Source organism: Molothrus aeneus, chromosome 14 (assembly GCF_037042795.1).
Source record: "Molothrus aeneus isolate 106 chromosome 14, BPBGC_Maene_1.0, whole genome shotgun sequence".
NCBI lineage: Eukaryota > Metazoa > Chordata > Aves > Passeriformes > Icteridae > Molothrus > Molothrus aeneus.
The window spans coordinates 14,231,677-14,300,871 of record NC_089659.1 but is presented as its reverse complement, the minus strand read 5'-3'; the positions used below and the strand labels follow the sequence as shown (position 1 = coordinate 14,300,871).

Sequence of the window (69,195 nt, the reverse complement as noted above, 5' to 3'; positions counted from 1 at the left end):
CAGGGATGGAGACTCCACCCCTATGGCAGGGCTGGACAACCCTTTCCATGAGGAATTTTCCATGATAGCCAAGCAAACCTCCCCTGGCAGGACTTGAGGCTCCCTTATTCCCTGGGAGCAGAGCCTGACCCCTCTGACTGCCCCTTCCTGTTGTGCAGAGCCCCCTGAGCCTCCTTTTCTGAAAACTGAGCCCCCCCCAGCTCTTTCAGCCACTTCTGGTGCTCCAGCCCCTTCCCCAGCTCCATTCCCTATCCTGGACTTCCTCCAGCCCCTCCATGCAGCAGCACAAGAGCAGCAGAAGGTGGGGAGGGATTTGGGAAAAGCTCTTTGGACTTGACAAAAGCTCTCGAGGTGCTGCTGATGGTCCTGGCTCCTTTGGCCAACACCTGCCAAGGTCGGACAACTGGAAGGAAGGGGGCGGCCAAAGGGCCTCTTTTGATCCAGATTTTGCCCTTTCCTGAGTGAGGAGTTTGATGGGAATTGGTTTAAAGTAAGCAGAGGAGTCCTTGCAGGGCTGGCAGGATCCGCTGGGGTTGGCGCTGCCCCGGACAGGGAGGATGAGGCGTGGGATAATTCCCAGCATCCATAGGATGTTAGTGTTCAGACTTCATCAATAAGACTCTTCTCCTGCGGCTCCCCAAAATGTTTATGGAAGAGATACAGGAAGGGAGGAAGATCAAACCTGCTCTGGCGAGGCCTTGCTGGCTTTATCTGTGGTTTATGAGGTGACCAGACCTTGGCGGCTCTGTTTTAACTTGTTTTGATCTGGCCGTGCTTTATGACGATTATTCTGAAATGTTTTGACAGGCCTCACCCGTCTGGGCCACTCTGCTGGGAGTCTTGGGGCAGTGCTCCCACAGCTTTTCCATAAAAACCCAAAAATTCACAGGGGAAGATGATGCCCGTCCCGAGGATGTGGCACTCGTGTCCACCTGGGAAGACTTGACTCACTCATGGCCCTTCCCCCTGCTTGGGGTTTGTTGGTAGTGCCTTTCTGAACTTTGGGAATGGTTTTCCAACAGATGTTTGGGCTCTCATATTGCATTTTTGGTTTTTCCCCCAAAAGTCTCTCTCGTTTGCACACATTTAGTACTTTTAGTTAAAGAATTCCCAGCTGCAAACCACATTTCTTGGAGGATCATTCCTTTGTGTTTCCAGTGAAAATGGGAACATTTCAATAAATCATTCATGGGTTCTTTTTAAGTTTTTTTTATGGCCAATACTTGGAGCTGCTGGCTGGATTTGAGGACAAGTCAGATGTGCCCGTCTGGAGGGTGGTGGGGTGAGCTGAGCTGGGCTCCCAAGGCCAGGGGAGATGTGGGAAGATGCCGGCGGTTCCCAGGGATCGGCAGGATTACATCAGAGGCAGCATCTTCCACACCTCCTGTTTACTGTCCTTCCAGCCAGGTCTCCATCTCGGAGTCCTCAGGAGCTGGAGCCTGGAAATAATCATGGAATCACAGGAAATAATCATGGAATCTCAGCATGGTCTGGCTTGGAAGTCACCTTAAATTCCATTGTGTCCCACCCCCTGCCATGGGCAGGGACACCTTCCACTGTCCCAGGCTGCTCCAAGCCCTGTCCAACCTGGCCTTGGACACTTCCAGGGATCCAGGGGCAGCCACAGCTTCTCTGGGCAACCTCCAGGCACTGCAAGGGGCTCTGAGCTCTCCCTGGAGCCTTCTCCTCTCCAGGTGAGCACCCCCAGCTCTCCCAGCCTGGCTCCAGAGGGGCTCCAGCCCTCGGAGCAGCTCCGTGGGCTCCTCTGGACTCTCTGCAGCAGCTCCAGGTCCTTTTTGTTTTGGGAGGCAGCTCTGCAGGTGGGGTCTCACCTGATCAGGGCAGAATTCCCCCCTCCCTACTTCCCAGCCAGGATCAGCCCAGGCCTTGGGGGGTTCTGGGGTCCCTGGGGGCTGAGCAGGCTCCAGCCTGGTCCTGCTGGGTGTGCCCAGCCCTGCTGTGGAAGCTTGGCATTGGCTTATCCCTATCCAGGATCCTGATTCCTACTGGGAATTAGGGATGTGCTGCCCTCAGCGTGGTCTCTCCTCTGTTCTCACCTCTGATGGACTAAACCTGCCCCTCTTTGCCCTTTGCCTCTTGGGGCAGCTCAGAGAGATTAGAAGATGAGGGTAAAATTGCCTCCTGCTAATTCATGCAGGATAGGCCCAGGTGGAAGGAGGATGGGCCCAGGTGGAAGGAGGATGGGCAGGCAGCGAGCTGAGGCCGTGTTTGCATCTCTGTGGGTGTTTTCTTCATTAAAATGCTGTGGGAAGAGGTTGTCTCGCCTGCCTCCGTGTTTGCTGCTCCTGAGCTGGAAGCAAGAGCCCTTTGTCAGGGAAGGAGTTTTGGCAGGAAGGGCTTTCCGTGGGCTGCCAATGGTGTGTGGGCACTGGCCGTGGCTGTGGCTGCTGCCCATGGGTACCAGGGCTGTGGCAGGGGACTTTTGGACAGTGTGGGTTTGATTTGGGCCACCCTGATGGCAAATCTTGGTGTCCCTTTTAATGGCCAAAGCCCTCTCTGTGCCTGTCACCTGCATTTCTGAGCCCATCTCTCTGAGGAGCCCTCCATCCCCCTTATCTGCTGTGGGTGGTTACTGCCAGGAATTATCATCTGCCTCAGAATTGCTTTGATCTGTTGCTCCCGGAACAGGAAAACACACGTTTTCTCTCTTTATTTTATTTTAAGCATCGTTTATCAGCATAGCAACACCTTTAGGTGAAGGGGCGTGTGGGCAGGGCCCCCAAACCTCTGAGGAAAAGGCTTGGGAGCCCCTGGAAGGATGGGATGGCTTGGGATGGGGGTGGAAGGGACCCCCTGTGCCCCCCAGAGCGGGAGGTTTCACAGAGCCGGGCATCCATCGGGCTCCTGATGCTCTCCTGATGCTCTCCCGATGCTCTCTGTGCCTCCAGGCAGGGTTTGCCAGCCCTGGAAGTGCCTTGGAGGCAGCGCTGAGATGGATGCTGCTCACTGAGCTCCTTAATTGCTTTTAGTTGTAGACTTATTAAAGAACAAGATTTAAATAACGTCAGGGGGAGGAAGGAAAAAAACACCTCAATAAAAACAAGCTGAAGGAGAGAGAGGAGAAGCTTCCCGTGGTGCCGAGCGGGAGCTACCCGGGAGGAGTCATCAGCAAAGGCTTCCAGGTTTCCTATTTTTCCTCCAAATCTGCTTTGAGTTTAGGCAAATCCCCGAAGATTGCCCATGAATAGTCATGCGGGAGCTGCCCTTGCCTGTGCTCCAGCCGCTATCCCAAAAAACCCCAGATTCCTGGCAAAAAGGAGATGAGAAAAAGCACCAGCTTTTCCTTGAATATTCCTCATTATTCGGGCAAGGCTTGCAGACACTTGTGCTGAGATCTGATAGGAAAAGATTTGCCCAATTATGGAATGGAAACGGTCCCGGGGGTCGCAGCCAAGGGGGAGGGAGCGGCTGCCGAGGCTCAGCCCGGGCACGACGCCCCTGCCAGGCAGGGAGAGCTGCCCCTGCCCCTCCTGGCACAGCCCCGCGCGTGTGGGCGTCAAACTGAGAGAGGAAAAAAATCATCGTGAGCACCTGGGGGAAATCCAGCAGCGAAAAGGAGCCAAAACACAGCGGGAAAGCTTCCCTTGATCACCCCTTGGTGTGCTCAGGGGTCGGGGAATGGGAGATGAGTCCCAGGTTTGCCCTGAGTGATGGAGGCAGATCAGAGGATTCATCCCAAGAAAACACCCAAGGAAGGGCGTTAGGAGAGGGACTCGTTGTGTCTCCTTGGGATGCTGGGATCATGGCAGGAGGTGGGATGAGGGTGCTCAGGGATCCAGCATGAACTGGTGGCCCTTGGCTTGTCCTGGGTCTCTCAGTGGGATGAAGGATTCACTCAGGGCTTGGAATTCACCCCAGATTGCCTCATCGTTGCTTGGTAGGAAAGACCTCTCCCCCAAGGAATTTTCCAGAAGTTACTCTGGATGTGGATGTTGGGATTTCAAATATCAAAGGAACAAAGAGCCCTGGGTCATGCGTTTCTTTCCACTGCATCCGGTAATTCCACCAGCTGTCCCCTTTCCCTGGAATTCATCTTTTTCAGGAGGAAAATGGCTCAAAGAGGAGGAAAATGGCAAAAACAAGGGGGAGAAGAACGAGATAGTGAATGAGAAGGAAATGGGAGAATGGGATGCTGGCAGGGCAGAAGCTCCTGCACCTCTGGAACCAAATGCTCCGGGTTTGGGGTCTCATTCCTCTGTGCTGAACCCAAAACTGCCTGGTCTGATCCCAGAAATTCTTTTACCCCCTGAAGTGGGGGGAAAAAAGGAGAGGAGGGATGTCCCTTGGCTCTCAGAGATGTCCCTTGGCTCACAAAAGGGGTCCCTTGGATGGCCAGGGTGTCCCTGCGGAGCCGGGAACGGCAGCGGGAGCCGGGAATGGCGGCGGGAGCAGGCGGGGAAGGGGCTCGGCCGCACGGGGCCGGTCCCTGCCGTAGCTGCAGCTCGTTAAAGTCTGGCTGGAGGCGAGAGAGATCCCTCGATAAAGATGTGAAGCGAAATCGAGGGTAAGTAAAGTAATCTCCCAACTTCCCACCGGGGTGTGAGCGCCCAGGTTGTAAATAGGCTGGAATCAAAGACTCATAAACCATGCAAATTGCTCCGCGTGTGTTTGTCTGTCTCCTTCCCATGTCTTTGCCCCTCACCTCCTTCCTCTGAGTCTCTATCTCTCTATCTCTCCTCTTTCCATGAGCTCTGCTCTGCTCCCGACGAGCCTGTTCGGACGAGGGAGGGACGCTTTAAAAGGCATTTTTGTGGTTCTGGGCAGTAAGTCAAAAAAAATCTGCTTTTTTCCCCCCGTGCCACCCTTCCCCCCCCCCTCCCCATTCCAGACTCAGGGACACGTCACCCCAAACCTCCACAGCCATCAAAATAAACATTAATTAAGATATTTCCAGTGATCTTCACTGTCACAAATTACCAGCCCCACAAAAGTAGCGCTGCAACTGCTCAGGATGTTCAGTTTATCCCTTTTTGTGATTGCTGAGACATAAAAGTGAATTTTTCCACTTTCCTCTTCTGCCTTTCAGCCCAGGGAGCCTTCAGCCCTGCTCAGGGAGCCTTCAGCGGCACCACGGGGCTGAAAACATCCCCAAAACCTGCATGGAGTCCGGGTGGGAATCACAGAGCCATGATCCACCTAAAGGGGAGGATTACAGAGCCTTGTGCTGTGTGGGAAGCTGGGATCCTCTCCTGGGTGCTGGGGGGTCGGGATGAGGTGTGGGAATGTGAGGGTGCAGGGATGTGGTGGTGTTGGGATGCTGGGATTAGGGGAGAAGGATGGCAGGGAATGCTGGAGGGCAGGGTGAGGGGATGCAGGGGATTACAGGATCCAGGGATGCAGGGGCACAGGGATGCAGGGGATTACAGGATGCAGGGGCACAGGGATGCAGGGGATTACAGGATGCAGGGGCACAGGGATGCAGGGGATTACAGGATCCAGGGATGCAGGGGCACAGGGATGCAGGGGATTACAGGATCCAGGGATGCAGGGGCACAGGGATGATGGGAAGCACAAGTGCAGGGGTGCAGATGTGCAGGTGTGGGGATGCAGGGGATTAGAGAGGAGACAAGATGCAAGGATGCAGGGGCACAAAAAGGGATTTAGGGGCACATGGATTTGGGATGCAGGGGCACAGGGACACAGGATTGCAGGGGCTACAAGAGTAGGGGTGTGTGGGTGCAGAACTGAGGATGCAGGGATGCAGAAATGCAGGGATGCAGAGTGGATTCAGGGCACGGGGATACAGGAGTGCAGGGCTGTAGGACTGCAGGAGTGCAGGGCACAGGGGTGCAGCAGTGAGGGGTCCAGGGGGGCTGGATCTCCCTGTCCCGGCTCCTGCAGCCGCCGGGGAAGCAGCGTGGGCCGCCCGGAGCCGGGGCTGGCAGGGCAGGGTGGGGAAGCAGGAAAGGGAGCCCCGCTCCTCCTCCCCTCGGGGAGAGCTGTGGCTCTCGGCGGGAGGCTTGCGAGTACACACAGACTCTCTGGAGCCTCCCATGTAAATCCTGGCAGGACGCAGCCAGCTCTGAGCTCATTCACGTGAGATCACCGGCTGGTTCGGGGCACGGGGTGGGGACGAGCCGGGAGCTCTCGGGACCCTGCCCCGGGGGCTGCTCGCCGCTTGGGAGCTGCAAGAAGAGCTCAGCACATCCAATTCCTCTCCCTACAGGTCCCTCTTACAGCAGCACCGTGCCCGTGTGGCCACAGACAGCATCCCCCAACCTCTGCAGACAGCTGGCAGGAACCGGCTGTCACACCCGGGTGCTGGCTCTGATCCTGGGCATGGCTCGTGGGACACTGGGGGTGGCAGGTGTGACACTGGGGATGGAAGGTCTGACACTGGGTATCAGGTGTGACCCTTGGGGTGGGAGATGGGACACTGGAGGAGGCAGGTGTGACACTGGGAATGGCAGGTCTGACCCTAAGGATGGCAGGGTTTGCACTGGGAATGGAAACTTTGGCACTGGGGAACAGGTCTGACATTTGGGATGGGAGTTGTGACCCTGGGAATGGCAGGTCTGACCCTGAAGATGGTGTGTTTGACCCTGGGGATGGAAGTTGTGACGCTGAGGATGGAAATTGCGACACTGGAAGTGGATAGTCTCATCACAGGGATGGCAGGTGTGGCCCTGGGGATGGCAGGTGTGGCATTGGGAATGGAAGATCCGGCCTTGGGAATAGCGGGTCTGGCGCTGGGGACAGCAGATCTGATCCTGGGGACAGCAGATCTGATCCTGGGGACAGCAGCACTTGGATTTTGCACCCCGGCCGAGGAGCAGAGGCCATGGCAGGTGATGGAGCAGCCCCGGGAGCGGCGATGCCTCGGGCACATCCCTCGGCAGCCGCGTGTCCCGGCACAGCCCCGGGCTCCCGGCACTCCCCCTGGGGCAGGACACAGCCCCGGGTCACCTCCTGCTCCTCTGCCACCTCCACCGCTTTTCCTTTGGTGCTCGAACCCTGCGGGAGCTTTGTCTGCCGCTGCGACTTCCCCCGGCCGCTGCCGCTCCAAAGAAAACAGATCCGTGTGTTTGAAAATCTCAGCTTACACAGCATTCTTCCAGCTTCTGCTCCTTTTTGGGGCTTCTCCTTCTTTCCCTGACTCGCTGACCTGAAAATGCACTTTGTGCTTTCCCTGGGAGAGGGGGATGAGGAGAGCTCCGGCATAGCTGCATATTAAACCCCTCGGATTTTCCCGAGGTGCCGCCGCCGCTCTCCCGCTCCAACAACTTTTTAATCACTCGCCCCAGATAGACCCGATTACATTTATTTTTTTTCCCCCCTCGAACAAAACCATGGCGTTTCCTGTGCTCCTTTCTGGCTATTTAGGCCCCTTTCATGTCTCCCTGCCTGTGGAAGGACGGCCGGCCCCGCACACCGGGATAGCGGCGGGAATTGCAGCGGGAATTCCAGCGACAAGCTGCTTATCTTCGCTGCCAGGTCATTAACGAGCTGTGGTGCCTTTTGCAGGTCATTAAGAGGGATGTTAAGGAATGACCTCGGCAGTGTCCCCTTGGATATTTGGATATTCCCGCCTCCTCCAGCAAGCTCTGCATGAATGGATATATTGCTACCTCATATATATATATATATATATATATATATATATATATATAAACATGTATAAATATACATAAATAGTCTATTAAAATGCAAAAATTCCTTTATCATACATGAATACACAAAACATATATATACACACATATAAATATATACTATATATATATACATACACATATATAATACATATATACCCACATATCTATCTACAAAATTGCATCCATATATCTATCTATCTATCTACATATATAAATATATATATATAGACCCATTAATATATATCTATAGATGTTTCTTTTCCCACCATATTCCTCCTGTAATCTGTAATGTGCCGTTCAGGGCTGCTCCTTCTCCAGCCAATTTGAGGCATTTTCCTGATATTTTACAATAATGGTCAAACAGCTAAAGGCAGCTCCCTGGCATGGCTCGCCCCTCACCTTTGCTCTTACAAGAGTGAACTGATTCCCTTCTGGTGGGGTTTTTGGGATGCATTGCTTGATTTTCTGGGAATATCAGTATGCTCAGGACCTCTCTGTGCCCTCTCTCCAAGTTTAGGGTGGCACCAGCTGCCTGCCAGGGATTTTTCTTGTGGTTTTTGTTGTTCTTTCCCTCTCCCTTTGTCTTTCCCGGGGCACAGCCCAAGCCATGGGTTTTCTGGAGATGGGGAATGATGTGTCCTGTCCCAGAGAGCAGCAGGAGTTCAGAGTCAGGAGAGAATTCAGCCTCTCTCACCCATTTCTGTGGCCTCATTCATTGAAGCCAATATTCCTTCCTTCCCAGAGGTCCAGAGGAAAGGGAGCTGCTCCAGTGAGGATGTTTAGGATTAAAACTCTACTCCAGTTCCATTAAAGCTCATGATTAAAGTGCTGGACTCCAGACAATGCTTCCCTGACTTCCCAGCTGCTCCCCCAGCTCCCACTTTCCATCTCCAGCCCAGCCCCTTTTCAGCCACCTTTGAATTTTCCCCTTTCTCGCAGGGTTTTATTCTTTCTCTTTATTTTTTTTAAACCCCAAATCCATGAGTGGCCACTTCTGCAAGTGATAAAAATCTTATTCCCTGCCTTTGGATTTTTTTTTCCGGGCAATTGTAGCTTGCAACACCTTAATTATCGCGGCTCTGAAAACCGGTTAAAGATTTTAATACTTCCTTCCCCAGCCTATTATGCAGCGACTTCTCAGCCCCATAAAATGTTCCTCTGGAGCCCCATGGCCTCGTGCTGCTGCATTTCCCTGCTCTATCCTTTCCCCATGGATTAAACACTCCCAGCTCCCCCTCTCCCTCTCCCCTTGGGGCAGGTGGGAAGCGCCCGGATTTCCAGGTGGAAAATGGGGCTTTTTGTAATTGAAATCCTATGACACAGCCAGCAAAAATGTTGCATCATTTTTAATCAGGCAGCACATCTGCAGAAGGTGCAAGATTCCCGGAGCCTGAGCGCGGGAATGATGGGATAAATCACGGCAAAGGCAAATCCTTGACATCACCTTCATTGCTGGTTTTGATGCTCTGATTTCTGGGCTTCCCTGGCACCCATCCTGCCTGGCTGGCTGGTATTCCATGGGTGCAAGGCTCTTTGGATGTCTCCATGCATCCCAGAAAAAAAAAAAAAAAAGTTTTTTCTTTTTTTTGGTTTGGTTTGGTTTTTGTGGTGTTTTTTGGTGGTTTGTTTTTTGTTAGGTTTTTGTCATTTGTTTTGTTTTTTGTTGTGGTTTTGTTGTTGTTGTTGTCTCTTTTTTTTGTTCTGTTTTTGCTTTTTGTTTTATAGAAATTTGGGTTAATCACGAATTTTGGTGCCATCTCTGCAGGGCTCCTTGGAAAAGCACTTTCCAGGGAGAGGGGCTGTGCCTCTGCCGGGCTGTTGGGGATCCACGTGCCAGCCCGGTGGGATCTCATCCCTTTCATCCTAAAAAACACTTAGGGGGAATATCTCCCTGGTCCCACGGTGCCTGTGGGATGAGAGAAGTTTATTCCCCACCGATGTTTTATTTAGGTGAGTTTTAAATAACTCCAGCGCTTTCCTGGGGGAACCATCCCCTGGATTTCTGCACTAAGCACTTTTTCCTGGTGTTCAGCCGAATCTTTTTCTTTCTTTCTTTTTTTTTTTTTTTTTTTTCTTTCCCTCTGTTTTATCCCATTTCTCTCTTTTTTTTTTTTTCAGCTCAGAAATTTCTCAGGTAATTTAAATGTGAAGTGGCTGTGGAATACATTGGGCTGCAGCTCATCACTTGATGAGGGGCTGATTGGGCTTGGAGAGACTCTGCCAGCAGGGAGGGAGGTGGGAGAGCCGGGAATTTTGGGAATGATGCCGGGTGTCACCCATCCAGTCCTTCTAGAATGGAGCAGGTAGGGGAAAAATGGCCCAGATGATACCCAAAATGTTTTAATGAGGTTTCAAGGTGAAGAGAGAGGAGAGGGAAGCCAAGAGTCCAGAATCCATAGGATGTGGGAAGGGCACAGCAGGAATTGTGGGAAGGGGGCATGAATTGGGGACGAGGCAGCTCCTGGGCCCCCAAAAAGGTGAAGACTTTGGGAATTGAACAATGTCCTTTCTTGTCCCTCACCATTTGCAGGTGAGGACTCTGGGGGAGCACCAGGTCTGTGGGTGGCTCTTGGATCCCTCATGGAATGGGAGCCTGGAGCAGCACCCCAGGATGGAGCTGTGGGGGAGCTGAGTCCCCCAAAACTCGTGACATCCACATGGGAATGTCCATGGCAGCCCCAGGAAAAGGGAAGGGAGGTGGAAATCCCGGTAACTCCTTATGGAAGCACAAGGATCATCCACCGTGCCTGGGATTTTGGGCATGGATGGGGTTTGTGGTGCCCTGGAACTGCTCAGAGCCCCCCAGGATACTGGATCCCTTCCTTCTCCCACCTGGAGCCCAGATCCCGGTGTCATGGGTGCACCTGAGGCAGGGAACCATTTCCCATTTAATTTATTGGGTTTTTTTATCCCTGACCCATCCAAGGAATCGCCCTGGTTGTTTGCCACTGATTCCTTCCCGTGGCTGGGTGGGAAAATCGGGTGCTCTGCTTCCCTGGGCAGGTGTTTCCTGCTGGGACAGCACCAGGAGGGCTGGGAAGGAGTTTTCCCACTCTCCCACCCCTCCAAGGTGTCCCACTGCCCGGGGTGAGCCCTGCTCCAGTTCCATGGGGCCTCTCCCACCTTGAAGTGTTTGCTTTGGTGTCCCTGGCACATTCCAGGAAGGGCAGAGGCCGCAATCCCGTATTTTCCTGGTGTGCCAGGTGTGGCTGTGCCAGGTGTGGAACTCTCCATGGAGAGGTGACCTTTGGAAGCTCCTGCCTGGCTCAGCTGTGCCTGCCTCACCTGCTCCTTCCCCCATCCCAAGGATCCACATCCCCCACTGGGGTGAGCCCACGGGGTCTGATCCCAAAGTGTTCCCAAAGGGATCCTGGAGGGATCCTGTGCCCTCCTGGCCGGGGTGGGGTTGGGGATCGTCCTCCTCCTCCTTTCTAAAGGATTCCCGGGCTCCCGAGCCCCACCTGAGCCGGAGCCGGGAGAGCGGCATCGCCATGGCAACGGGGGCTGCTGTCAGCGCGGGGATGGAGCGGCAGGAGAGCGGGAACGGGCGGGGAACGGGCAGGGAATGGGGCAGGGAACCGGGAACGAGCAGGGAACGGGGAACGAGCAGGGAACGGGCAGGGAACGGGCAGGGAACGGGCAGGGAATGGGGCAGGGAACCGGGAACGAGCAGGGAACGGGGCAGGGAACGGGCAGGGAGAGCGGGAATGGGCAGGGAACCGGGAACGGGCAGGGAACGGGCAGGGAACGGGCAGGGAGAGCGGGAATGGGCAGGGAGAGAAGGAATGGGCAAGGAATGGGCAGGAGGAGAAGGAATGGGCAGGAGGAGAAGGAATGGGCAGGGAGAGAGGGAATGGGCAGGGAATGGGCACGAAACTGGCACGGAACGGACAGGGAATGGGCAGGGAGAGAAGGAAATGGGCAGGAAATGGGCAGGGAGAGCCAGAAATGGGCAGGGAAGAAAGGAATGGGCAAGGAAAGGGCAGGGAATGGGCAGGGAAAGAAGGAATGGGCAGGGAACAGGTAGGGAGAGGGCAGGGAGCAAGCAGGGATCCAAGGCCCCTCTCCCAGGACATAACCAGGTGCTCAAAAATATTAAAAAAATCACATTTTTGGATGTTTTTCTCATTCCTCAGGTGTTTCCCTCTCCTTTGGATCGGGATGGCTCCAAGAGCCCAAATCCCTCTGCTCCCTGTGCCCAGGGAGCCCCACACCCCATGTGCCACCCCTAGCTTGGGGTTTTCACAGAAAAGATGGAAAAATCACACTTAAACCCTCCAATTTTCATAAATTTTGGTAATATGGAGCCAATTTGACCCCGATTGTATAATTTTTTAAATTATTTTCTCAATAGAAATAGAACTGACTCTGCCATTTTTTTTTTAATTTTTGAGCTTTAATTTGAATTATTTTAATGAAAACCGAAGGGACTCGGGGGGGTCTTGGTTTATTTTTGTACTCTAGAGTGACTTTTTTGTTTGTTTTTCAATTTTCTCAACACAAATGAAAGTGATGCCAAAATTTGTTGGTTTATTTTTGTTACAGAAAGGAACTGACTTGAGGGTTTTTTAAAAATTTCCTTAATAAAAAGTGAACAGACTCAGGAAGGGGTTTTATTTTATTTTGTTTTTATTTTATTAATAGAAATTAAACCAACTCCAAAGGGGTTTATTATTGCTCTTGTAATAGAAAGTGAAATGACTCCAAAGATTTTCTTAACAGGAAGCAAATTAATTCTGGATTTTGGTTCCTCCCTCCTCATGGCCCAAATAAAAAACCATCAAAAATTACAAAAACTCCAAAAATTCCAGAATGCATTAAAAAATTGCCACAGAAATAAAACCCCAATTTTAAATAAAATTTTAAAAGAACCTCAAAATCCTCAAAAATAGAAGAAATTTTTAATAGGTTGAAAAAAGAAATTAAGGAAGAAAAGCTCCAAACAATTCTGGAAATGAAAAAAAAAATGAAAAAGTTGAAAAAAAGTTCAGAAGACTTAAAAAATCAAGAAAATTTGGAAAAACATTTAAAATCTAAAAAACCTCCTGAAAACCATCCCAAATCTCCCAAACCTACCCCCCCCCCAAAAAAATAACCTAAAAACACCAAAGAAAAAAAATTTAAATCAAGAAGATTTAAGAGACTTAAAAAAATGTAAAAACCTTGAAAGAAAAATCTTCAAAGAATTAAAAAGAAAAAAATAGCAAAACCTTAAGAATACTAAAAAAGAAAAAATCAGAAAACTGGAAAGCTACATTAAAAAGTTTAAAGAATCAAAAATTGGAAAAAACTTAAAAACTGTAAAAAAGTGAAAACTCCTCCAAATTTAAAAAAAAAAATGGTAAAAGGAAGAATATTTTTAAACACTTAAAAATGTCTAAAAGTTTCAAAAAAATCTTTAAACAAAGTAAAAAAAGTCAGAAATGGATTAAAAAAACCTCAAAAAAGTAAAAAGAATTGAGAAATCTTTTAAAAAACAGAAAAAAAAATTAAAAACTGAAAAATGCTCAAAAAATTCCAAAAAAGTAAAATATTTAAAAAAAACTTTTGAAAAAAGCCCCAAAATATTGAAAGATCTTTACAATACCCTTTGAAAAAAGTAAAAGTATTTTTTAAACTTTCAGAAACCCTCCAAAAGGTTGAAGAAGTGGAAAATCTTTTTTTAGAAATGAGAAAAAAAGAACAAAAACCCTGGAAAAAATAAAATAAAATAAAATTTGAAAAACTTCATTAATTTTTTTTAAAATTAAAAATGTAGATAGCCTCCAATCCGCTGGAAAAGCAGCCCCAAAGCGGTGGAATGCCTTTACCCCCTCCCAGCCCGGGATTTTTGGGAATTTTTCGGTCCCGCCGCCGCTCCGGGCGTGGCCGGCGGCGTCCGCTGGGGGGCGCTGCAGGATCGCGGCTGAACGGGAGGGCGAGGCCAAGCGCGGCGCGCAGCGAGGGGGCTGCCGGGCTCGGCGGGGATGGGGCCGGGCCGGTGCTGCGCCCATACCGGCGCTCTGCCAGCTGGTCCCCAACGCTGTCGCCTCTTCACGTCCCCCCGGTAACCCGGTAGCAACGGCGGGCAAGCGGGGGGGGCAATAAAAAAGTAAAAATCCTTCGCGCTCCCCTTAAGAACCCACAATGGGCGTGCCCTCCCGCAAGGCCCCCCCCGCTCCGCTCAGCCATTGGCCGCCCGTCCGGGCTGTCCGCGCCGCTGCCTGCGCGGAGGGGTAGAGCGGCTGCCGCGGCGGGCGGCGCCTCAGTCGGTGCGGGGCGGGCGGAGGCGGCGGGTGGGGAGCGGAGCGGGAGGAGGCGGCGGCGGAGCGTGATGGGCGCCTGACGCCCGGCCCGTCCCGCCGCCGAGGGACGATGGCGCGGCCCCGCGGCGGGCGGTGGCTGCTGGGTGTCCTGCTGGCCCTGTGCCGCCTCGCCGCGCCGCTCGCCAAGAGCCTGGAGCCGGTGTCGTGGAGCTCCGCGAACCCCAAGTACGTGCGGCGAGAGAAGGGGGGGGGTCGGGAGGGACGCGCCTCGCACCCCCCGCGGGGAAAAAGGCACCGAAACCGCGTTCTAGATGCGGATTTAATGGAAACAGCCAGGTTTTTAAGGTAAAATCGCGCCTGGAGGCTGCGGGCAGCGGACGGAGCGACCCCCGGCTGAGGACGGACCCGCGGCGCCGCGCTGCTTTTCGTACCAAAAAACCAAAAATCTCCTTCCCTTTTTTCCCCTCCGTTTTTAACTATGTTTTTACTTCTCGCAGCTTTTCCTCTCTTGAAATCCGTTTTTGGTTTTGAAAACCACGTTTTGTTTCTTGATTTTTAATTTTTTTTTCTTTTTTCACGCCTCGTTTTTTTTTTTTTTTTCCTCCCCCGGATCGCTGCTTCCCTCCAGCGTTTGGATTTATTACTTTTTTAAAATGATTGTTATTATTTTTTCTGGGTTTTCTCATCCGAAATCAGCCGCGGAGGAAAGCGAGGGGATTCGTTCCGCCCCCACCTCGGGCTGGGTCCGAACAAAGCGGGCGGTGGGGCTGCTCCGCCTGTAGAGCCACCTAAATTCTATTAACTTATAAATTTTTATATACATCTCTGGATATGGACGTGGCTGCCGTGCAGGAACAATATGAAGGGCGAGGAGGAGGAGGAGTGGGGGGTGTTTGGTCGCCCCTACGCCGGGGCTGGTGGTCAGGATGGGTCAGTGGCCCTTGCTCAGCTTTATCTTGTAGATCATAGAATGTTTATTTATCTTACGCCTTTCTCCCTTCAAAAAAAATCCTGCTTTTAGCCTGCTGGTATTTTTTTTTTCCCCACCACACTTCTCAAGGTAAAAAATAACCCAAAAATAATCCAAAGAGTTTTTGAGGGTTGGAAAGAACTGAAACAATTTGGACAACCTTCCTGCCTGGACACGTATTCCAACCAAATGTTTATTTGCTTGGTTTCTCGGTGGGGAAAAAGGAACTTTGCAGGCACACTTTGCGTGTTCCCAGCTCTGGAAGTGCCGGGACGGCGGCTCCGTCACTTCGTTCTCCTCGGTGTGTTTTTCCTTTCCTTTCTTTGGGAGTTGTGTCACTTGGCTGGGAGCAGAGAGAGCCTTTTTCCTCAGGAATTGCCCCGCTGGATTCGTGAGCTTGGTGAGGGGCAGGCAAATTGCTTCCAGAAAATAGAGTTTTTATTTGGGGGAAAAGGCAGCTGGAGGTGGAGGCGACTCCGGCTTGGTGCTGGAGGATGCCATGTCACCCCTCTTCCCTTCCTTTTCCCTGGTTTTCCTTAAGCTACTGAGGACTGGGAAGCTGGGAGGAGGCCGTGGCCATTGGCTGGCACAGGGGTGACAATCCAAGACTTCCCCCTGAGCCCTGGAGTGGTGGCCTTGGGGATGGGGTGCCCAGAGAGAACTTGAGGGGTTCCTTCATTTTCCCAAGCTGGGAGCTTGGTGGTTTTCTGTTCCCAGTTTTTGGGGCTCAGCAGTTTCTGCCTTTGGTTCACGCCTAGTTCAGAGCTCAGAGGTTGTCCAGGTTTGGTTTTCCCCCAGTTTGGCTCTCAGTGGTTGCCCACTCTCAGTTCCCCCTGAATTCAGGGGTTGGAGTTGTCCACCCTTGGTTTCCCCCAGCTGAGAGATCTGAATTTGTCTGCTTCCAGTTTTCTCCCAGTTTGGAGCTCGTTGGTTGCCCACTCTCTGTTCTCCCCAAATTCAGATCTTGTTTGTCTGCCCTCAGATCTCCTCCAGTTTGGAGCTCGGTGCTTTTGCACCCCCAGTTCTCCCCAGTTTGGAGCTGTTGCCTTTCCTCCCCCAGTTTGGAGCTTGGTGCTTTGCCACCCTCAGTTCCACCCCGCTTTGGAGCTCAGTGCTTTCCCACTCTCCATTCTCTGGGAATTCGGGGTTTGGGGGTTGTCTGCTCTCGGTTGTCCGTGGATTTGGAGCTCAGAGGTTGTTTGCCCTGGACCCAGCTTTCTGGGAATGTGCCATCCCGTGTGGGGCTGCTCCTGTGGGTGCTTCCCCATCCCTGTATCCCCACAGGGGCAGGAGAGAGTGAGAAGCGCCCGAATGTCGGCGTTTCCACCCAGAAATGGCTCTGCCGGCACATGCACAGGCAAAACCCATGGAAGTGTTTTGCCTCAGTGGGGACTTTCGGGGCCTGGCCGTGATCCCACTCAGATCCCTCCAGTCCGTGCCCCTGTGGAGCAGCCCCGGATCCTCGTGTCCGGGATCCGTCTTTGGGATCCGTCGCTTTCTTTCCCAGCTCCGAGCTTTGCCGGCTGCGTGGCATCGGGCAGAGCCTCCTCACGGCCGCTCCCAGCAAACCCAGCTGAGGAAACCAGTCTGGGGATTGTGCTGGGCAAAGTCCGGCTCCAGCTGGAGGAGAACTCATGCTCTTGGTTGGATTGGGATTATCTTCCAGATAGATCCATAAAAACCCTTCGCCACTGTACTTGGGCTTCCAAGCCCCTTCCTGGGGCAACGCCGGGGCTGTGCCAGCCCCCATCCCATTCTGCTGAGCTTTAACTCTTGTTTTTAGAGTAAAGAGAGCTAAAGCCTTTAAAAATAACATAGCTAAGTGGAATTTTCCAATGAATCCAAGGAGCAAGCGTGGCGCTCCGGGCCCGGCCAGCCTCAGCGCGATTGCTGTAAATAAGGAAAATATTTTCCTGCCCTTTCTGGGCAGCTAGGAGCTGTGGGCTCCCTCTCCACCAGCGAGTCTGGGGCTCCTGGTGTTATCAGAGGGATGCTGATAACACATCCAATAGATGGAATGATTTCCTAATCGAGTTAAGTCAGGCTTAAGCTCTGTCCTGCATTGGGAAGCCCAGGTCGGCTCCTGGGTGTGTGTCCCAAAGCCAGCGGTGAAATCATCACCCACTTCCCACTGTGAGGATGCTGGGTCTTGAAAGAGAAAAAAATAGGCCTAGGAACGGTTTTGTTGGAAAAAGTGATAATTGTCTCAAACCTGTGCTTGGGATGAGCTCACCCTCTGAGTGAGCTTTCCCTGGGATGCCTGCAGAGCCCTTTGGAAGGGGGCTTGGAGAGGCAATATGGCTTTAATTTATTCCATCATGTCCAAGGGGGGCTTTGGGGAAAGTGCTTCTGGGATTTACTCGCCCCTTTGCTGTGCAGCCGGGGGGCAGTGGGAGCGTGCTGTCCTTGGACAGCCGGGAATTGCCAGAGGAATTCTGGCTAAATCCTTTCTCAACTCCCTCGGCTGTAATTTGGGAGAAATATTGACCCTGGTGGGCTCCTGTACCGGCCGTTAAAGGGAAACATTCCTAATAAAATATGGTTTGGAAAATTCATTTCAGGCTGGAATTTGCCTCCCCAGAAAGTATTTCAATAAGGAGGTGGGGGAAATGGGACACATCATCCACGCCGCTCCGGAGAACGCCTCCTTTCGCCTCTGCTTTTCCCTCTTCCCCTTCCAGAAAGTTTTGCTCAGTTCCAAACTTGTTAAAAACCAAATAAATGCATTTATTTAAGAAAAAAAAAAGGTGAGGGAAAGAGGGAAAAAAAACCCAGACAAAAGTCTAATCCTTCGTGGTATTTTTATTCTGCCTTTAATGACATGATGGTGTCCCATGGAATTCTGTCAGCGCTGGGGTTGAAGCCTGGCAGATCTTTGCCTCTTTTAATGCCGTTTTACGAGGGACAAAGTGCTTGTGGGAAGGCTGTTTCCGAGGGGAAAGGCTGGCCTGGAGCTGTGGAGCAGGGGGCTCGCACTTGTCAGAGCAGATGGAATGGAATTACGGGAGCCGTGGGCGCGGGAGGCGCTTCGCAATGTCAGGATTTAGGCAATAGGGAAAACTCGCTGCTTATTTTTAATTAAAAGTCGTTTCTGACTTGTGGACACTCCCCCTTCCTGAGGCTGAGAGGTGGAGAACGATTTTAAACTAAAAAGATGGGAAGTTTAGGTTGGATATTGGGAAGAAATGCTTGGCTGTGAGGGTGGGGAGGCCCTGGCGCAGGTTGCCCAGAGAAGCTGTGGTGGCTGCCCCAGCCCTGGAATTGTCCAAGGCCAGCTTGGATGGGGCTTGGGCCAACCTGGGCTAGTGGAAGGTGTTGCTGCCCATGGCAGGGAGTGGGCCTGGATGGGCTTTAAGGTCCCTTCCCAAACCATTCCAGGATTTTTGATTCTGTTTTCCCATCAAGAATCCCACGGCCCCTATGTGCACCCTGGCCTTTCCAGGGCTTTGCTTCATCTCCGATGGCTGGCTTGGGCAAAGCAAGCCTGGACAGCTTGCTTTCCAGTTGGAGTTTCCCTTTGGAAGGGGGGGGAACCCTTTGCTGGGTGCCAGGCCTTTGGGAGCCCTCCCAGCTCCTGCTCCCCACAAGGCAGAACCCCCTGTGCCCAGCCCACGTTTCACCGGAGGCGTTCTCCCTGTGCCGGGGGAAAGGAGCACCCAGGGCTCCTTGCGGGTCGTTTGGGAATGACTTCATTAACTTAAATTAAAAAAAAGGGAAGGCAGGGCTGCGGCTCTTGCAGTAGCAGAGTAAATACCGCTGGATTCCATAAAATGGATTTAACTGCTTCCTTTAAAAGAAAAAAAGAGCCGTGATGGGGTGGCTGATTGATTGTAAAAGGAGCCGGAGCTTTCTCCGGAGCAAAACAGCTGCTGCAGCTCCTTGGATCTGCCTGGCAGTGGGGCTGGATGGGGCTTCCATGCCAGTTCTGCCTGGGAAGGGCTGGCAGGGGCTGCTTTCCTCCACTGCACCTGAGCTGCTGTGTTGCTTTGGGGTCTAAGCTGTTCCCTTGAATCCTCATCCCAAACAGGCTGGATGTGGCAGGGCGGGATGTGCCTGTGCCCTCAGTGGTGTGGTCAGCTGGGCTGGGTGTCCTTCTGAGCAGCTTCACGAGGTGTTCAGTGGGTTCCCCCAAACAGCTTTGCTGTGTGCTCAGGGGTCCCCCCAAGCCCTGTCCATGTTTTTAGAGATCATGGGTGTCACAAAGAGCTGGAGTGTACGAGTACTCCCTTGCATGACGTCCTTCAGGAGCTTTTTGGATTGTCCCCTGTAAACCAGAGGCTTAGCAGTGGGGATGATCCCTTGTTTCCCTGTAGGATTTGTATGTCCCAGCTTCCCCCCAGCTCTTCCATAGCTTTGTGCTCGCTGCCCCTGTTGCAGGGGCACCCTGTCCTTGGCACAGCAGTGGCCGTGCTGCCGGGGAGCCTGTCTGCTCCAAGGAGCGCTGGACTCCGGTGGGAAAACATCTTGGAGCTATCAGTAGCACATGCTACTTGGAGTCTGGCAGCTGGAATAGGGTGGGGAGAAACAAAGCTGATTCCGTTCTGTCTCTAATTAATGATTGCTGGGATCAGGGAGCAGGAGCAGGACTCGCTCGGCGCTATCGCGGCGTCACATCTGGGCAGGAATGCACGGCCGGGCTGTGGGGCTTTTGTTGTGCAGGGCTGAGGGAGAGCCCAGCTCCTTGCTGCTGTTTCTCAATGCTTTTCCCCTTCCCATCCCTTGTTCTGGGTCGGGTGGTGTGGCAGAGAATCCTGCTCTGGAGAGCAGGAGGGATGGTGGTGCTGGTCGTCCTGCTTGTGGAGAGGGTTGGTGCAGTCCTGGCATCCTTTGGGAAGGGTTTTCTTGCCCCTTGTGGGTTTTCTCTTGCTTGATCACCAGCTCAGAGCTTTGGGGTCCCATCTGTTGTTGAACCCTGCTGATCTGCTCAGGGCTGTGCTGGAACCTCTGGATTGCATCTCCAGTTGGAGCATCAGAGCTCAGCTCATGGCTGTGCTGGAGCCTTGGGATCCTGTCTGTGATTGGAGCAGTGGTGCTGGGCTCATGGAGTCTCAGGATCCCATCCCTGGTTGGAGCCCCAGTGCTCTGCTCACGGCTGAGCCTTGGAGTCCTGGCACTCCTGGCTCCCCCAGCCTGTCCAGGCTTGGTCCCAGAGGAGTCGGACAAGCCAGGGCTAAACGTCCTGCTCGGTGAGGCTGGATTTGTACACAGTGGGGTTTTCCTGGCCCCTGCCCTTCCGTGGAGCAGGTTCTGCTGGAGCTGGAGCGGAGGCTGCGGGCGGTCTCTGGAGCGCAGCTCGGGGGCCTCCAGTCCCTCCCCCCTGGAGGATGAGGGGACAGGTTTGGGGGGTTCCTCGTGGTGTTGCAGTGAGCAGTGGCTTCTCTGTGAGCTCTCCCTGCCGGAGCCCCCGGGCGGGATCCGAGCCGGCTCAGGTGCCGGCGTGGCAGTGCTGCCCCGGCCGAGCTGAGCTGAGCTGAGCAGCTGCACTTCAAAAATGCCAGCTATTTATAACTCTGGCTTGCCTGCTCGGGAATAACCTTTTCCTACCCACAGCCGGCCCTTCCCAGGTGGGCTGCTTGCCCTTTCTGAGGCCATGGGACCCGGCTTTTCCAGGGGGGGCTTTGTGAGGGCAGAGCCGGGGATTTGGTTGGTGTCCAGCCATGAGCTCCTCTTGGTGTTTTTCAAAGGCTCTATCCCTCTGTGGTGATATGCCTGCACAGAGATCCACATGTGTCATGTCTGCTGGGGCTGGGCTGTGGTGAGAAGACTGAAGTCACCTGGTTTAACAGGGATTGGCCCTTGCTAGTGCCAGCGTGGAGGTGCCAGGCTGGGATACTTGGGATTCACTGCACAAGTTGTCCCAGCTCCTTCTGTCCCAGCACCTTCAGGTCAGAGTTTGGGAAGTTCAAAGCCCTGGAGTGGGTGCCCTCCCTAGTTGGGGGTCCTGGCTGGTTTTGGTGGCACCCAGGCTTGTGTCACTGCTGGTGAAAGGACATGAACATCCCACTTCCCAGCAATCCCTTTCCTTACCCCTGGCATCCTACCAGGATGAGCCCAGCCCTGTGTACCAGCTGCACTGCCTGGCTTTTGCCATTCCACCTCTTCTGAATAGATACTTTGGGAAAAGCAAAGTGCCTTTTCATGGCTTATGAGCTATAAACCCCCTTACACCACTCCCATTGATCCCAGAATGTGTCCATGTTTTCCTTCTCATTAGGCTGGGCAGTGTCTGCGGTTGCTCGCACAGGGCTGAGGTTCGGCGCCGTCTCCTCTTTGCCACCGATTTTTCCCTTTTAATGGATTTCTGAAACGCGGGAGCATGGCCTGGTGTGCGGGTTGGCAGGCAGGGCTGGCAGCCTCGGGATGTGGAGGGATGCAGGGATGTGCTGGTGCTGGGCTCCGCGCTCTTTGTCTGGGCTTGCTGTAGTATCGCAGCCAAACGCGAGAGGGAGGGACGCAGCCCCCTACTCCCACTGGGATTTCGGGGGGCAAATCCTCCGTGGGGTTTGGAAGGGGCACAGAGGCACCCCCGTTAAGGCAGGGTGGGCGGTGTTTCTGTGCGGGGGTCGGGTGGCTCCCGGTGCCGGCAGGGATGCCGTCGTGCCTTGCCTGCGGCCGGCCGGGAGCATATGGAAAGGATCTGGGTGTAATATCCCGGGCTGCTCCGCGGCTTTGCTGAAGAGGCCACTTCAGCAGGGGACGCGGCGTGGTTAGTCCTCCCAGCTGACACATCCCAGGCCTTCCTCCGACTTGAAAGAGCTTGAGTTCGCCTTTGAATCTGAGGATTTATAGCCCTTTTAGGCCTCTCCAATAAAAGCACTGCTCCCTCCTCAGACAGAGCCCACCGTCTCCCTCCTCCGGGCTCATTATCCCAGGGATTTGTGTTGCTTGCTCTCGCTCTGTTGTTCGCTACTGCCGCTTTCTTCAGATGTGTGGCCGAGAACTTCAGAGCAGAAAAGCCGAGCTGGAGTGGCCGTGGGGCCCGGCCTCACTCCAGGTTGGAGCAAGCATGGATCTACATCCAGTGGTGTTCCCAGAGAGAACCCTTATCTGCTGATGATCCCCTGCAATTGGGGAGCAGCAGTTCCTCTTTGTTCCCTGTGTTCCTCAAGGATTGTGAGCAAACCAGGATGAGCTCCCTTTGCGTGGAGAGCTTCAAGCGAGTGTCTGTTCCATATGTCCATCCCATCTTCCTCATTCTGGCACATGTAGACGTTGGAGCACCCTCAGCCCCACAGATTTCTGCTTTCTAGAGGCCCCTCAAGCCTCAAACTGTTTAAAAGGAGGCTTAGGAAAGAGGCCAGAGAAACGACATAATAATTATTGTATTACAAATTGTTTCCTTTAATGGGCCCTGTCGGATCGCTCAGTCTGCTAAACACATTGTGCCCTCCCCCAGCCCCTTCCCACTGCTCCAGCCTCCCCTTGAAACCCTGGTTTCAGAAAATTCCTCCTGGTGAGGAGCTGGGGTGGTGGGATGAGGGATGGGGCTGCGTGTGCATCCACCTGCTTCCTCAGTTCTCCACTTGTGAGGGGAGATGGGGTGGCTCCACTTCAGAGTGGGGATCCTGTCCCTGCAAATCCCTGCCTATTCCCCATGCTCCAGAGTTTTGTACTACCCTGAATGTTGCATATTCCAAGGGCTTTTGTCTGGTGGCACCCTCAGCTGGTTCTCAGGGCTCGTGGACATTGACTCAAAAACCTCTTGCTGTGCAAGGGCTCCCTCCCTCCTGTTCTTTCCTGGCGTTCCGGTGTGTGCTGGCAGAGGCTCCCAAGCAGCTTTTTGGCAGCTCCCAGCCCCGAGGGCTGTGGGGTGTAAGCAGAGGAGCCACCAGCGGCTCTGTGAATTTTTTCCTTGCCCCCCAAAGAATGAACGTGTTGGAATTGGGCAGCAGGTTACGTTTCTTCAAGGCCAGGCAGCAAATATGTTTTAAATTTGGCAGCCGACAGCGGAGAACGGGTGGGAGAAATTTTCCAGGTATTGCATTACACTTTCCCCTGAAAGGGCTCTGCTTTGGGGCTGGGGATTAAAGGGAGGAGAGGAGGGGGACCCTCTCCCTTTCACGTACTCGCAGCCCTGCTCTGAGGGTGCTGGGACTGGGGTGCCCTCCCTGGGTGCTGCCTATCCTGGGTGCTGCCCGCCCTGGGTGATGCCCATCCCGGCTGAGTCAGGCCCTGCTCAGGGCAGAGCTGTGCTGCGGGGGATGATCAGGATTAATTTTTGGGCTTCCTCCCTCTGGGTGCGATGGGAAATTTCCAGCGTGCTCTGGGCACCGCCCCGGCCTGCCGGGCTCTGCCTGGCCCCCCTCCTCTCCTCTCCTGTCCTCCTGTGATGTCTTTAATAAATGCTTTATGCAAGAGCAGACCTGGGATCCACTCCCAGCATGGACCTGGGGCTCAGCCAATTAGTCAATTATTTCAAAAGAAGAAATTAAAAAAAAAAAAAAAGATGAAGTGTTATTTTTGTAAGGGAAGGTCTGGCCCATGGCTCAGCCAGCAGCCCCTCTCCTATGGGAAGAGCTGGGGTGGGGGAACATGGGGAAGCCCCTCCCTCAGTGACCACAGCCTGCAGTTGCTGAATTCCCTGTGTCCCTCTCGTGTCCCCCCATGTCACCAGGACAGGGAGCTGCCCCTCGCACCAAGCAAGGGGAGGGTGTCTTGGCAGCTGCCTGTGCCCTCTGCTCCAGGCTGTTCCTCCCAGCCTGTCCCTTGTCCCTGGGCAGTCAAGTGGGTGGTCCATGAGTGTCCACCCCTGCTGGAGCTGGCACTGGTGCATCCCATTGTTCCCAGCTTCCTTCGCAGCATGTGAGGAGGAGGAGGAGGAGGAGAAAGAGATGCTTCCCCAGGAGGTGGGAAAGGCTGTCCCAGTGCCATTGGGGGTGCACAGCCCCCTTCCCTCTCACTGGGCCAAGGAGGCCTGGCTGGATTGGGGTTTCAGGAAGGCGCTTGGAGGTGTGAAGGGCTGGAAGCAGTGGAATTTCCCCTTCAGCTGTGTTTGGGTTTAAGATTTGTATTATTCTTCTTTCATGGAAATTTTGTGAGGCTGAGATCTGGCTGTGCATCCCAGCTGGTTTGTGCCCCCTTTTTCCTGCAACCCCCTTTCCTTGTGCCCCCCTTCTCCTGCCCCCCATTAGCAGTGCCTGCGCTCAACTAATTACTGAAATAATTGAGGCAGCAACATCCTGGCAAAGCAGTGGAGGGAGGGGAACGGGAGAGGAGAGTCCCTTGTGCTTCCTGGACCCCCAGCCCTCTCCCACTGCTCCATCCTTTGAGCTTCATGCTTGCTGCTCATTTAATGGCAATAGAAGAGCTTTTTCCTGTTTTCCTTCTTTTTATTTCATTTCCCCGAGCTACAGGAAGACTTGCTGGATGTAGGGGATGGAGGAAAGCCTGCTTGTGTTGCCTTGGCTTGGCATTCCCTACCTGCAGTGAGTGGTTCTGGGATGCAGGGATTGTTGGGGGGTGTCCTATAGGAGTCCATTCCCAGGAGCAGCTCCCGATCCTGGTGAGGTTTAATGCTCAATTCTGCTTTTGATCTCTGCTCTGACTTGGTGAGCCCTGGGTGCTGTTCCCTAATTACCCCCTTCATGTGGGGCTGTGCTGGCTATTTGTGTTCACCCAGTCTCTCCAGAAGAAAAACCCACCCTGCGAGGGTGTGTGCGGGGTGGGGGAGCCACGTGCTTTCCCAGACCACGGAGGAATCCTCCGGGCTCTCCATATAGCCCTGGGTGCTCCCACCCACGGCAGGCAGTTTCATGCTCCCTGCCTCGTTTCATAACATCCAAGAGAGGCACGAAAGTCTTCATGAGCCACCTCCCTCTGCTGTGTGTGGAGCTTGTGGGCTCGGAAAGGTGGGCAGGGGTGCCCTTGTTTGAGGTGCTGGGGATTTTCTGGATGTGTCAGCCAGCTGAAAAAGGCCTGGTGCCCATCAGCCAGCCTTTGGTGGCTGGGTTTTCCTTTTGGGGTGCAATCTATACGTTGTCCCTGAGCATAGTGTGGGATGAGGACAATGCCAGGGAGAATGCAGGGACTATCTAGCCTGGGGAGGGGGTGTTCAGGGTGCTGGGGAAGGGTTGTGGGATCCTCCTGGCTCCTGCTCTCCTAGACAAGGCCTGTTCCTCCTTGTTTTTCCTCTTTGAGGATGGAGGCACGTGGGTTGAGGATGGAAACACATGGTTTGAGGCTGGAGGCGTGTTGGTTTAGGATGGAGCACATGGTTTGGGGATGAAATTGCACGGGGTGCGTTGGAGGCATGGGGACCATCCCACAGAGCTCCCAGAAGTTAATCCATGCCTGTAAAACGGAGGTTTTTTGGGGCATCAAACTCAGAAGTACAGTGTTGAAAGTGCTGCAGCATCATACCAGGGCATAGGCAAAAGAGACAAATTGTTGTTGTCCTTATCTGAGTGGGCTTCTTCCTGAAGGTGCATACAGGTCCCTGCTGTGCCCAGTTCTCCTGTGACCTGGCAGGAGGAACCTTGCCCTCCCTGCTCTCCATCGGGAAAGTCTCCACTGCCTCGTTGGGGTGAGGGATAAAATCCCTTTCCTGGTTTATGACAGAGAGATTGCTGATACTGGGCATGGTTCCTTACAAAAGGAGTGGGTGACAGATACAAGAGTGCTGGGATAATTGCTTCCAGATGCTGCCTCCCCTTGTCTCCGGGGCTGTGTGTGTTCCAGCGTCCTGCCAGCTCCAGTGAGCGAAACCAGGGAGTCATCCCAAAAAACAGAGCTGGCTGGAGCAGTGTCAGACAGCTCGGAACGCAACGACTCCTGATGTCACCCGAGCTTCTGGTGGCCACTGTGATCCTGTGTGGCTGTGGGAGCAGGTTGGCTCGCAGGGGCTCTCCCAGTTCTGCCAGCCCCTGAGCTGGGGCTGCAGGAGGAGTGCCGAGTGCTGAGGGACTGGGATGTGCCCTGGAATTGGCAGCACCGGCTGCATTGTGCACAGCAGGCGGCTCTCCCGGATCCTGCCTCCCCTTGTGCCATAAACACGGCATTTTTGGCATCTGGGCTTTCTTGCAGAGAGCCTGCTTGCTGCAGCAGCATTAATGATTATTTATTGGCTCTTAATGCCAAATAATGTCAACATCTGGCTGACGCAGCACACGCAACCCTCCTTCCGTGAGGCATCTCCGAGTGCTCAGCGTTGGGTTGGCGTTGGGCTTGTGCGCTTTAGGAATTAGAAGGTAGCAAATGGTGGGGTTGTTTGGATACTCCCCTGAAGGGACAGATTCTTGAAGGGCTTCGCTGCTGACCTTCTCCTTAATTGCTGCTCTGCGGCGCCGGCAAGACCAGCTCAAAGGGAGCAGTGAAGCGTCGGCACCGGCGCTCGGCCTAGGGCCCTGTGAGGGGAATGCTGCTCCCTCCCTTCTGCCAGGATGGTGCCTCTCTCCGTGAGATTCCCTGTGCCTGGCAGCTCAGAGCTCCACTCATAACACCTGTGTTAAGGTTTCCATTCTAACCTTTGTATACAACAGCAGCTGATGCAGGATTTTTCCCAAGGTAAATCCAGCTGATTATAAAGGTACCAGGGAGGAAAAGGGAGGAAAATGGCATTGCCGTTCTCACTGATGGACACAGGCTTTACCTCCCTGCAGCTTTCCCTGCTTTCAGCCCCAGACAGAGCTTGGAGGGAAAGAGAAAGGAAAATGTGAATGGAGGAAAATTTACTTCTCCTCTGATTCCTGTGTGGCTTCTGAAGGTGAGAGTTGAGTCACTTTGCCTGGAACCAGCTCAGCAATTCCACCTCGTCCCCAGAGAGTGTATGAAGTCACGCAGGGAGAAATAATGCTGGGGGTCAAAAATAGACGATGACAATAGGACGGGAGGACTGGAAAAGCTCTGTGTCAGGCAAGGTGGACGGAGCCTGGTGAACGGCATTGGGATTGTGCACTGCTAGTGCTGGGCTTTACTGGGTTAAACTGCACTTAAACCTCATTTGCACTTGGAGCCTGGAGCAGATTTCAGTCTTGGGTTTTCGTGTCCATCCGGCAGGCTGGGGAAAGCACTTCTGCTTTTAAGGGGCTTGGAGAAGTGAGGGAAGGATGTGGCACTGCTGGGGCCAGGGTTGGGGAAGGAAACAGCTCAGTAAATCCAAATTGCTGGAGGAGGACAGGTAGGACAGGGCTGGGGCAGAGCAGAGTCTGGCACTGGCACCTGTGGAAGTGTTCCAGCTCCCGTGGCATTTTAAAGACTCATCTGCAGAGTGAAGCGTTTATGCTCGATCCACTTCATTGCCAGTTGGGATTCTGTGCAGTCATGACAAGCCCAGAGCGCTGTGTCGGGGTTTCCCAGTGCCACCAGTGTCCTCGGTGCTGGGAGCAGGGTGTGCAGTGCTGCTCGGCCGGGACAGCAGAGTGGCATGGTGGCTCCTGCAGCCCTTGCTCGGGGCTTTTGTCGAAGCTCTCTGAAACCGTCTGTGGCCACCGGAGCCTGTGCAGAGCCCCGGGCGACAGCGGAGGCCGGGGCAGCGAGTCCCCGGCCCCGCGGAGGGGACGCGGCCAGCGCCGTCCCCCGGGGCGGCCGCCAAGCAGCCGGCGGGAGGAGATGGGGTCACAGCTCCCGCTGGAGCGGGACCAGCAGCGATTCCGGCTTCTCTCTTAGTTTCCAGCTCTTTTCTTTCTCTCCTGTTCCTTTCCCGCTGGCAGCGCGCTCGGCCCGCTCCTGGTGCTACGAGGACAATGGGGCTGCGAGGTGGGGCGGGAGGGGGACGGAGATGAAAGGGGAAAAGTAAAATCGAAGCATGTCTGGAAGGGCATTTTGATGTAAATGGGACTTTTTGATAGACTTTGAGAGACACCGGCAGAAAGGGCACCGGCCCCCTTCAGCGCGCTGAGCTCCGGGCTCAGCTCTTTCATTTCCTCAGGAAAAGGGCATTTTTTCACCTCCTGTTGAGTGCAGCCACGGTCCCTCCTGGTGCTCTCCATCCCCATCGCTGCCCGTGTCCTGCTGTGGAGCCCTGTGTGCATGTCTTAAATGAACTCCAACAGCCGGAGCTCCTGTTCAGATGGTGAAAGCAGTGGCTGAAGCTCAGGAAAGGGAGATGGCTGCTTGCAGCCCATGGGCGGCCGGGAGGACCCGGCTCCATCCCACCTTCCTCCCCCCGGGCAGCTCCCTGAAACCTTTCCCGTCCCGGGGAGGGCGCGTGTTTGATCCTCTCCCGTGCTTTTGATCCCAGCCTTTGTCCTTGGCACCGTCTCGCAGCTCTCGCGTGTCGGTGGAGATGTGGCCTCACCGTGAGTCATCCTCCTTCCTTTCTGCTGCTGTTTTATTTTTCCCTTTTCCTTCTCCTAAGAGAGCACTTAGTAAAAGGAAGCAGCGCATTCATCCAGGAAACGGGAGCACAACAAACGCCTGCCGTTTATCCTTTCAAAGGCGTCTCCCTTGAGCTGTTGCTGCTGCTTAGACAGGCTGAGGAGAGAGGCAGCTGCTAGTGGGGGGCCCGGGGATGCTCCCTTGTGCATCATCCCTGGTCCCTGGTCCTGCCTGGCCGTGGGGAGCCCTTCGGGGGTCACCTTCCCCTGTGCTGGCAGTGGGGAGCCTTCGGGGGGTCACTTTCCCATGTGCTGGCAGCTCCTGACCCTGCCAAGGTGGGAGGAGGAGAGACGAGGACAGAGCTGCTCCCTGGAGAGAAGTCTGACAGGTTGGGGGGCTGGGAGGGGGGGCCAGGAAGGTCGGTCGGAGCTGGCATCCATGTTCCTGTGCCAGCACTGGGGAGCCCAGGAGGAGCTCTGTCACTTCTCATCTCGGCCTTGTCGCCTGAGCCCGGGGCTGGGCTCGTGTCCTCCCCGCACCTCCCTGCTGCTGCCTTCACTTGTCTCACACACCGAGCTGTCAGCAGCCCAGAATTTACTGCTGGCATAAACCCATCAAAAAGCCAAACTGTTGGTCGGTAAAAATGGCAAAGCAATTGCAGGGGAACTTGTTTCTTCCTCTGACAACTTCTGAGTCAGTCCTTTAATCTCTAATCTAGGTTTATGGTCATTTTATTGAAATGCTGGGCTCTGTGGAAAACTGACATGTATGACCATCATAAACCAGGAGTTATGGGAGCCCAGAATTGCCTTGATGGTCTAAGTGTCTGCAGGAAGCATTTTTAAAATCCGTAATTGGGATTTATTGGCCATTGTGGCTCAAACTGTCAGGAGAAAATAAAATAATCAGCCTGGGATTTTTTTTCCTCTTCGGCTTTTGAGTCTTTCCACATATTCTGAAATCTTTTGGTACTTTGCTTCTGTGTTTAATTCCCTTGTAATAGTGGTATGTGGATGTGAGGAGGGAGCCCAGCCCTGTGGGTGCTGTGGCCCCCATCCTGGCTGTGCAGGCTACCTGTGCCCTCCTGCCTCCGTGTCCTGTCCCATGGGATGGCTGGGATCTAATCAGTGTCCCATGGGATGTGGTGGTCATGGACATACAGGGGATGTGGATTTGGGGATGTGGAGCAACAGGCGAGCCTGGAGGAGGCCTCTTGGCTGGTTCCTCATGTGGGGTGACTGGTTCGATGGATGAGGAGATTTGTGGGTCGGTGAGGTGTTGCTGGAGATGGACGTAGCAGGAAGCGTGTAGTGGGCTGGCACAGGGAGAAGAGACACTCCTGTGCCCTGCCAGAACCTGTGTCAATCAAAGTACCCATTGCCATGGAGTTAAAACATGCCAGCACCAGAGCTTGAGGCCAGGGGCACATTTTGTACCAGCAGCCCATCCAAGGCAGTGCCATGGAGGCGGGCTGGGCCATGCTGGAATGGGCCAAGCCCCACTTGGTGTTTGGCAAACCTCGGGAAGGACCTTGGTGTTCCATCTCATGTTCATTCTTTTTGGATATGTGCACTGACTCATCTTTCAGGGTTTTTCTTCCCAGTCTGTGAGTGACTCCTGTGCTTTGCCTTATGCCTGTCTGTGTCCAGTGGGGCATGGACTTATCCAGGCTATGGATGGCTCTCCTCAGTGCTGCCATTCCCTGGCTTGCTGCTGCAGGATGCACCCGCCAAAACTCCTGCCCCTTCCCCGTTATCTGCCATTCCCAATTTTCTCTCCATTAACTTGCGACCGCAAGCAACATCCAGCAGTGCCATGTCCAGAGTTACCCTGGAATAATCTGCTGGGCTTGATAAATATCTCTGCTTCTGTTTTGTTTAACAAATATCTCCTTTAATGGCACAGCTTTTTGTTAAGCTTCCTCGCATTATCATCCCGCTTAATCATGCAGGGTGACTTCTAAAAGTACTTTTTTAAAAAATGCCACTTTTTATCCAGGTTTTAAAATTGAAACTCATTTTTTATCCAGAGGCAGGATATAAATGAGTCTACTAAAATTAGATTAATCCTAATAAGAATGTCAGTTATCATTTCTGAATACATTAATTTTTTTCTTAAAATTTTACATGCCTCTTTAGCTATAATTGCTGGTGTAATTTCTTACACAGACATGGTGTGTCCTCATGGTTGACAGAAATACTTAATGCAATGTCGACACTGCACTAAGTTCCAAATTAGTGCGTCGCAGACACTGCCAACGGTTTGAACTTTCTCCTTAATAAGTTAAAAAAAGAGAAAGGCAAAGAAAAAAACACCTTACATGCAAAGAAAGACTTAAATGGATTGAGGGAGTTGGAGTGAAGTGGGATAGTTGGAAGCTAGAGCCCTATGAAGGGATTTTCTGGGAGAGGGAAGCAGGAAAGGGCTGGAGGAGCTGGAGGTCAGGGAGGAGATTTGGGGTCCAGCGAGGGGTTTGTGGCTTGAATCCTGGCAGCTGCTGGGCAGGATGGAGGAGCTGAGGGTCAGGGAGGAGATTTGGAGTCTGGTGAGGGATTTGTGTGGGTGAGTTCTGCCAGGGGCTACAGGGCAGGACGGGGAGGACGCACAACAGCACTGGTGCTGCTCACTTGGAGTTTTTCCAAGCCCCAGGGCAAAGGACCCCCCTCTTCTAGGGGGCACCCCAAAACCATCGCTCCAAGGTGGGGGTTGGTCTCTGCTGTCACAGCTCCGTGGGTTTGAGGGTTGCTCTCTGTTGGGAACTGGGAACTGGGCTGTGCCTCAGCGGGACAGACAGACACCAGCCTTGGAATGAACTCTGGTTGGATTGGTGGCATCAGCCCTCTCAGGCTCCCAGCGTGGTGGTCTGGCTGGGACGTGGCCCCAGCCTGGTGGCACACACACTGAGTGGGGCGAGGAGCGCTGCTGGGAGCGCTGGAGCGAGCGGGATCTTGGGACAGGGCTCTGGGGGATCACATCTGGCAGCAAAGCAGGGGGGGCAGGATGTGGCTGGGGGAGACTTTGGTCTCTCCTGCAGCTCTTGCCAGTTTTCTTCCATGAGTGTGGGTGGCAAGGCGGAGGATTTCGTCTCGGGGGGAGGATTGGGAACACTCCCCGTCCGCAGGCAATTGGAAACTGCTGGCGCTGGAGCGGGACAGGCTGGGTGCTCTGGCCTCCTCCTCCCCAGGCCCAAGGGCTGGGTTATTTTTAGGTTTAAACATGAGCTTTGCTTAGTGCCTTGTGAAAGCTCCCTCTGGGAGCGGGAGCCGTGTGTCCCGGCGGAGTCTGGTGACGTCCTTGGAGGTGGAAAGAGCACCAGTCCTGAGATCTCTGGCTGGGTTCTGGTTCCTCTCCTCTCCCATTCCTGGCTGGAAGTTGTACACTGAATTGAAGTTCAGCTGTACATGTAAATCTGGCCTAAAAATAAAAGCAAGTACAAGCCAGATCTCTTTGTACTGGAGGAGGGATTAAAACCTGACACTCCTGTGCTGTGCTGGCCTCTCTGCTGGCCCTTCCCTCAGCTGCTGCTCTTCCCTTCAGACTTCAGCTGGGTAAACTGGGAGCAATGGAAGGGCTGCTGAGGGGGATCACAAGAGTGTCCCAACTCCTTCCAGTGGTGAAACCTTTAGGAGGGTCTTTTTGGTATAGATAGGGAGAAAATTTGGGCTGTTGTTCCAGAACATGACCTCACAGTAAAAAGGGGTGTGGGCAGCACTGGGAACATGTTCTGGGGAGAAAGGGGCAGTTTCTGCCCTGCTGAGTGACATCCAGAACAGGACTGGTGGAGGAGGCTGGATCCGGCTTCCCTGCAGAGCTGGCTCTCCAGGCTTTGGTGATGGCTCAGTTATGTGCAGGAGGACAAGAGAGGAGAGAACAAATGAACTTTTGAGGTCCTGTGACTCATCTTCAGCTTTTTCTCCTAGACCTAACCCAGCCCCATCCACCCCCGTGGAGCAGGGCCAAAGGTCTGGAGCAGCTGAGTGCAGCAAGCCAGTGGTGGGATTGGTGTGGGAGTGAGGAGCATGGGGTGACCTGGTTCAGCCTGGAGAAGGGAAGGCTCCAGGGAAATCTTGGAACCCCTTCCAGTGCTTAAAGGGCCTCTAGGACAGCTGGAGAGGGACTTTGGATGAGAGACAGGACAAGGAGAATGGCTTCCCACTTGCCATAGGGCAGGATTAGATGGAATTTTGGGAAGAAATTCTTCCTTGTGAGGGTGGAGAGGCCCTGGCCCAGGTTGCTCAGAGAAGCTGTGGCTGCCCCTGTGTCCCTGGAAGTGTCCAAGGCCGAGCTGGACAGGGCTTGGAGCACCCTGGGGTAGTGGAAGGTGCCCCTGCCTATGGCAGGGTTGGAACTGGGTGGTCATCAAAGTCCCTTCTAGCTGGGCAGCTGTGGGCAGATGTGCACATGGCCTGTGTTAGGATGGGGGTTGGGAAGCTCTTAATAACCCCCAGTGCCGGTGGCAGCCGAGCAAGTTCCCAGTAATGACGCCGGTGCTGAGGGCTGGTGATTTGCAGCTGCCTGGGAAGATGGCGCTTCCAGACGGGAGCCAGGGCTGGAATGCCAGAACTTGTTTGGCCACTCTGGGAGCCGGGGGATCAAAGAGGCCCGGAGTGAGTCAGGGCGGCGCGGTGGGGGTGACGCTGCTCCCCTGGGACCAGGGGCTGGCAGGGCTGCCGAAACCCGGGAGACCTGTCAGGGCAGGGCAGGGCATCCCACAGCTGGGATGGGGAACCCTCCGCAGGGTTTGCTCCTCCCTGCCCCGTTCCTAACGTTGGGATTAATCCTTGAAACCGCAGCATTGCATCCCCAGGCTGAGCCAGAGCCCCAGGGACCTGGGTGGGTGCTCTGGAGCTGCCTCCCAGCCCTCAGTAGGATCTCCAGGGATGGAAAACCAAGCCCTGGGACACAGTGAGGGGCTTCTGGGAGCCAGGGGAAATCCAGGAGACCTTGTGGTTTCTGCTGCTCCCCAGAACATGTGTGGGCTTTATTTTTCTGGTATTTCTCAGAAAAATGGGGTGGCTGGTGGCTCCTCTCCCTTGCTTTGGAGGTGGCCAGTGAAGTGGGAAGCTGAGGGATTTGGGGAGCTCTCTTGTACCCCTTAGAATGCAGCAGCAGGAGCACTCAGTTACTGTCCCGTGGGGTGTTTTGAGACTCCTGGCTGCAAACTGTGTTTGTGGGGTGCCAGGGTTATGTGGGGTGTCAGGTCCTGGGGTTCAGGGAGGATGGGGCTCTTTCTCTCCTAAGGCCCAACTACCAGCTGTAACTTCAGCTCTTGGCTCTTAGCTTTCTGTTCTTTTTTTTTTCCAACTGAGCTTGAAAAGCGAGAGGTGGGAAGAGGGGGGATCTTGGAGAACACCGGGGTTGCTGTCAGGTCTGATGTGCTGAACCCCCCACCTGCCCTTCCCTGTGCCCCCAGCCCTGCTCTGGGGAGGGGGGCCTGCAATTTGCCTCCGTTCTGTCCCGACTGGGGTTGATCTGCATGCGAATGAGCGGGGTTTGGCGGGGAGGGCTTGTCTTGGGTTCCTTGGGCATATTCCTGCTGCTTTCCCTTCCAAGTGGGCGCCCGGCCGCCGCCACAGCCCCTGCCAAAGTAATTCTTTGCTTTGGACCGGGAGACGAAATCTCCTCCGTTTTATTTCGGAGGGGTCAGGGAAGGAGTGGGAACCCCGCTGATCCAACCGTGTTCCCTTTTAACCTGCCTCTCCCTCTCTCCCCCGTCCCGGCCCCCCGTCCTCCGGATGAGCGGGGCTGTAGCCAGGGCACGAGTGGCCAAACTGAAGCCGGAAAACACACGGAGCCGAGCGGGAACATGAGCTGTTTCCGATGGATCATTTAATATCTGCAGCATCCCGGGGCTGGGACTGCGCCGCTCCTGGTGCCATCAGGGTTTTGTGATGCCTGACGTGTGCTGGGCTCTGTTGTTCTGCCTCCGTGTTCTCCGCGTGGGTTTTAGGTGGTGTTTTTTGGCATGGGGGTCACGGTGCAGCCTCCAGCTGCCTACCTCTATTGGGGTAGGGATTGGGGTGCGGGTAGGAGAAGGTGAGCGCCCACTGCTGCCACCGCCCAGCCTCATTGTCTCACTTCTCTCTCCATTCCTACGCCAATTAAAGCGCCGTGTTGCCATTCATGGCCCTTATGGTTTTGTTCAGTTGTCTGTCAGCTCTTGTCAAGCCCTGTCCCCTTCCCCTCCCCCGTTTCCAAAAACAAAACCCCTGACAAACCCCCCTTTGAATCCCCTCTTACCTCACTCCCAGCGTGGGGCCCCATTGCCGGGGGATGCCGGCGGCGGCGGCGGGGAGACCGCTCCCCACGCCGCCTTTGTGGGCCGCCGCCGCCCCCCAGCCCTCGGCCTCCCGCTTCTGCCAGCATTAATTAGATAACTCGGCCCCTCTTGATTCCTCCGAGGGGAGAACGGGACGATCCGACTCCAGGGAGAAAATATGGCTTTTCTTCCTTTTTATTTTTTGGCCGAGCCCTTGGTTCCGTCGCTGCTGGAGGTGCTTATTGTGCTGGGAAATAACGGGTTGGGGGGGGGGGGTGTGTGTGACGGGGGTGAGCCCGCGGGACTCCCGGTGTTCCTCATTCCCTGTCTGGACCCCAGGCGGGCGTGGGCGGGAGCCTGGGGTCCCCTGAGCCCACGCCAGCGGCTGCGGAGAGTGCTGCAGGTGGCAGCAGCAGCCTGCGCCAGTGCTCTGGCCCTAATTAAATCGACTCCAAAATCCCTCAATTAGCAGCAGGTTTTGTTTCCCCCCCCTCGCTAGGTTTGCACTGAGGTATTTCGGGTGCAGCGTCTGAATGCATGGAGTGTGCGCGGACTTGGGAGGATGGAGCAGCACATGGCTGCTCTTGGCAGGCCCGGCTGCTGTGAGGGCTGGGAGCCTTCCCTCTCCTTCCCCTTCTCTTCTTCTTCGTCCTTGGGGCATGAGGGTGGTCAGCAGCTGTTCCTGGAAGTGATGGACTGGCATCAGGATACATCCTGGCCGAGCTTGCAGTGGGACAAAGGAGAACATTCTCCTTTTGTGGGTGCTGCCTTTGCTGGTGGTGATCTGTCATCCTCCTTGGGGCTGCTGGGGAGTCTGGCACTAGGATACTCTCCCTGGCCATGCTGTAATTATGGGGATAGCTCAGGGAGAAAGCCCTTCCTGCAGCCCTGCTGTGGCCCAGGAGGGCTGAGTCACTGGGCCCAGGGATGTCACCAGCTGTGGTGGCAGCTGCTGGCTCTGGGTGCTGAGGTGTGGCTGGCATCCTACAGCATCCATGCCAGATTTCCTGAAGCCTGCTGACCTGTTCTGCCAGCATCCTGATGGCTAGAACCCTCTTCTGCTCTTGGCTGGTGGTAGGAGAAGAGGTCTAGACTGCAGGAGGGGAAAGCAGACCTGTCCACAAGCTACGGGTTTGCAGTTGAAACCAGGATCCTGCTCCTGACTTCCTGCTTGAGAAACCCAGCAGTGGTGGGTATTTTCCTGAAAAAGTGGGCTCTCTGGTGTGTTCCCCAGATGTTGGACAATGGCTTGGTCTTCAAAGCTATGGCAGTGACTGCAACACGTGAGCAAAGCTCAGGGAGCTGTAGTGAGACATTCCCTGCTTCCCCCATTTCCTGAATCTCACCTTCCCTGCTTCCATGACTGCTCAGGGTAAGCAAGGTGCTCTCTCAGCCTTCAGTGTTTGAGGCTGCCTGGGGAGAGTTATGGTCCAGTGTTGAACATGAGGCTCCTGTTTGCCAAACCTCTGTGTGAAGCACTGGAGTGGCCTCTTGGCCATTGCCAAAGCATGGGAATCCCCAGGGCCACTGGTTTCCCTGTGAAGTGCTGGGAGCCATGCTGTGACTGGGGCTGGTGTTTGAGCATGGACAGACCACACTGCCTTGGGCATCACCCCCCTTTCTGGACAGAGAGGGGCAGTTTGGGTTTGTTTTCCCCTGAACTTGGTGTCTCCATCCCTTCCTTCCCATCCCAGTGCTGGCTTGACCATGACCCAGAGTCGGTCACAGTGCGGAGCTCTCCGGGGTGTCTGTGCCAGGGGGACACTGGCTTGGGCATCTTGTAACTTCACCTCAAAAAATGTCACCCCTGGCACCCGGACGTGTGGGGTGAGGGTTTACCAGCTTGTGAGGAGCCTCCCAGCTGGCAGAGAAGCAACAAAAGGGTTTTGGGGAGCAGCAGAGTTGTAAAATGGCATCCCAGAGCTGGGGGGGTCGGTGAGCGTTGCCATGGAGACCCGTTTATGCCTCACTGATGCGTCGTGTAAATCCGTTTGGAAACGAGAAGGGCCTTTTGTCTTTGGAAGGGTTGAATGGGCCTCATTAAACCCGAGATGAGGAAAAAAAGGGCCTTAGAGTGTATCTGGGAGGGGGACTGGACAGGATGGCCCCGGGGGGGCTCAGCAGAGGCTGTTCCCTCTCCCAGGGATGGTGAGGAGCTGGGGGGGCTGGAAGGTGAAAAATATCTCCTTGAACAGCAGAGACCAAAGGAGTGGAGGAGATATGAGCTGCTTTCAGATACCTGGGATTGCTGGCTCTGTGTGGCCACCTCGGCTCCAAAAGGATAGAGCAGAAATAGAAGAGGGCTGCTGAAGGGCAAGGAAAATAATTATCCATAGATTAGCAGGGGGAAAAAAGATGGCAGGCTCTTCTAAAGGAGACTAATAATAGAGGAGCACATGAAAGGAGTGGGATCTGAGAGCGTGGGGGTTCGTGTGCTCCTATTTACCCTCTTGTGGTGATGAGCGGTGCGATGGACGAGTGAGAAGGCGACAGATACAGAGGGAGGAACCTTTTCATTCCACTTGTAATTAACTTCCTTCCACGGAGTATCTTTGTTCCCAAGAGCTGAATGGGAGTCAAATAGGAGAAAGGGGCTGTGCCTTTGTGTACTGGCACCACTTTGGGGAAGGGCTGTGGATGTTGCTGGTGTGCTGGGATCAGGTGGGCCTTTGGGATTAGGTGTAATTCCTCTGGTTTCATTGTTCTCTGCTCTGGAGAGGTGAAGTGAGGTGGGTGGGGGCTGCTCTGTCTCACTGATACCTCCTGGTGTCAGCAGGAGAACCTCTCCCTGTGACAGGGGGTGGCTGATGTTCTCAGCTCAAGCTCCCTGAGGACCATGTGGTTGTCCCTGTCTGGTAATGCTGTTTGATCTGTGATGTCCCACTTCACCTAAATTAGGTTCCAGTTTTTACTACTGATCTCTTAATTCTCTTTCTTGATGAAAATTCAGATTTTGGCAAGGGCAGAGGTGGCTGGATGTCACCAAGGGAGCTTTGGACGAGCTGCACAGGGACCCTCCAATGGCAGGAGTGTGATGTGGCTCTGTGACGTTGGGGTATGGAAAAGAGCTCAGGGAGGTTTGGACAAGTGAGGCAGAGGGGGCAGGATTGGATCTGTGTGTGGCTGGGCACCAGCAAATAGCAGGGTTCAGGGGTGTTTTTCAGGATCCCACACCCAGTTTGAACATGGAGCTTTGGATTCTTTACTGGATCTGGCCCTTTCCCATCCCTTCCTTGATGAGATTCCTGGTGGGTGGGAGCTATGATCCATCTGGAAGGACTTGCATGCTCTGTTGGTGTAGAGAGCTGGGCCCATGGGGGCTTCAGCTGCCCAGACACCAGGAAAACCTCCCAGCTCCTGCAGGTCTCGCTCTGCCGGGCACTGTCAGCCTTCCCTGCCAGACGTACACGTCCTCCATGTAAGATGCAGTTATTTTTGGATTTCTTTGAAGCAAACAGCATTTAGCATATGTCATCTTATATGTATGTCAGCATCAGCATTAGGACATCTTCTCCAAGGAGAAGATTCTTGGGAAATGTTGTTCTGTTTCTGCCAAGCCTGAAATCAGGTGAGGGGCATCGTATGCTGTGGACGTGGGGAAAGGTGATGCTGCCCCAGAGATTTTGTGGTTGATGTGGTGCAAGGAATGCTTGGATCCAGGGGCAGAGCAGTTGGAAAATATGTCAACCTATTATTTTAAAAAATTGTATTTTTAAGCCATTTTTTGGTCTTCCCTAACAAAGAGGTGAGGGTCTGTTGGATTTTAAGGTTCCAGATGACTTATCTGCAGGACATTTGTGTCCGTGGGATTGCTGGGAATGTGTTGGCTCATCCATGTCTATCCATGTGTGCCTACAGGGAGGAGAGGTGCCTGCATGGGAGGGGGTGTGGAGGAGTGGGGTATCATTCCCAGTATAACTCCTGATCTTGCTCTGGCTGACTTGCTTGGTTTTCCTCCTTAGCTTGTTCTTCGTCCTGTCCCAGCAAACCCTCTCTGGGATGCCTGCCTGGCTCTTCCAGCAGGTCCCACCTGTAGCCCCTGGTCGCTCCATCAGATCCTACATTTTGGACCCCCAAGGGGAAGTGAGGGGGGCTCTGCAAGGGATTGGGGGCCCCACCAGCAGCCCCCCAACTCAGGGCAGGGGAGAGGCTGCACTTTAATCCCATCTCCCTGCTCCGGCATCCCGGCATCCTGCTGCCAACAGAGCTCCCGTTGTTTACCCAACTCAGAGGAATCGGTTTACAAGGCTCACAAATCCCCTTTTCACCTTTCCCATCAGAAAACACCTCCTGAAACAATGAGGAAATTGGACGCTGCCACCTGATCGCTCCCAAGGAACCTGCGGGGCCGGGAGCTGGGGGCCTGCAGTGGCGCTGGGGATGGGGACGCCTGCCTGGGATGGCCGGGATGGTCCCCTGGCTCTGCAGGTGGGCAGCCACGGATGCCACCCAAAAATCACCTCAGGGGCTTTAAGGGATGAAGCTGCAGGCCCTCTCCACCTGCTCAGCTGGCAAAAAAATACTTGTTTTAAGCTTTAGTGGCTGTGGTTAATCATTCCCACCCTCCTGGACACCAGGAGAAATGATGCTGGGATGTTACCTGTGAGCTGGTGATGGTGCCAATCCCAGGATCCCAGAATGGTTTGGGTTGGAAGGGACCTTAAAGCTCATCCAGTTCCACCCTCTGCCATGGATAGGGACACCTTCCACTATGCCAGGTTGCTCCAAGTCCTATCCAACTTGGCCTTGGACGCTTTGGGGATGGGGCAGGAATAAAGCTGGAGCCATTATCTTCCTCCTCCTGCGTGGTGGGCAAGGTAGAGGAGAGGGTGATTCTTAATGCTGAGAGTTGTTTCAGCCTTAAGGTTGAGCTAAGTTTTAGTTTTCCTCTTTTTTTTTTTCCCTTCCCACCTTAAAACAGGGAAATCAAGCTGTGTTTTCCAGAGGAACAGCAGATTTCCTCTTCCCTCCCTGAAATTACAGTGGGTGCTCTGAGGGCACGATGAATTTCCCTATTAATTTAAGAGTTGCTCTGTTCACTCCTCCGGGTTAAGATAAATCTGAAGACATGTCCTTGTGAAGACAAGTCAAGAGTGTAATTCTTTTTTGTCTTCAACGATCCCCTGGAACTAAAATACCTCGTCTCCAGTACTGGCTGAAATCCTGTGTTCAGGCAGCATGTGACAATTTTTGGACGTTTTTTTCCTCTCCTTTTCTTGTGATAAATGTTGCTTTTCACTGTGTATTTTAAAGGAGAATTTCCCAGAGAGCCAGCCTCTGGCATTGTGGGAGCTATTGTTGGTCTTCCCTAGGACGATCATCACAAGCTGTTCTTGTGACAAAGCAGAATTTTTGGGAGAAATAAAGATCTCTGTATGTGGTGAAAAGCTGGAAGAGCTGCTTGAGGGGTTCGAGATACATGCCTCAGGTTTATATCCTCTCCTGGGCTGCCCAGGCTGTCATCTGGAAATGGCCCTGCTGTTAGAGAAGAGGGGAAATGGAGGAGAAAAAAGTCAGGAAAATTGGAGGACATAGGGAAAACAGTCTGTGTGCAGGTGGGGAACAGCAGTTGGAGGGAGCAGCGCAAAAGCTCCATGCACAGAGAAGTGGCTCTGTCTTGCTCCATGTTTGTTTGGATCTGGAAGATGTTGAGCTAATTCCCAGAAAGCAACCGTGTGCTTCTGGAGCTGAGACTGAGTGTGGAAAGGATTTGCCTCCTTGTTTTATCCTTACATAAACCTAAGGTAGGCCTTGGTCCTGAAGTTCCTGAGATGAAGAGGTGCCAGCAGGATGTGGTACTGGGAGGTTCTCAGCTCCCTCAGCTGCTTTGTGGCCCCTCCCCTGCTTACAAATCCATTTGGCCTGATCCCAACAGGCTGGTGGCCCAGGGACCGGTTGGTTTGCAGGTGTTGGCCAAGGTTTTGGCCACAGAGGTGTGATAGGTCCTCCTGGTATGGAGATGAGGGTGGATAGGAGCCTTCTTCTCCTGCTCCGGCGGTGCAAGACATCTGCTTGACTTGTTTGTGGCTTCCTGTTTGGCATCTTCTGGGCAGGAGGGAGCTGGCAGGAGCTGAGGAGGGAGCTTGAGTCACTCCAGAATCCTGTGCCAGGAAGCCTCTGACTCAGCCCAACCGTGGAGAAAGGAGTGTGGGATCCAGCTGCCTCTCGGGGTGGGAACCTGTGCAAGTGTTCACTTGCGCTGCGTGTCTGCGGCCAGGCTGGGAGGGAGGGACAGGGGCTGCTCCCGCCTCCTGCTCCTGCTCCAGCCTTGCATCAGGGCTCTGGCCGTGGGTGGGGAAGCCTTTATCGCTCCCAAGCCTTTGGAAGTGCCTGCTGTCCACTGGCCAGGTGACCTACTTGGTAGTGTGAAGCAAAGCATGGCTCACCTGACGGCAGTGCCTGGATGGAGGTGGGCTCCGCATCCCACCTGCATTCCTAAAGACCCTCCGGGGGCCAAGTTTCCCACTGTCTCCTGGTCACCATCTGCCTGAATAATGGCTTGTACAAAATTCCCTGCAACCTCACATGGCCAAGGTGCTACTGTGCCACTGGTGCTGGGGTTGGGATGATCCCAGCTGCCCCATTGTGCTGCTTTGGGTGCTACTGTAGCTGATGTGGAACTGCAGCCAGGCAGGGAGGATGGACCTGTGACCCCTCTAAATCCAGCTTCGTCATGGGGCTGTGCCCGCCATCCCTGTGCCATGCTCTGGGTGCCTGAGATGCTCCTCTGACCTGGCAAGCTGCAAGGGAGGTGCAGATGATGTCTGCATGTCTGCCCTGCTACTACAGCTGGCACTGAGCTCCAGAGCCTGTGCCAAGGGCACTTGGGGGTGCGTGGGCTTCAGCTCCACCTGCCTGCTCCAGCCCAGCCTGTGGATCTGCTAGGCTCCTGCAGCCAAAGGCCTGGTGCTGGTTCCAGCTCTGTGGCTTCTTGCTAAGACTTGCATGGAGCCACAGAGCAGGTTGGTCTTGTGTGTTTGATCTTCCTTCCATGGAGCCTGCAGCTCCAGCCGGAGCAGCTGGCTGGGGGAGAAGGTATCCTGGCCCCATCCAGTCTCCAGGGTGGGCTGGCACAGGGATGGGTTGTGTCCGACAGCAGAAGGGGAAGCATGGCCACGCAGCCTTGGCAAAGTGCTCGCTTTGCATTTGCCGTGCCCCGATTACGTGAGGGAGTTGCAGCACAGATAACTCTGCAGGAAAATCCATTCCCACCTTATCTCCCATCAGGAACGCATTTAGTTGCCTACATCAAAGTAGATGATCTGCTACTTCCCTCCTTGCTGCCCTAATCCTTTCCTTCACGCTGAAAAAAACCTAATCAGTGCCTTGCCCCACCATAACGAGATCCGAATGTTAATTATCAGCATCTTACCTTCCTACCCTTCCCAATGCCCTGCCTTCCAGCCCCGAATAGCTTTCCTCCCTCCTTGCTCCTCTCCATCCGGTCCTCCCACGCTCCTGGGCACGCTGTTGAGCCTGGCTCAGTAGAAGTTGTCCTGCAGGATGCTTCCTTCCCTTCCATTTAAGGACAGGAATTCCTCTGGGAGCTGGGGCGTGGACGGGATCCCTCCCTTCACCCCATTGTCAGGACTTCTCCCTATGCCTAATTATTGCCTGTCCCTGCAGGAAGCTCCTTGCCTGGCCGTCGGGCAGAGCCGCGGCGTCTCCCAGCCCTTTGTGGGAAGACTCATTCCCAGTTGGATGCCAGGCTTGGGGCTGGGAAAGGTGCCCACCCTTATCATGGCTGGCGAGCGGGACTGACCCAAGCCAGCCCTGATTTTGTCAGCAGGAGCCTGTGCTGGCTCCATGAACAGGCTGAGTTGGTGAGGGAAGAGGAGAACTTGTTTTCGGTGTCAAAACCTGTCTTACAGAGGGGGAGCAGCAGAGCTGAAGCACAAAAATGGTGTCAGATTGGGGTGGGCTGGGCTGGTGTGGCCTCTCCTCCAGCGCGTGGTAACCTGTTACCCTCCTCTCTTCCAGGTTCATGACTGGGAAGGGGCTGGTCATCTACCCAGAGATTGGGGATAAACTGGACATTATCTGCCCCAAGGCGGAGCCGTCCAAGCCTTACGAGTACTACAAGCTGTACCTGGTGAGGAAGGAGCAGGCGGATGCCTGCAGCACCGTCATGGACCCCAACGTGCTGGTGACGTGCAACCGGCCCGAGCAGGAGATCCGCTTCACCATCAAGTTCCAGGAGTTCAGCCCCAACTACATGGGCCTGGAATTCAAGCGGCACCAGGATTACTTCATCACATGTGAGTCGCCCTCCTCTTTCTCGCTGCCAGTCCTGGCTCGGGAGGGCTCGGGCGCCTGGAGAGTGTCACCAGGCGCTTGTGTGTGACTTGGCCGGTGCAGAGAGCTGACATGGATGGAAAATATGTCCTGCTGGATGGGAGCAGGGGGAGGAATGTGTCACTGGCCGAGTGGGTCACCAGTCCCTATCTGGCTGCTCTGCTGTGTCCTCTGCCCTGCTCACGGCTGGGAGCAGGAGCACATCCCCATCTGGGGTCGGCCCTGGAGTGCTGTCATGCCTGGAGCCTATTTTTTGCTGCCATCTTTGCTGGAAGTGTTGTGGGGTTTTGCTTTGGGGCTGGGGAGAAAGAGGAATGGTGATGCTTGTCCTTATTCCTGGGTATTGCCTCCAAGAGTAGCAGTCCCAGCACAAGGAAGTGCTGGTGGTGTCCAGAGTGTGATATGATCGAAGTGGCTGAAAAATTCTGTACGCTGGCTTGTTCTGTTTGTGTCTTGGTGCACCATGGCATTTTATGGAGGGGAGAGAGAAGAGGCTGGAATTTTTTTGGAGCCTGTGGTCTGTGCGTGCAGGGGATTGCTGCACAGAAATGTATCCTCCTGTGCCTGCTCTGGTGTGGATGGAGGGGGAGCTCAGCCGTGTCTGGGCAGTGCTGCCAGCTCTCTCTTTGTCCCCTCCCCTCCTCCTCAGCCTGGCTGTCCCTGCCTGGCTGGGTGCACTGCAAAGGGCACGGTGGCCACGGCTCAGCTCCCCTCGCTGCGTGCCGTGGGCTCTGCGGCGAGCGGCTGGCACAGGGGTCACTGCCCGTGTGGGGGCGAGCTCCCAGCCGTGGGAGCTGTGTGTTCCCGGCTGGAAACAGGGTATTTTTAGCCTGGAATCTTTGGGAGGGGGCAGCAAGGCCATGGCAGGCAGTGGAGACGGGGGGGCTGTGCTGTAGCGTGGTGCTGTGGTGAGGCTGCTGGTCTGGATCTCCCCAGCGAGCCTGGCTGGGGCTGTTGGAATCTTGCTGCAGAGTAATTTGGGATAAAAGTGATGCAGAGGAAGCAGCCAGGCCTGGCTCTGGCAGGTCAGCCTTGAGCCCTCATCACTTCTGTCATAGCAGATTTTGCCCGGTGGTGACAGGGGCTCTCAGGGGGCTCTGTTACCTGTGTGGCCATGGAGATGCCAAAGTGGCTTCTGCATGGTCAGCCAGGGAAGTTTCCCTAACAGGAGGGATGACAGCAGGGACGACCTGGCACTACAACCTGCAGAGCCAGCTTGGCTCGGTGCTGGCAGCGACTGTGGGCTCTGCAGGGCTGAGTCACTGTGGCAGGGCCAGGCTCTTCCAGAACAATGGTCACTGTCACTGTCCAGACATGGGGATGTCTGTCCTGTGTCACTTGACAGGCACCAGCTTCGAAGCCATTGTGGGCAGGACACCCTGGTTCCAGTCCAGATGTCCCAGATGGGCTGGGGATGCTAAAACCTGTGGTACAACTCCCATCTCCCTTAGCACAGCTGCATCAGCCTGGTGGCTCTGGGATGGCAAAGTTCAGCCCTTCTGCTATCCTTCAGCTGATGAAAAGCTTGATTGAATATAAGCTTTGCCTGCAGTGGGCAAAAATTTGGAAGAGAAGCCAAAGTGCCAGACTTGGGTCAGCCAAGCATCTTGAAGCACTTGGTTGGTGGCTCCTCTGTGTTTGGGGGTCAAGTTCAAGCACTGACATGGTCATCAAGCTAATGAGGGCTGAAATTGGGGTCCTCTGACCTACAGCCCTTAGGACTCTCAGGCTGCAAAGAGCCCTCAAAGACAAATAGGCTCCCCAAAACGAGCTCAGGAGGTGAACAAAGCACCGAGAAGAAGAAATCTGGGATCCCTCTTATGGTAACCAAGTCCATCAGGAAGGTGGAGGCAGACAGATTTACAGCCTCTGAATTACCCAAATTTTAAGGAGCTGTTTTGCATTTCACACGAAAACTGAAGTGAAAATCAACCTCCCGGAGCTTTGGGAGGTGCTTTCACAAGCGGCTGCCGGTGCATTGCCGACTCCAAACGCGGCTCCCGCGGGGCCCCTGCAGCTTTGAGCCGATGCCAGCTCCCCTGCACGGCTGCCAGCACACCTGGGTCACTGCTGGTGACCGGCTCCGGCTCGCTGCGGATCCAACGGGACACGCAGCCGGGATTTTGCAAAGATGGCATAGCCCAGGTTGGGAAATCCCGGCTGTGCGTCCCCTTGGATGTTGGGCTGAGCCTTTTAAACTCATTTTTTAATATAAATCCTATTTATCCTCTTGTTCCTGGTTTCAGACTGTATAGGGATGCAGCGAGCGGGGTGCTTGGAGCATCTCTGTGGGATGCCCCCCCTCTCCTCAGGGGGCCGGCAGTGCCCTCTGCCCCTGCCTTGGACCGTTTCTGACTTTAATTTCTCTTGACTCCTCCAAGCTTTGATGCGAAACCCCTCGGAGCTGGGAGCTGCCAGCTGAACTTTGGCCCCTGGGTGGGCTGAGGATGCTCCTGTGATCTGGCCATACCCTCTGCTGAGCAACCCCAGGAGTTCTTTCTGCCAAGAAATAAAATAGCCAAAAAAACAAAGTCAAAAGTCTCCTGAGCAGACCACCCACATGTTGTCTTTTTTTTTTCCCCCCAATTTTTCTCCCCTCCCTTTCCCCAAGCTTTGCCTGGACACACAAAAGGGTTTTTTTCTCCCTTTTCATTTCTAAGCCGGGGAAGCAGCGCTGGAGCCGAGGGGAGCAGGGCGTGTGCCACTCATCCCCCACCTTCCCCAGCGGCTGGAAAACCTCCTCACCGGAGCTGGGGGGCTTCCCAGGGTCCCTCTATTCAGGACTGCTCCTTGCCATCGCTTTGGATATGCCAAGGCTTGTTTAGGGACACTTTTATCATGGAGGGACACGGCCCCAGCCCTCGGCTTAGCAATGAAAAGGCTTTTGAAAGCTGCTGTTCCCTGTCCCCGTCCTCTCTGGAGCCTCACACTGACCCCCTCCACACCAGCTCCAGGCTTTCCTTAAAAGCATCTTTGCTCCTGGGGATGGATAAGGAAAGGTGATGCTTATTTCTAAAGCTTTCCATAATGAACAAGATGCAGCAGCATCTGCCTGCAGGTCTACACTGGAGACAGAGGCTGGGGGGGCATGAGGGACTCCAGCAGGACATGGGCACCATCCCCAGGATGAAGTGCTGAGAGGGTGAAGGAGATGGGAATTTGGGAATTGTGTGTTTTATATCATGATGCGCTGTGGGTGTTTCCCTGCTTGCCTTTGGTGTCTTGGTGTGATTCCCTGTCCCCAGTGTCCCGTCCCCTCCCTTCAAAATACTTCCCACCGGAATAACCTCCCCACTGCCTGGTGCCTGCACTCCTGGGATGTCGTGGGCAGCTCCAGCCCCACCATGGCTTATCCAGCCCTGCAGGTTCAGCTCCCTGCACCTCCCCTCCTAATTCACTCCAGCTCCTAATTGCGTTTGCTGCTCCTCTTTGAACTTGCTCCAGTTTTACTATCTCTGGTAATGAGGTGCCTGGATAGAGATCCATTAATCCCCATGTCCTGGCAGCAGGGTGACGTGAGGAGGAGCTCCTGGAGTGGCTCCCTGCTATCCCAGAGCTCTGGATCAGACAATCAAAGAATAGTGTGGGTTAGAAGGAACTGTTAAATGTCACCTAGTCCATCCCTAGAATGTCTCATCCCTGGAAGTGTTCAAGGCCAGGTTGGATGAGGCTTGGAGCAACCTGGTGTAGTGGAAGGTGTCCCTGCTCAATGCAGGGTTGGAACTGGATGAACTCCCATAGTTCCCAGCTCCTTCTCTGGTTTTTGGGGCTGGTGGTGGTCCTGGCAGCCCCTTCTGTGTTCAGTGGGTTGTAGAGACCCCAGGCAAACCTCACTCAGCCTCAGGGTGCACTCCAGGCAGCTGTTTGCAGATGTGGTGGTGGTGGTGCTGAGGTGTTCTTCCAGGTGTTCTTCCTCAGTGTCCAACCTGTCCCATGAGCCTCTTTAAAGCACAGAGCCCTTGTTTGATGACAACGCTGAAGGAAAAACAAGGTCCTAGTAGATGCTTCCTCATAAATCCGACACATTTGCTGTTTATTGTGAGTCCTTAAGCCCTTCAATCCATTTTTGGTGTAATAATGTCCGTAATCCAATCCAATGCTTTTTGGCAGCGGGATGCAGTGAGAGCGGATCTATTACCCTGAGTGTTGTGTTAAAGCCCTTGTCTTGCATTTCTGTTTTTAGATGCAATTAGTCTTAACCTGGCAAGAGTTATTTGTTGTAAACCATCGCTGCTGCTGCGATGTGGCTTCGTCCCCGCGCCACGCTCCATCAGCGTTTTCCTGCAGCTCAGCGTGAGGAAGGGGGTCACCTATACCCTGCCAGCTGCCAGGATCATCCTTCCTTGTCGGGAGCTTTTTTGGGACATGTTGCCATACTTGCTTTTCTGGCTGTGCTCCTCCAACTTCCGTTGGTTTGGGAAGCCTTCAGCCCATGCCAGTGCATGGGTGCAGAGCCGCTCGCGCTCCTTCCTGCATTCCTTGGGATTTGATAATTCCCTCCCTGGTTCCTTGGGCTGGGGGCTGTGCCAGGGGGGGCTTTGTCAGCCTGCCAGCTCTTTGCTGATGCCATTTGAATGTGGCCACTTTCATGTGCTCCTCATGCTCCTTCCCACAACTTGTTTGGTGGAGGGGAGTTGAAAGCCCAAGGGCCGTTTGATGCCATGATGGGAGCTGTGAACTTGTGCTGATAAAGCTCCAATTAAGCGGCTTCCTCATTCTTCACCCAAAGGGGCCCGGCTTGCGACACACCCGGGCCAAGCAGAGCCGGCCTGGTGGCATCCATCTGGTTTTGGGGCTTTGCTCCTCCATCCCCATTCCCATCCCGCTGGGAGCCGCTGGCAGGGGATGGTGATGCCGCGTGGGAGCCGCTGGCCAGACACAAATGGCTCTAACGGTGTCCTGCTCCCGACTTCAAAGCCCGGGCCCTGGCCATGTCAAACCCAAATAATGGCCCTTAGACAACACGCGGTTCCTTGTCTTGCAGGCTTGTCTGAAGAGCGTGACCACAGTAAATGTGATTTTGTTGAGCCCTGTCCCTTAAGCCTCTGCCTCTTTTCTCTTCTCCTCCTCCCTCCTGACCTTTTCGGCTCAGCGCTGTCCCCGGACAGCCCCTGGCAGCTGATCTCATGGCTCAGCCTTTCATGGCCCTAATAGGGATGAAAAGCCCCCTCAGAAAGGGCCGGTGTCCCAGGCCCGGCCGGGAGGTAAATACCCCGTGCTTTGATCTGCTCTGGGGCCAGGGGGCCCTGCCTGCCACAAACCCCTGCCCAGGGGTCCCTGCCTGCCATAACCACCCACCCAGGGGTCCCCATGCCCGCTCATCTCCCTGGCTGCTGGGCAGCCCAGCTCTGCCTACAGCCCTGGCACAGCAAAGGGCTCTGGAGCTGGGCACTGGGTGCTGTCTGCCTGGGGAATTGGGCTGGCTGCATCCCGGGATGCTCTTCCCCAGGAGAAATGATTGGCAAGAGCTTCTCTATCATTGTCACGACCCCTTTAACATTGTCATGACCCATTAGGAGAAAACAAAACATGTTTAACATGTGACGATAGAGATGGCAGAGGTGGTGGCAGTGAAGAGGTGGCATCTCCCCCTGCATCACCTGCCTGATCTGCTCTGGTGTGGTGGGAGGCTCATGCCAGAGCAGGTTTTTTGGTGCATCCCATCTTCTCTTTCCTCACCCTGGCTCTTCCAGCCCCTGCTCCTCCTGCCATGTCTACAGCAAATCCCAGGGCATCTCCTGGAGCTGCAGCTGCATGGATTCTGGTGGACCTGGCTCTTCAGTGGTGGTCACCTCTGAGGACTTCCTCTGGGACACTGGAAGCGATTAAACTTGGCTGCTTTTGGATTAACCATTGAGTAGGAGACTCTTAAGGCAGAAAGAGTTTTCAGCTTGAGGAATTGAAACAATTCCTGGCATACTGGTGTGGCTGGGAAGCTGTGCATGGATAAGTGCAGGCAGCTCCTTCCTTGGCATATTTTTTTAGATAACCATAACCTCAAGACCCTCTCCCTGGGCTTTTCTCCTGGGATTCCTATTGCAATCCACTGCTCCTGTAGTGCTGGGAAGAGGCTTGTTGGTGTTACTGCAGCTCTGAACTGGTGTGGAGGGGTCTGTAATGGTGAGTGCTGGGTGTGTGATGGTAGGTGCTGGGATGTGGTGGTGGATGGTGAGTGCTGTCTGTCAGACCAAGGGCTCACTGGGAGCTCCAGGAAGCACCATCACTCTGTCACTCTGTCAGCTTCTCTGTCCCTGATCACCTCAAGTTTTCTCTGAGCCCCTGGGAGTGTGGATGGAGCCTGAGCTCAGGTGGGCAGCTGGCATCAGCCTTGCAGCTAGGGGATGGCACTGTCTATCTCCATTCCCTTCCCAAAGGATTTCTCTGTCATCTCCCAGAGGTTTTGCTACCTAACAGGAGAGATTTGCACCCTGTTAAAAGGCAATAAGTGGTTTCCTCCCCTCCTGCTCCCAGCGGGGCCCACATATGACTCTGGCAGAGCCTCAGGTGGGGAATTATGTGGCACTTTCATCCTGACCTGTCTCCAGTTGCTTGGAGTGACCACAGAGACTGCACAAATCACCTTCCTCTCCCAATGATGTGCAGGACCGACCTGAAGACAAAGGGTTTATTTAGGGCTGTGGTCCCTGAGCTGAGCAGGAAGCAGGATGGACACTGGGAGTTTCCATAGCTCTTCCACACAGTGTTCATGATAAAGGGCTTGAGTGAGTCACCAAGCTGTGGTCCTGCAGCCAAGATGTGCTTTCCAGCCTGGATGAGGTTCCCTGCAATCCAGCAGTGACTCTTAATTATGATACTAATTAGAGCTGGTTATAATTTTCCACCAGAAAGCTGTTTTAATGGGAAATTAGCTCTTCACTTAAGCATTACTTGGTTAAAGTGTCTTTTTCCAGTGGATACTTCAGTGTTTGCCTGTTCTCCCTTTGCCCCAGGAAAGAGTGGGAGAGAGTGGAACCGTAGGTGGTGAGGATGAGTGTGGTGAGTGGTGTCCTCCCTTCTTCCAGCTGTAACTATGTGTGTCCTCTGCTCTCTATAAGGAATGGGGCTAATTTAACCCTTTAATTTGATTTTGGGGGTGCTGACCCTGGCCAAGGAAAGCCAAACCCCATCCCACACAAGCCCCACATAATGGTTTTCATTTCTATTTTCAGCAGTGCATTTGAACTGGGGATTTTCCCACTGTGTTTGCTGGAGCAGGGAGTGTGGGCTGGGGTGTCCAGATTCCCAGTTGCTGCAGGGACAGGCTCCTCACCTGCCCTGCACAGCTGTGGGGAGGGACACAGCAATCCCCATTGCTCCATGGCATGGCAGTGCCCTGATGGCAGGGAGGAGAGCAGAGGGGCCCTCCCGCGGTCAGCAGCGCCACTGGAGCAGCCCCCAGGCCCTTCTCTCTCCATGCCAGACCCTGGGGCAGCTCTGGAGCTGGCAGGAGTGGCTGTGAAACCCAAGCCTTGCCGTGCGGGGACGGGACAGGGCCGGGCTGGCTCACGCAGGCATTTCAGGGGCTGCAGGGCCCCTTCCCGGCGCAGCTGCCTCGGAAAGGCTGGGAGAGGGCTGGGAGAGGGCTGGAAGGCGGCTGCCGGCCCCGCTGGCAGTGTGACAGCGTGGGGTGGGCTCCCTCTGCACAGCCTCTGCCCCGGCGCTGGCAGCGGCCCCAGCCGGTGTGCTGGAGGTCAGGAGAGGGGCTGGGGGATGTGTGCGGGGTGGGGGGCTCGTGTCCCCACAGTGGGGCTGGCTAGGAAGTGACACCAATATTAATATTACCAATAATGGGATGCCCTGAGCCGGAGCTGCATGGCCCTGATGTCTGGGAGAAGCAGGAGGAAGAGGAGGAGGAGGAGCAGGGGCTGTAACCAAGCTGTGCTCCCCGGCGGCCCCAGGGAGTTGGTGTGCAGTGGAGCAGGCGGGTGCCTCTGCTCGGTGACCTGGAAGTGGCTCCGTGTCCCCTGGGGTGCCAGTGCTGGTTGGGATGGGGGGGAAGGAGCTCAGTGCCCGTGGTGGTTTGGGCTCCAGTGCAGCACCTCTGTGTCGGTACTGAGGGGGTGTAAAACAGCTTGAAAGACCTGGAGAGGGGAGGTGGCAGGAGCTGGGATTTTATTTGAAGTGCAGTCTGCTCGTGGATTCCTGCAGGGATCTCTGACAGTGTCTGAGCACATCAGAGATGTGGGAGGTGCATCTCCAGGGTGACCTGTAGGGGCTTCACCTGTGCCAGGAGGGGCTTTCAGCCCAGGGGTGTCTAGGCTGGGCTCAGATTGCTCTGCAAGCTGCCCCTTGCCCCCATGGTCTTGGCAGGACCGGGGTCAGACTGTGGGGCACTGGTGGGATGCTGCCACCGCTCCCAAAGTGTTGGAAACACGAATCTCGTGCAGGTCTGGGGGTGAGGGGGTGCTGGGGATGGCGGCCGGGCTGTGGCCACGCCGTGCCTGGCTGGGGCTGGAGCAGGGCTGAGCTGCACAGATGGAAGAGTGATTAAGAGCAATAAAAGGAAAGAGACTTGGATTCGCTACAGTCTCAGCACATTAATTGTGCTTTGGGGCCCAAATCATAACGCAGCCCTGCTAGAGGGAATCCAGCAGAGAAACCAAACATCTCGCTCTGGCCAAGGCTGACCATTTAAGAGACCCTTGCCTTCATCTCTTGCCAGGTATTACTTCCAGCGTCTCCCATCTGCCAAAACCCGAGTTCTCCTTTGAAATATTTTTAGGGGAGGGAGAAAAGCTCTGGTGACACCGAGTGCTGGCGCTGAGGAGGCAGCAGGGACAGCACATGGCATTGCTGGCTTGGAGACGGGACCATGGGGTTGTTGGGGATCTCAGCCATCTGTCCCAGCTCCGTGGTGTGTGTCACTGGGCTGGGTGGGCGTGTGGGATTCCAGGAGTGGAGGTCCTGCCTGGCTTCCATGGTGGCTGAGCATCTCCTCTAAATTGACAAGCAATTACATGGTTAATGGTATCACTGTTAAATCCTCATCACTCAGCAGCCCGGGGCTTAATGCTCCATTAGGGCAGAGGCATCTGATGGCTCTCTGGGCTGGGAGCAGCCTTTGGAAGTCAGCCTTTGGAAATCACTGACCAGAGGTTACTTTTGCTCTTCCAGTCTTACAGCCAACCTTTGAATCCATCCAAAATGGAATAAGGCAGGAAAATGCTCCTGTGTGCTCAGTGTTGCTGGGTCTGGCTGGACTGAGCCTTGCTAGTGTGGCATGGGGAGGTGACAGTGTTGTTTGAGACCTGCCATTTCCTATTCCATGGCTATGCCCAGCTCCCTGCCTGGCTTCCTTTGTTGTGTCACAGCTCTGCCTCCTGCTGCTGCCCTGCAGCTGCCTCTCTGCAGCTCGGGGCTCTCCCAGCTCTCCTGCAGCCGTGCCTGTGGATTTAACACTTTCCTCTGTGGGTTGCTGACTCTGGATTCCATCGGCAGCTGAGGATTGGTGGTGTCACCACAGCTCACCCTAACCGTGGCAGTGAGCGGCACAGGTACCTGAGGAATCCATCAAGTGCCACCCAGATCCCAGTGTGGATCCTCTGCAGCTGGGCTGAGCTGAGCCTGGAGCCTTCTGCTGGAGCTTCTTCCACTGGGAAAGCAGGAAACGGAGCAGGAGGAGCAGCTCTTCATCGCTGAGCTTCACAGGGCATTGCACTGGAGGAGCCTTTCTCGATGCATCAGGGACCTGCTGCTCTCACATCACCCTGCCCTACATGTTCACATCCAACTCTCTGGACTCTGCACCATTTGGATGGATTTGGGGATTTTGGATTTTGACTTTTGGAAGCCCAACTAGCTGTGTGGAGCATCCAGCTTCTCTCTGGCCCATTGTGGATTTACACAGAATGTGGAAGCTCATGTCCTTGTGTCCAGAGGCTATTCCAAGACCATCACTGTGGGTTTTACAAATGTTTTTCCTTTTTTTGTTCCCTCAAGCAACTGATTCATTTTTCCACGTGGTTCCCTCTCAAAGCTACTTTCTCCCTCATCACTTCCATGGCTAGAACAAGAAGAAACTTTGTGTCCAAGTGTGGGGTGGGAAGAGGGATGCTCAGCTGTGTCCCTTCGTCCATCCCTGTGGCTCCAGCTGCCATCCCTGTGGCTCCAGCTGCTCCCTCTGTCCTCTTTGGACCTTTAATATTTTTTGTTATATGTGGATGGAATGTCTTCATAGTTATTTGGAGAAACTGCTGTCTTTGTGGAGTCTTCTGGTTTCCCCCACTTGAACCGCGCTTGCTTGTTACCACATTTTGTTACAATTAGTTAATTATTTATAAATCAGACCTCCCGAGGCCTCGCAGGGACTGGTTTTTACAGACTGCTGCCTTCTCCCTCGATGGATGAGTCTCTTTGAGATGCAACAACCCGTGGCATGGAGCTGGGAAGCTGGGAAACAATTCAAGGAGCTGCTTCAGGGCTGCGAGCTGGGATGTACCTGCTGATTTCACCCCCAAACCGGCACCTCCGGCCTGGGAGAACTGGGCTGCTGAGCCTTCTGCTGGAGTTCACTTCTGATGTGTTTTTATGGGGAGTCTGAGCTCAGGTCCATCCTGTTTGGATTCCAGAGAACTCGTGCAGGCTGTCAGGGGCGTTTCTCCACATTCCCCGGCATTTGCGTGGGGCTTGGTGCTGACAGTGCTGCTGTTGGAAGGGCTGCCAGCAGATCCCAGCTGGATGCACCATCCCAGCTGGATGCACCATCCCAGCTGGATGCACGGCTCCATCCCGGGAGCCGCTGGCAGGGGGGACCCCACTGTGGGAGAGGTGTTAACTCAGCAAATGGCCCAAGGACTTTCTGATTAGGAAAACATTTGCTGGGGTTTCAGGCAAGAGCCTTGATTGCACAGAGGTGTTTGGAAAGAGCTGATGGACTTGGAGCCTGCTTCCTGGAGGGGTCTGGGTGTGCTTTCCAGTTTATCCCAGCGTGGAGGCTCATGGAGGCACCCAGCCTCCTGCTGGGTGCCTCATTGCTGTGTACTCCAGCCTCTTCCTGTTCCCTCACCAACACCCAGCAGGGTCCAATGGATTCATCCCAAATTCTGTCAGTCACCTGCCCTCCCAGACCTGCTTTTTTGCAGGATGGAGGCAGGAATTGGGCTGCACAGGGAACCTGAAACCCTGGGGCTGAGCTTTGACTTGAGGCTCTGGGAAGTGTTGGCTGTGCTGTGCTGGCCAAATCCTGCCTTGTGTCTGGAAAATTATCCCTGGACTCCATGATTCTCCATCACATTGCCTTCCCCAAGCTGTTGCTGAGCTCCTCCCAGGTTTCCCTGCTTCCCTGGGTGAATTGATCCCTGTGGTTAGATTTGGTGGAGCACTGGGATGCCTTGTGTCTGCTGTGATGGAGGGAGGTGATGGGGTGGGAACCATCTTTGTCCCTGGGCAGATCCAGCTCCATGCCAGGCACAGTGGCCACATCCAGGCCCCTGGTGGGGTCAGAAACAAGTTTTTTGAGTCTGTTTAGCAGAATCTGCCATTTAGGTGCTTAATCCTGAAATCCTTGTGTTTGGGTTTATTCTCTCTTGTGTCCCCCCTGCCCTGAGCCCTGCAGAGGGCTGGAGGATGGGGGAGGATGGGGGGAATCTTCCCTGTGCTCCCATGGGATCCAAGGGCTGAAAACTCCGTGCCGGCTCCAGCGAAAAGTTAATGTGAATTTAAGTGACTTCTGCCCTGCAATTAGAGCCCCCGGAGTCCGCTGGGGCTCTGAGTTTACATTCTTCACTGAGGCACAGGGTGTAATTAGAGATGTATAATTTAAACTGTGCATATGCAAGTGTTCCCATTCTGCACCAGGAGCAAAGGAAATTATCCAGGAATTAAAGGGGGAGGAGGGTGCAGGCATGGAGAATGGCTCACTTGTGTGGATGTGGCAGTGAGAGGAAGCTGCAGGGATCATGTCCTCAGTGCTGCAGGCACATTTGGAAGGAGCAGGAGCTGGGAATTCGGAGGGCTCTGGATTGAGGTGTGAAGATGTGGCTGTAATGGGGAGTCAGGAGTGAATCCCTGGGGTAGGAGGTGCCAGGGGATAGCTGGGACCTGCTTGGCAGTGCCAGGGGACAATGAGGACCTGCACAGTAATGCCAGGGAACAGCAGAGAGCTGCCCAGCAGTGTCCTTCCAGCTCCTAGGAACCTGTCTAATGTTCCCTCTCTTTTCTTGCAGCCACTTCCAACGGCACTCTGGATGGCCTGGAGAACCGGGAAGGAGGGGTCTGCCAGACACGCTCCATGAAGATTGTCATGAAAGTGGGGCAGGGTGAGTCCTCCTGTTCCCTGGGGTCTCCTGCTGCCCCCTGAACCAGGCTCCCTGCTCCTCTGGGGGATGTGGGAGTTCAAGATTCCAGGGAAACTGAGGCCAGGCCAGCTGCTCCTGGGAGCACTCTTGGGTTAGTTCAACAGAATTTCATTTTTAGGACCTTTCTTCCTGCCTTTTTTCTCTTGCCAACATGGCGCATGTGCGGAGCACTGGGATTGAAAGGGAGCGATTGTTCCCGGTTACCTCGTGGGCCATATTCCAGCGGGAAGTGAGCTCAGCACAGGACCCATGAGCCCTGCAAGTGTCTCAGGGGGCTGGCACACGCAGTGCCCCTGTGACTTCCTGGGCATCCAAGGGGGGATTGTAGCTGGCCAGGCATCAGGGATTGAGCTTGGTGGCTCTCAGCTCTGGAGGCCACCAGGCTGTGGGGACTCTGGTGGCAGTGGGACAGCAGGGATATCACTGTCTGACTCTTCTCCTGGAGTTCCTGCTCCCCACCACCTCCATCCCAAGCTGCTTCCCAGCCCCATTGATGCCTCGGCCTCATTTCAGCCCTGACTCGGATGCGCAGCTCCCGATTCTGCTTCTCATTATTGTGTTTGCACGTTGGGGCCAATATTTATAATAAGCAGGCAAAGCTGTGCTGCAGCCTTGGCCTCCTGCCTGCCCTTCCCTTCCTTTCCTCCTGCTGCCCGAGCAAGAAACCTGTCCCAGCCCACGCACGGGAGCTCTGAAAACAGCAAACCAGGGAATTAGGGTGGGGACCTGCTTCCCACAAGCCCTGGAGCACCTCAGCCTTGCTCTGCTGCTCTCGGCATCTCCCAGTGCTCCTGTGCCCCATGGGAGTGGCTGACAACTGGGGGCACTTCTTTAGGGGGGAACAAGCTGCTGCCTTCCAGGTTGGACCAAGGCTTCTCATCCATCTCTCCCCTTTCCCAGATCCCAACGCGGTGATCCCAGAGCAGCTGACGACGAGTCGGCCGAGCAAGGAGTCAGATGACACTGTGAAGGTTGTCACGCAGAGCCCACGCAGCAAGGTCCCAGCAGTGGAGGAGCCTGGCAAGCCAGGTGGGTATTCAGGGATCCCCAGGAGAGGGATGGGGCCAATGAAGCACCTCCAAGTTCAGCTTGTTGCATGGATCCCAGGGATACCAGACTCTCCGGATCTGGGAGCTGGATGGGTTTGCTTTAAGTGTTGTGCTCATCTCTGCTGTCCTGAGCCCAGGCTGCAGAGCAGCTCGGGTTTGTTTCCCCAGCTCCTGGCAGAGCTTGGCAGACAAGTGCTGTTTCAGCATTCTTCCTCCTCCTCCTCCTCCTCCCATGTGTTCCTCACAGCACATCTGAGAGGGCTTGGAGAAGGTGAGGTCCTTGGGTGTGAGAGCCCTTTGAAGGTGGTTTCCTGAGTTCCTGACCCCTCTGAGAGCAAAGTGGAATCAGATGAATCTGTGAAGTTTTTCTTTTCTTCCTGCCTGGATCAGCCTCTAAGCACTGCCCCTGTAGGGGGCTGCAGCTGCCCCGGCCCAGGGGTCAGTAATTGGAGACTGGGGGGCTCTGGGTGTCAGAGTCCACATCCACCAGGGCATCCTGGTCTGGAATGGTGTCACCTGGACACAATCAACACTCTGCTCCATAAGCTGGAAGATGGGAAGGGGAGCAGTGGTGCAGGATGGGGAACAGGGCATGTGGTGCCCCCTCTGTGGATGCCTGGGGCTCCTGCCTGCCCTGCCCAGTCCTTCCCAGGGATGTGTGGGTCTAACTGGGGTGGGAAGGTGGGGAGCAAGTGCTGTCCCCTTGGAGGTGAGGGTCTCCCCTCCTTGGGAGCACAGCAGGAGAATTTTGTGCTGAGTTTGGGGGGCAGAGAGGGGCTCCAATGAGCAACTCATCCCCCTGCTCCACAGGTGTGATCCATGCATGGACAGAGCACACATCTGGCTGCCTCTCTGACCCCCATCTCCCCTTGCCTTGCAGGCTCCGTCAACCAGGACGGCCAGGAGACCCAAGGTCCCAGTGATGGCTTCCTGAGCTCCAAGGTGGCCGTGTTCGCGGCCATCGGCGCCGGCTGCGTCATCTTCATCCTCATCATCATCTTCCTCGTCGTGCTCCTGATCAAGATCCGCAAGCGGCACCGGAAGCACACGCAGCAGCGAGCCGCAGCCTTGTCCCTCAGCACCTTGGCCAGCCCCAAATGCAGCGGGAACGCGGGCTCAGAGCCCAGCGACATCATCATCCCCTTACGGACTACAGAGAACAACTACTGCCCGCACTACGAGAAGGTGAGCGGGGACTACGGGCACCCCGTCTACATCGTGCAGGAGATGCCCCCGCAGAGCCCAGCCAACATTTACTACAAGGTGTGAGGAGCAGCCTGGGAACGGCCGATGCAGCAGCGCGGGAGCGCCGGGCGCGGGGCTGGCGCCGCAGGGAGGAAGCGAAACGTTCCCCCCGCCCCGGCACGGCGCGGGCAGCGCCGGGAGCGGCGCCGGGGAGCGGAGGGCTCAACGCTCACGTGCTGATTCTCCCCTTTGTATTTAGTTTTGTAGTTCTCAGCTTTTGTAATCCCAAGACTCTGAGGGTGAGCCTTCAGCCTCCTCCTCTTCTTCTCCAGACTGTGGCCGGCCGTGGGGGGCAGGCGCCGTGCCTTTCTGTGCTCGGGACACCGCTGGCAAACCCGGAGACTCCACCTCCCCTTTGTGGTTTGGGATTTCCCCGCGTCACCCCTCCGGGCCTGTGGGAAGTGCCCGCCAGCACCGCAGGGTCCCGGAGCCTGGAGCGACGCCGGGGCCTCAGTCCCAGGAGCAGCGAGCGCACAGGGGGATGAGGAGGAGGAGGAGGATGCTTTGCCATGGTGCCAAGATGCAGACAGCTGTGCAGGGAGGAAGCTGGCAAACCCGATTTACTACTACTACTATTATTATTATTATTATAATTATTTTAATTTTTTTGTAACATTTTTATTTTTGTGAATTCCGGGCGGGACTCCGGCCTGCCACCTCTGGGCACACGCCATCACCTCCTTCCAGCACGTCATCCTGCCAGCCACAGGGCAGATCCCGCTCCTCCCACTGCCCCTGGAAACTTTTGTGTTCGTAGCTGTTGACTCTTGTTTTAGTCTCTTTATAAAAAGAAAGAAAGAAAAAAAATTTCTATCTCCACCCTGTCTCAAGCGTTCAGTGCGCGAGGGGCTGGACACTGCTCCTGCCCCACGCGGAGCAGCCGTGGCCTGGCAGCTCTTCCCAACCCCTCTGGAGCATCCCACTGTGGAAAAAAGCCTTTGGCTTTCCTTCGGGCTGGGGCTGAGCCTGCTGGAAGCAAAGTAGGGGGTGGCAGGGGGAAGCTGCAGCCCCCTCCCAAGCTGGGCATACTGCAGGTGGTTCTCCTCGGAAAGGAAAACTGGAAAACAAAGGTTCCCAACTTGCAGCTTGTGCCAGGAGTGTCAGAAGGAGGCTGGTGCTTGGGATTGGAAGCCCCCAGGAGGCTGGAGCACCAAGCTTGGCTTGGTTGGGAGCTGAGCCAAAGGCTTTTTCACCCTCCTGGTTTACCTGAAGAATCCAGTGCCCCTCGGTGGGACCTGATTTGGGGACCAACCCCACTGTGCCTGTTCCCTGCCCTGCTCCTGGTGCAGGAGCATTCCCTGTCCTGCCTTCTCCTGGGGGTCCCCAGCCCAGGCTCCCCTGCCCTTGCCTTGCCCATCTCCCACCCAAAACTGGAAGGGGTTGAGCCTGTCTGGTGGGATCATTCCCAGCTTCCTCTTCCCGGGAGGAGCCGCCAGCACCGTGGCTGATGCCAGTGAGCCTGGCAGGGCTGGCAGTGCCCTGTCACTGCCTGTCCTCGGGCTGTCCCCCCTTCCTCACTTTCTTTTCCTTCCAGCAGTAGCTGCTTTTGCTCAGGGAGCAGGAGTGGGGCCGGCAGGGCTGTTCCTGCCTGGGCTGTTCCCGCCTGTCCCCAGGGCCCCAAATCCCGCGTTAGGAAGTGCCCAAAGAGCGAGGGAGCTGCTCTGCTAAAGTGCCTTGACAAGGAGCGAGCGGGGGCGGGGGCAGAGCAGGGACAGGGGCCCGTGGCCTGGGAGGATCTGGTGACCTGGGGGGACCTGGTGGCCCCGGGGGGATCTGGTGGCCCGGCTGCTGCGCTGGGGTTTGGCCCTGAGCGGGATGGGAGCATCCTGTGGTGTCACATTGTTGGGTTTAGGGCAGGAATTTGGGCTGGAGTGGAGTGGGGTGTCCCAGCTCCCCTCCTGCCCTTGGCATCCTGACGTGATTCTGCTTCCAGGGCCCCAAACCAGCTGCTTCCCTCGGAAGAGATGCACCCCAGTGGGTGCTTGCCCTATTCCCCATCCCAGCACTGCTTCCCCCGTGTAGCACCTTCCATCCCTCTCTCCTCTGTGGGATCCACTGCCCATCCTGGCCTGGGAGCCGCCTCCACCAGGACCCCCCCAGGACCCCCAGTGGGGAAATCCCAGATAATTGTGTCTTAAAAAAAATCCCTTCCCTCTTTCCTCTGCCAAACCTTAGCCTGTGTTTCCCCAAGTGGGAAGAGCCCTGGCTGGGTGGTGGTGGCAGTGGTGATGGTGACAGTGGCAGTGGAAGCCGTTAGGAATAGTGACTGAAGTGGAGGGGGAAGTGAGGGGACAATGTAATTTTGGTTTGGTTTTGGTGGAGAAGGGACAGAGTCTGGCCACAGGTTGTACCAAAAGTGATCTGACAGTGCTGATGGCTTCTCATGGTGTTTGTCCCCATCTGAGGTCTCCATCAGTCCCACTCCTGCTGCTGGGAACAGCTGCAAAATCTTGTAAATATGTGAAGAAAGGGTGAAATCAGAACTCTTGGTTTTTGCTGAGCACCTCGGGCTGCTGGGTCCTGGATCAGAGTGTGTCCCTCGGGTTCTTTTCTTGGAAAGCATTGAAATTTGGTTGATTTTCCTTTTTTAAATTTTTTTTTTTTTTTTGTTTCCTGCCCCCCCTCCTTTTGTTTGTGTAAATACTAGTCTTTTTTGGAAGAAATAATGTAAAGATGTTTTGTATAAACTCCGAATTATTTTCTGGTTGCTTTTTCTTAGAAAAACAAATGAGAACTTAAAAAAAAAAAAAGATGAAAAAAATAGAAATTTTAACCACAAGAACGGGTGTAAAACATTGTCATAGAGCTCAGCCTGGAGCCTGTGGGCTGTGCTGGAGTGTGGGAACTGCCGGGATCGGGACTGGGGACCTGCCCTCGATATAATGCAGGATCAGATGGGCTCCAAGCAGAGAGTGAGGCAGGAATCTGGGGTTCTGTTCCATCCCAGAATCTGTGGCTCATTCCCAATGAGTCCCAGAGCTCCGAACCCTGTCCTGGCCACAGGCAGAGACTTGGGGACCACATGGTGATCTAAAGGGACATCAAATTTATCTGCTTTCTTATCTTTAACCAAAAAATCCCTGACTTGGGGATGCAGAACTCCATGCAACATCCTGAGATCCTGCTCTGTTTTTCTGGGCCTGTGGAGCTGCTCCTGGTGCAGATCCCTTTCCCCAACTATTCCATTTTGTGTTTGCCTATTTTGATGCCAACTGCCATCTCACCATGGCCCCATCTCTTCTTGGTGCCAGGGCTGGGATGGCTTCTCCTTAGCCGTGCCCAGTGCAGGGTCCCTGCCCAGGGGTGGTGGCCATGCCTGGAGCCATCTCTGGTGTCATGTGGCTCTTGTCGTGGGCAGCTGGAAGGCATCAGGGAGCCCCCAGTTCTCCCAGTTGCTCCCAGGAGCTGGGCTCTGAACCTGCATTATATTGACAGAGGGTTTCTGGGAGGTTCCAGAGGTGCTGGAGCAGGGATGGACAGTCCCTCTCTCAATCCCGGCAGTGCCACGCCCCTGCTCGTCCTTCCCGCGCTCCCACATTTCAGAGCTGTGCCACCTCCACATCCCACGGCGTCACATCCGCACCGTCCCTGTCCCGAGGGGCCTGGCCCTGCCATCAACCAGCTGGGACTGCCACTGCCCCTCCCCTGTGCCACCACCAGAACAGCCGGGCTGACAGATTTTCCCTGTCCACCCTGCACTGCCCTTAGCCCAGGGGTGGATACGGAGCCTGGACGTGCTCCTGCCGCGGGGCACACGGGATGGGGCTGGGGCCGAGCGGGACTGGTTGGGCACCGTGCGGGGAACCGGGCACAGGGGGAACCAGGCCCCTCTGTGCTGGCACCTCCTCGGCTGCAGGGCACATCCTGGCTCCAGCCTTGGCATCCCCATGCTGGTTGATCCTCCTCGGCTCCCGGTGGGGCTCCGGCGGTGCCGGGATCCCCTCGGCCGCGCTCCCGGCGCCGCAGATTTTCTTTCTTCGTGTCATGATCCTGGTTTTGATTCCTTTCGCCTTCTCCCAGCTCTCCCGCCCAGTAGCATATCATCGGCATCGGTAACAGCTCTGTGGCAGCTGAACTCCATGGAGCCGTGATGGAACCTGATATATTGTTAAATAAAAGGGTTTTTTTCCTATGGAATCCTGGCTGTCTCCCGTGTGCTTTATTCCTGCCCTAGGTTTGAAACTGCAGACTGAGCTGAAGAGATCTGGAAAGAGTTGGCTGGGACAGATCCTCACCAGCAGATCCTGGAGGGATCTGGTGGGTTTGGTTTTCTTAGGAAAAATTTGGAGATTTTAGTCCAATATTTACAGCATGGACTCAGGACTGGATGAACTCAGGGTTGGATATGGATGGATAGGGTTGGGCACTCCATAAATATGGTTGGACCTGGTGATCTTAAAGGCCTTTTCCAATCCAAGTGATTTTGTGTTTCCATGGCTCTGTCCCTGCAGCTAGAGGCTCCTGGGGCCACTGGATTGCCCTCAAGCTTAAAGGGCTGCTCATGTGCTCTGGAGTAGGCAGAGCCTATTGGGAGCTGCTGGTGGCACAGGACAGGGATGTCCCATTCCTGGCAGGAATGAGCCTGCTCCAGACAGGCACAGGGAAATGCAGGAAAGGAGTGAGGCTGGCTCCTCCTCACCCTGGAGTTGCTTTAGGAGAGGATGGAGTCAAGGAAGTTCCTGCCTGCTGCAAACCACACCTGCTCCAGTCCAGGTTGTCCTGTCAGGAATTTTGGGTGTTGGATTCTGGGGTGACCCACAGGGGTATGGGAGGGAATGGGTCTGGTTTATGGGATCTTAAAGTGGGGCTGAGGCACCAACCAAGAGAGACTGGAGAAAACTGATCCAACCTGGAGGGGTGAGGTGAGCCTTGGAGATGGAACACAGCAGGATAGTTCAGAGCTGCTTGGGCTCAAGCAGAACCTCTGGGACCATGCCAAGAGCCTGCTGGAGTGAGCGGGGAATGCCGGGATGGGGGTCGGGATGGGGGGGCCCTGGGGTGCACCAGCTGGGCTCAAATGTGGTTTGCTGGTTTGAAAACCCTCCCTCTCTGCGTGCTTTGATCCCAGTGGGAATGAAATAAGGCTTTTAATTCTAAACAGCTTCGCTGGGCCCTGATGCCTGCAGGGAGAACTGGAAGTGCCAAACGTGCTGGGACCTGCCAGCAGAGGGAAAAGTGCTTTAACAGGTTCCTGGAACCCACCCCCGGCTGGGAGAGGGAGGGTCCCCCCGGCTCTGGGGCTGCTCTGGGTGGGACCAGCATGGACTGGAGGGTGCAGAGCCTGTGAACCCCACGGGGTCACTCCTGGTGCTCCATGTGTGCCCAAAGGCGGCTGCAGAGGGATTCCATGGACAGGGATGTGCTGGAGCTGCTTCTCCTCCTGATCCCTCCCCTGTGTGAGATCCTGCAGAAGTCCCCGTGCTGGGAAAGGTTTGGTTGGGAGCACTCTTGTCCTTGTCTGCGGTGGGAGGGGACATCAAACCCTGCTGCCAGTCAGTGCCCACGGGGACATGGGAGCCGAGGCCATGCAGTGGCTCTGCTCTGCTCCCAGGGGCTGGCTGGCAGTGAGGGATCAGCAGGATCCTACCCGGGAGCCTCTGGATCTGGAAAGTTCATTAAAGCTGCAGAGCTGCTGATGGTTTTGGATGTCCATCAGGACTGGAGGAGTTATTTTAATTATTTCACATAAAGGAGCTTTTTGTTGAGTTTATTAACTCGCCCTTGGCCGGATCCCATTTGGGAGTGGGGCGGCTGCCAGGCCAGCAGAGCTGGAGCGTTTGGGGGGATTGGGATACTGGGGGTAACAATGTCCCTGTTGCAGGAGCATTTTGGGGTTAAGGATGCCAGGGTCACCCCAGGTGCAGGAGCAGTGCCACCGTGCCATGGCCAGAGTGGAGCCCCCAAGGAAGGGGAGCCCATATGGGAAGCGCCTGTAGGACCTGTAGGTTAAGGGATGGGAAGCTCAAAGCCCCTTGGAGGAAGGTGAGCAGGGAATGATGGATCTGCAGCATTTCCAGCTCCAGTTTGAGACCAGGCTTAGCTGGAGATGGGACATTGGGGCTGCTGTGGGGCTCAGGATGAGCTCTGGAGAGGGGGAGCACAGGGCAGGGATAGCCCCAGGATTCCCGGAACATCAGCTCCATGTGCTGGGGCTGTGCTGGTGGCCCTGGTGCTGACAGGATGCTCTCCCTATTCCATTGATCTCCCTCCTAATCCCAGCACTGCCAGGGCATTGCCATCCCTGGAGCTTCCCTCTCCCCTCAAGGCCCTGAGCAGCAGTTGCTGCTGCCCATCCATGGACGAGCTGGCCCGGGGAGGCAGCAGGGATGGAGCTGGAGCACTAGTGCCTCCAGCCTCTGCTCGTCCCAGCCTTGGCTGTATTCCCTGGATCTCAGCAGGGCTGAGGGTGAGCAGGACAACATATCCCAGGTTTCCTTTCCAATATCACACCCCATTCTCCCATTGCTGCAGCCCATTCCTGGCCTCATCCTCACCCTTCCCAGAACACTCAGCCTCCTCTCTGGCATTTCCACTCCAAGGGGAGCATCTGAACCCCCCAGCCTGGAAGGAGCTGGATAACAGCAATTCCTGCTCATAAACCTTGGCTGGACCAGCTGCGGCCGCCCCGATTGGGAAGTTTATCCTTGTTTTCCCTACAGTGTATCCAAAATAACTAACAGGTTTTCCTGGTTGAGGCAATGGGCTTTTCCCACAGCCAGGCCTTCTGCTGCATCCACTGGCTTGCTTGCACCTGGTTTCCAGGGAGAGGGGCCTGGAAGATCCATTAGGCTGTCGTGGAATGCAACGAGTCCCGCGGGCTCCGTAATAAGGGCAATAACGGGAATGCACTGAGGGGCTGTTTGTCACTGGGATGGGATGGGATGGGATGGGGACACGCAGGGGATGGGAAGGAGGTGGGAATGTGGACAGTGATCTGTGTGTCAGACGCTGAATGGGATGGGAGGAGGAGAAGGGTGAGGAAGAGGAGGAAAAGAGCACAGCTGGTGCTGGCACGGCAGCGGGTCGGGCTCCAGCTCTCTCCCTGTGTTTCTGTGCCACTGCCAGCCCCATCCCTGTGCCAGGGCAGCCATCTGTGCCCGAGGTGGAGCAGATCTGGGCGGAGCGGGCCCGGCGCCGCTCGCACAAAGGCCCCGCAGTTGGACCCAGAGGAGCTCAAGTGCTTGGAGAAAAGCGTCACACGCTGCCAAGGTTTTCCCTCTGCAGGCAGGCCCAGAGCCAGCAGGGATGGTTGCAGCCTTTTTCCCCTGGCAGTGCTTCCAGCATCCTGAAAAGGCTCTTCCCTGGTCACATCCCAGCCAGCCAGGATGTGCAGGGGCTCCTGTGAATGACCTCCCTGGCTTTGCCAGCAACTCACTGGGATAACCATGAGGGAAGGGCTGGGCTGGAGGGGTCACAGGGCTGGAAAAGGTGAAGGAGAGTGCTAGGAAGCCATGGGGGGATGGGGAGGAAGGTTTGTCCCAGTGAAAACAGGGAGCTTCAGGATAAATCCTGTAGGTTTTGGTTCGTTAAGAAGGAATGAACACGGCTCTACAGCAAACATCAGTTAATTATGTGCAAGGTTTTAATGTTCCTGAAACACAACCCTTGGAGAGGGTCCCCCAGCTGCTAGAAGGGGGTCTGAAGGAAACACAGAGCTTTTCCTTTTGTTTTGGATGGAGGACGAGAGAAAAATGGGAAATATCAGTGCTGTGGCCACCCTGAGAGCTGCTGCTGAGCCAACCCAGGATCCCACTAGTGCTGGGGTGTTCTGCCTCTCTGCAATCCCGGGAGTCTGACGGCGGCTTGTCCTGCTTTTCAGCAATCCTGGGATCCTGATGGGGCTTGTTCTGCCTCTCACTAATCCCAGGACCCTATGAGGGCTTCTCTCTCCTCTGTGCCAGTCCAGGATCTGGCTAGGAAGTTGCCCCATTTCAATGATCACTCTGTGCTTCTCCCCTGTTCCCCAGGGCTCAGGGAATAAGGACACCATGACTGGATGTGTCCAGGGGGAGCTGTGATCCAGGCTCCCATGGCTTCACCCTGCCCCATGCAGGGATGTGGCTGAGCCTTTGTCAGCTCCCATGTCCCAGGGCTCAGGGATGGGATTTGGGCAGAGCCAGGACAAGCTGGGCTGCTGTTCCCATCCTGCAGCTCCTGTTCCCATCCCAGGATCGCCTCCAGCCTTGGACCTGCCCTGGCTGGGAAGGGCCGAGTGAGGCTTCGGTTTCAGCCCAGCTCCCCCCTAATTCCTGCAGCCTGGTGTAATCCTCCCCAGCGAGCCCAGCGCCAGGTTCCTGCTGGAAATTGGCTCTGGCTGTGGCTCTGGGGTCTTTGTAGGGAAGCTGAGCCAGAAGGAAAAGCGAGCTGGAGACTCCAAAGGGCTGGGGGAGGCTCTGCTCTCCTCCACCTGGGGGCTGGGGGAGCTCAGGTGGGGACGTGGCCCAGCTGGTGTCTGGAGTGGGGTGGAAAAAGCCCTGAATGCTGCTGAGAGCTGGGGTGGGATCATCCCTGCAGCAGGGGATGGGGTGCTATGGGATGCCAGCCCTGCCCAGCAGCAGGCAAAGGGCTTCCCAGGGTCCCCCAGCTGCAGATGGGCCTCTCCTGGCAGAGATGAGGCTGGGGAGGGATACAGGGAATGTATGGGGAGATGAACCAGTGGATGAACCCACAGCCAGCAGCACAGAGGCAGCGCCTGTGGGGTTATTTCCCTTTACATCAGCAAAGGAGCTTTCCTGCTGCCCCAGCCCCAGCAGGGAAAGCTGCCCTTGGAGAAATGGGGTGGAGAGCTCCCACGGCTGCTGTCCCCGTGGGACCCCCTGGTGCCCCCCAAACTGTGGCTGTGCCAATGCCCAGCTCACTCCAGTGCCAGGACTGCAGGGACTTGAAAGGATGGCAGCTCCCATCCTGCATCCATCACTTTGTCCTGGCTGGAAGCGAGAGAGCAGCTCGAGAGAAGGATGCAGGATGAACAGTGGCTTCCCACTGCTTGATGAGAACTGGGATTGGCCATTAATTATGGGCTTTACAGGGCCAGGCGGGGGGGACCTGCAGGGGCTGGATCCCAGTGAGGGTTGAGGGGACCTTGTGACCAGAGAAAAGGTTTCCCAGGGGATGGATGGGAAGGGCTGAGCTTCATCCCAGCGGGGGAAGGCAGCTCTGAGCAGGCAGAGGTGGGTCCTGCTGAGGTGTGCATCCCTGTGCCAGAGCCTGACACCTCTCCTCGCCCTCCCTGGGCCTCCAACAATAATCCCGGTGCCGGCCGGGCTCTGCTGCTCTTGGACGCGGGAGTGGGGCCGGGGCGCTGGGCTCGCAAGGCGATATCCCGATATCCCGGCAGCGGGAGCAGCCGAACAAAGGCGCAGTGTCTGCGCCCCCCCGGGGCACCCGGAAACCCGTCCCGGCGTGGGGGGAAAGGGTTAAGGAAGGCTGAGCCTGCAAACATCCCGCGATCCTTCTCAAAGCCAACAGAGGGGCAATTAGCTCCTAATAAAGGGGGAAGATGAGCCTGGGTGTCCTTGGGGGGTGCAGAGGGCTGGGGGGCCGTGGGGTGGGCGGCGCAGGGGCAGCGGGGCTGAGGGGGCTCATCCCGAATCCCAGGAAATGCCAGGCTATGAACAGCTCTCTCACAGCTCAGGCAGAGGCAGCGAAGCCTGGGGGTGGGGATTTTATTCCATGTCTTATCATAGGATCACAGAATCATTAAGGTGGGAAAATCCCGCTGAGATCGTGGAGTCCAACTGCTCTCCCAGCACTGCTGCGGCCCCAGGTGACACTTCCACATGTTTTTTGAACACTTCCAGGGATGGTGACTCCATCACTTCCCTGGGCAACCTGTTCAGGCCTGACCACACTTTCAGTGAAGAAAATCCTGCAGCGTTTCTCAGAATCAGTTTTGCACCTTCCTGATGATCCCAGCTGCTGGAGGTGGATTTCCAGGCACAGAACCCTGTGCATGTGAGGGGAGTGCAGGAGTTCCCACCAGGAATGCCATTTGGATGTTGGAACCCCCTCGTTCAGCTGGGGATAGGCAGGGGGCTTGGCAGGAGCCAAAAAAAGGCTCTCCAGGAGCAGCAGTGGGTCTTGGGTGTGTCCTGCCTAGAGATTCTCCATGGGATGCTCCATGAGATGATCCATGGGATGCTCCATGGGATGATCCATGGGATGCTCCATGGGATGATCCATGGGATGCACCATGGGATGATCCATGAGATGATCCATCAGATGATCCATGAGATGCTCTATGACATGCTCCATGGGATGCTCCATGAGATGATCCATGAGATGCTCCATGGGATGCTCCATGGGATGATCCATGGGATGATCCATGAGATGCTCCAGCCCCGCCTCATCCCGCGCTCCCTCCTCTCTTCCCCGCGGCACCGCTGGCTGCGGGAGAGCGGCGGGGAGGGACGGGCGGGCGAATCCTGCCCTGAATGGGAGAGAAAGGCTCTTTCAGGGAGTGCAGCCAAGCACGGAGCGCGGCCGCAGCTGGGGGAGGCCCCGCGGCCCCGGCGGGACGGGCGGGGAGGACAGAGCTGGAGCACGGCGGGATCTGCCGAGCCCCTCTGGATCATCCTCACCCGGCACCGGGGCTGCTCCTGCTGCGGGGGGGTTTTCCAGCCGGGATGGGCACCTCGGCTGTGGAGCCCCTCCCGTCTCCAGCATCAGGGGATGCTGGCACAGCAAAAGGCTCCTCAGCTGTGTGGGATTTACCCCACCAGGAGCAGGAGCAGGCAGCCGGGAATGCTCCCGGCCCACCCCAGAGCTGGGGATGCTGGGGGAGCAGTGGAGGGGCCCGGGGGAGCTTGGCTCTCACCCTCCATCTGCAAAATGGGGAAACCATTCCTTCCCCTCCAGCAGGTTTTTAAAGGAATGTTTTTGCCCTAGAAGTTCCATAATAAACATTTCCCACTTCACAGTGTCCTCTGGGCATGCTGGTCCTGCCCAGTGTCCCATGCCCTGCTCCCCAAAACCTTCCAGCACCAAACCTGGAACTGGCTCTGCCGTGGTGGCTTTGTTTCTACCAGAGTGGGGTGAAACGTGTCCAATTAATGCTGTGCTCAACAAAAATATGCAGTTTTGGACTGGCCTGGACTATTCATTCGTTCTGGGTTCGTGGCCAAAAGAATGGATTTTTAAAAATATAAAAATGTCTCACTTCAACATTTTTTAAATCAAATATTTTGGCTTTGCCTTTGGAGTCAGAACGGGGAGATCAGGTGAAGCCGTAGGGAGCACTTCTAAAAACATTTTTTCCAACCTAACTCTGCCTTCCCAAACAAACCTGGCCTTTTCTCTGGCTGTATTTAACGTGGGATTGTTTGTTTATCCTCGTGCAGACCACGGCATTTGCTTTTGTGGTGTTTCTTGTTTGTTCTGGGATCCTTGAAATGATTTGGGTTTTGTTATTATTTGCTCACTGAAGGAAACCCCAAATCCGTTATTTTCACACCTCTTGTTGCAGTGGGGTTTCCTCCAGAACTTTCCATTACCCACCAACAGGAAGAGGGATTTGGGGCATTACTTCCCATGGATGGACCCTTGTGGGGTGGTTGGTTGTTTTTGGGGCGTGTGCTTTAGGGTTTTTTAGGGTTTTTTAGGTTTTTTAGGTTGTGTGTGCTCAGGCTGGGAGGATTTTGTACCAGCAAAACCAAGGGGATGCCATGGGAAGGTGATCCCTAGGGATGTGTCCTGCTCCACCACCCGCTCACCCTCTCCTCAGGGAGTTCCGGAAGATCTCTGAGGCCTTTTCCAAACTCAGTAATTCCAGGATTCTGTGTGGATACTGGGCTGGGAGGCGGGTGATGCTCCATGGGGAGCAAACGGGGGCTGTTCCCGTGTGAGCTGAGGCTCATGCCCTGCTCCCCTTCCCCTGGCTCGGGCACCTCCAGTTCCCCCTGATGTGCAGGTAAATCAGCCTAGGGTTAGGGATGGTCCCAAGGAAAAAGCTGTGGAGGCAGCCATGCTGT

The 69,195-nt window shown here is 55.0% G+C and overlaps 1 protein-coding gene across 1 annotated transcript; it reads left to right on the top strand.

Annotated features, from left to right (window-relative positions):
- Window positions 1–13,916: 13,916 nt before the first annotated feature.
- On the top strand, window positions 13,917–57,356 carry EFNB1 (ephrin B1). Its single transcript, XM_066559635.1, has 5 exons — window positions 13,917–14,083; window positions 42,322–42,599; window positions 54,801–54,893; window positions 55,833–55,961; window positions 56,862–57,356. Exons 1-5 carry the CDS (start codon window positions 13,968–13,970, stop codon window positions 57,248–57,250), a joined length of 1,005 nt encoding a protein of 334 aa, XP_066415732.1. The 5' UTR covers window positions 13,917–13,967; the 3' UTR covers window positions 57,251–57,356.
- Window positions 57,357–69,195: the final 11,839 nt, after the last annotated feature.

Coding starts and splice junctions, on each gene's coding strand:
- EFNB1 (XM_066559635.1), top strand. CDS start 13,968: ATGGCGCGGCCCCGCGGCGGGCGGTGGCTGCTGGGTGTCCTGCTGGCC. Junction 14,084..42,321: donor TGGAGCTCCGCGAACCCCAA/GTACGTGCGGCG, acceptor CCTCTCTTCCAG/GTTCATGACTGGGAAGGGGC. Junction 55,962..56,861: donor GGAGGAGCCTGGCAAGCCAG/GTGGGTATTCAG, acceptor CTTGCCTTGCAG/GCTCCGTCAACCAGGACGGC.